At 48.9% G+C, this 70,605-nt stretch overlaps 2 protein-coding genes across 2 annotated transcripts; one reads left to right on the top strand and one right to left on the bottom strand.

Annotated features, from left to right (window-relative positions):
- Positions 1–32,662: 32,662 nt before the first annotated feature.
- LOC137300117 (fucolectin-like) lies at positions 32,663–49,184 on the top strand. The gene is made up of 5 exons (XM_067969209.1): positions 32,663–32,898; positions 35,170–35,237; positions 36,221–36,500; positions 44,473–44,655; positions 48,622–49,184. The coding sequence occupies exons 1-4, from the start codon at positions 32,894–32,896 to the stop codon at positions 44,630–44,632; spliced, it is 513 nt and encodes a 170-aa protein (XP_067825310.1). The 5' UTR covers positions 32,663–32,893; the 3' UTR covers positions 44,633–44,655; positions 48,622–49,184.
- A 5,604-nt stretch (positions 49,185–54,788) lies between these two features.
- On the bottom strand, positions 54,789–59,105 carry LOC137332666 (fucolectin-like). The gene is made up of 3 exons (XM_067996614.1): positions 59,039–59,105; positions 55,126–55,377; positions 54,789–55,021 (listed from the first exon to the last, which is right to left on the bottom strand). Exons 1-3 carry the CDS (start codon positions 59,103–59,105, stop codon positions 54,789–54,791), a joined length of 552 nt encoding a protein of 183 aa, XP_067852715.1.
- Between the last annotated feature and the right edge of the window lie 11,500 nt (positions 59,106–70,605).

Raw genomic sequence — 70,605 nt, 5'->3', positions numbered from 1 at the left:
ATGATACCCCCGACACCAGGTCACAGGACATGATACCCCGACACCAGGTCACAGGACATGATACCCCCGACACCAGGTCACAGGACATGATACCCCCGACACCAGGTCACAGGACATGATACCCCCGACACCAGGTCACAGGGCATGATACCCCCGACACCAGGTCACAGGGCATGATACCCCCGACACCAGGTCACAGGACATGATACCCCCGACACCAGGCCACAGGACATGATAACCCCGACACCAGGTCACAGGGCATGATACCCCGACACCAGGTCACAGGACATGATACCCCCGACACCAGGTCACAGGACATGATACCCCCGACACCAGGTCACAGGGCATGATACTCCCAACACCAGGTCACAGGGCATGATACCCCGACACCAGGTCACAGGACATGATACCCCCGACACCAGGTCACAGGACATGAGACCCCCGACACCAGGTCACAGGGCATGATACTCCCAACACCAGGTCACAGGGCATGATACCCCGACACCAGGTCACAGGACATGATACCCCCGACACCAGGTCACAGGGCATGATACCCCCGACACCAGGTCACAGGACATGATACTCCCAACACCAGGTCACAGGGCATGATACCCCGGACACCAGGTCACAGGACATGATACCCCCGACACCAGGTCACAGGGCATGATACCCCCGACACCAGGTCACAGGACATGATACTCCCAACACCAGGTCACAGGGCATGATACCCCCGACACCAGGTCACAGGACATGATACCCCCGACACCAGGTCACAGGACATGATACTCCCAACACCAGGTCACAGGGCATGATACCCCCGACACCAGGTCACAGGACATGATACTCCCAACACCAGGTCACAGGGCATGATACCCCCGACACCATGTCACAGGACATGATACCCCCAACACCAGGTCACAGGACATGATACCCCCGACACCAGGTCACAGGACATGATACCCCCGACACCAGGTCACAGGACATGATACCCCCGACACCAGGCCACAGGACATGATACTCCCAACACCAGGTCACAGGGCATGATACTCCCAACACCAGGCCACAGGACATGATACTCCCAACACCAGGTCACAGGACATGATACTCCCAACACCAGGTCACAGGACATGATACCCCCGACACCAGGTCACAGGACATGATATCCCCGACACCAGGTCACAGGACATGATACCCCGACACCAGGTCACAGGACATGATACCCCCGACACCAGGTCACAGGACATGATACCCCCGACACCAGGCCACAGGACATGATACCCCCGACACCAGGTCACAGGACATGATACCCCCGACACCAGGTCACAGGACATGATACCCCCGACACCAGGTCACAGGACATGATACCCCCGACACCAGGCCATCAGGGAAAGCAATGGCGATTGTTGCAGAGACAATAAAACTGTGAAACAGACACATTGGGCTCAATTTTCAAAATAAAAAAAACAGGTGTGTTGGAGGCAGGAGGGACATTGAAAATTGCCTCCATTTCAGTCCCACCCCCCAACCTGCCCATTTCCGGTTTTCACTGGGTCGGGGGACCAACCCACTTCCAGGAGGCGGGTTGTGCCTTCAAACCTTTCAAGGAGGCTTCAGGCCTCCATTTTACTCGAATTCCCGATTTCAACCCCAGGGTTATGGGATTCTCGGGCCTTCTGTTTTACGCCTCGTGAAAGGACTAACAGGTCGGTACCTAGAAAGGCACAGCTTGTGGGCCCGGAGGGGCAGGAGAGCTCCCCCCAGGCCCAACAAGCCTACCTGTGCCGACCTTCCCACCCAACGATCGCGGACCCCCCCACCACACAATCCTCCACCCCCGACCCCGATCCCGACAACCTCTCCCCGGCGACTGACCCCCCCGATCCTCCCTCTCAACGATTGCAGACCCCTGATCCTGACACCCCCACCCCCCAGCCGGGTGACTGACCCCCGATCCCACCCCCCATGACTCACGACCCCTGTGCCAACCTATTCCCACCCATCCATACAAACAAAGACTTACCTGCAGACATCCTCTCCCTGGCTGGTCTCCTGTCCGACTGAGACCAGCCTGTCAACCAGCCAGATGGGAAAACGATAAAAAAAACGTCCTGACGTCAAAATGGTCAGAAACAGATCAGGTGAAGTCGCAGGGCATAATTCCAGACTCAGGGACTGGACACAGACTAATCCTCTTACATTAATTGCAGCAGCTTTGTTCTGATAATGAGGGAACCTTCGAGATTGGCTCATAGAGGATGAGACATCGAAAATGTCTGCATCCGACCAATCAAAATACACAGATACATGCATGTCGGTCCCCCATAAGATAGACAGGATGGGCACCAGTTAGTAACATAGAATGGATAAAGATATCTGGAACAATGGGCACCCTGGTGGTGGTGGGGACAGATGACATCATGGGACTAATGGCGTTAAGCTCTTAGAAGGAAATGTGCTTCAGAAAGATATAAACTGGGACACTGTCCCACGACAGTTAGAAACATAGGAACATAGGAACAGGAGGAGGCCATTCAGCCCCTCGTGCCTGCTCCGCCATTTGATAAGATCATGGCTGATCTGTGATCTAACTCCATATACCTGCCTTTGGCCCATATCCCTTAATACCTTTGGTTGCCAAAAAGCTTTCAATTTAGCAATTGAGCTCGTATCAATTGCCGTTTGAGGAAGAGAGTTCCAAACTTCTACCACCCTTTGTGAGTAGAAATGTTTTCTAATCTCACTCCTGAAAGGTCTGGCTCTAATTTTTAGACTGTGCCCCCTACTCCTAGAATCCCCAACCAGTGGAAATAGTTTCTCTCTATCCACCCTATCCGTTCCCCTTAATATCTTATAAACTTCGATCAGATCACCCCTTAACCTTCGAAACTCCAGAGAATACAACCCCAATTTGTGTAATCTCTCCTCGTAACTTAACCCTTGAAATCCGGGTATCATTCTAGTAAACCTACGCTGCACTCCCTCCAAGGCCAATATGTCCTTCTGAAGGTGCGGTGCCCAGAACTGCTCACAGTACTCCAGGTGCGGTCTAACCAGGGTTTTGTATAGCTGCAGCATAACTTCTGCCCCCTTGTACTCCAGTCCTCTAGATATAAAGACCAACATTCCGTTAGCCTTCTTGATTATTTTCTGCACCTGTTCATGACACTTCAATGATCGATGTACCTGAACCCCAAAGGCCCTTTGGACATCCACTGTTTTTAACTTTTTACCATTTAGAAAGTACCCTGTTCTATCCTTTTTTGATCCAAAGTGGATGACCTCACATTTGTCTACATTGAATTCCATTTGCCACAGTTTTGCCCATTCACCTAATCTATCAATATCGCTTTGTAATTTTATGTTTTCATCTACACTGCTTACAACGCCACCAATCTTTGTGTCATCGGCAAACTTAGATATGAGACTTTCTATGCCTTCATCTAAGTCGTTAATAAATATTGTGAATAATTGAGGCCCCAAGACAGATCCCTGCGGGACTCCACTAGTCACATCCTGCCAATGTGAGTACCTTCCCATTATCCCTACTCTCTGTCGCCTTTCGCTCAGCCAACTTCCTAACCAAGTCCATACTTTTCCCTCGATTCCATGGGCTTCTATCTTAGCTAACAGTCTCTTATGTGGGACCTTATCAAATGCCTTCTGGAAGTCCATATAAATAACATCCATTGACATTCCCCTGTCCACTACTTTAGTCACCTCTTCAAAAAATTCAATCAGGTTTGTCAGGCACGACCTACCTTTCACAAATCCATGCTGGCTCTCTCTGATTAACTGAAAATTCTCGAGGTGTTCAGTCACCCTATCCTTAATTATAGACTCCAGCATTTTCCCCACAACAGATGTTAGGCTAACTGGTCAATAATTCCCTGGTTTCCCTCTCTCTCCTTTCTTAAAAAGCAGAGTGACATGTGCAATTTTCCAATCCAGGAGGGACAGTTCCTGAATCTAGAGAACTTTGAAAGATTATAGTTAGGGCATCTGCAATGTGCTCACCTACTTCCTTTAAAACCCTGGGATGGAAACCATCTGGTCCTGGGGATTTGTCACTCTTTAGTGCTATTATTTTCTTCATTACTGTTGCTTTACTTATGTTAATTTTATCGAGCCCCTGTCCCCGATTCAATATTAGTTTTCTTGGGATTTCCGGCATGCTATCCTCTTTTTCTACTGTAAATACTGACGCAAAGTAATTGTTCAACATGTCCGCCATTTCCCCATTGTCAATGACAATATCCCCACTTTCAGTTTTTAAGGGGCCAACACTGCTCCTGACCACCCTCTTTTTCCTAATATAACTATAAAAGTTCTCCGTATTGGTTTTGATATCCCTTGCAAGTTTCTTTTCATACTCTCTTTTTGTAGCTCTTACTATCTGTTTTGTGACCCTTTTGTTGATCTTTGTATCTTTCCCATTCGCCAGGATCTGTGCCATTTTTTGCCTTTTTGTATGCCCTTTCCTTATGTCTTATACTGTCCCTTACCTCTTTAGTTGTCCATGGCTGTTTTTTTTGGCAAGTAGAGTTTTTGCCCCTCAGGGGTATAAACATTTCCCACTGATCATCAGTCGTTTTACCCATTAACAGATTTGCCCAGTTTACTGTGGACAGTCTCTGTCTCGTCCCATTGAAGTCGGCCTTACCCAAGTCTAGAATCTTAGCAGCTGATTCACTTTTTTCCCTTTCAAACGCTACATTGAACTCGATCATGTTATGATCACTATTGGATAGATGTTCACGCACAGTTAAGCCGTTAACTAAATCTGGTTCATTGCTCATTACTAAATCTAGTATGGCTTGCCCCCTTGTTGCCTCTCGGACATACTGCTGTAGAAAACTATCCCGGACACACTCAAGAAATTCCCTACCTTTCTGACAGTTGCTAGTCTGCTTTTCCCAATCTATGTGAAGGTTAAAGTCCCCCATTAAGACCACTATGCCTTTCTTACACGCTTGTCTAATCTCTACATTTATACAATCTAGCACTTCAGAGCTGCTGCCAGGGCTCCTATACACAACTCCCACTATAGTCTTAGATCCTTTCCTATTTCTCAATTCAACCCATAAGGTCTCTGTTGGCTGCTTACCTCTCGTTATATCTCCCTTTATCATTGAAGTGATTTCATCTCTAATCATTAAGGCTACTCCTCCCCCTCTTCCATTTTCCCTATCTCTCCTGTAGACCTTATAACCCGGTATATTTAGTTCCCAATCCTGACCATCCTGTAGCCATGTCTCAGTAATGGCTATCATGTCATACCCTCCAATTTGAATTTGAACCTGTAGTTCATTTAATTTATTCCTTATACTCCGTGCATTTGTATATAGAACTCTTAGTTGGGCCACACACCCTAGCCTGACCTTCAGCTTTGATGTTGGGTTAATCTCCTTACGCCTTCTAGTTTTCACTTTATCTGTCGTGTCTAAAGTACACTTTTTTTCCGCTGCTCTACGCTTTTCCCTTTCACTTGTTCTTGAACAACTGTTTGTACTATTTGTATTGTAAATTTCCCCTGGGTCTTCCCCTCTCTTGCTGCTCTCAACTTTACTCCCTTCTGACTCCCCACTCAGGTTCCCATCCCCCCGCCACTCTAGTTTAAACCTTCCCCAACAGCACTAGCAAACACCCCCGCGAGGACATCGGTCCCGGTCCTGCTCGGGTGTAACCCGTCCCGCTTGTACAGGACCCACCTTCCCCAGAACCGGTCCCAATGTCCCAGGAATCTAAATCCCTCCCTCCTACACCATCCCTGCAGCCACGCAGTCATCCTGTCTATTCTCCTGTTCCTATTCTCACTAGCACGTGGCACTGGTAGGCCACAGCTTGAGTACTGGGTACAGTTCTGGTCACCACATTACAGGAAAGATGTGATTGCACTCGAGAGGGTGCAGAGGAGATTTACGAGGATGCTGACAGGACTGGAGAATTTTAGCTATGAGGAAAGATTGGATAGGCTGGGGTTGTTTTCATTGGAACAGAGGAGGCTGAGGGGAGATTTAATTGAGGTGTATAAAATTATGAGGGGCCTGGATAGAGTGGATAGGAAGGACCTATTTCCCTTAGCGGAGGGGTCAGTGACCAGGGGGCATAGATTTAAAGTAATTGATAGAAGGATTAGAGGGGAGCTGAGGAGAAACGTTTTCACCCAGAGGCTAAAAGGGGGTCTGGAACTCTAGAGAGGGTCGTAGAGGCAGAAACCCTCAACTCATTTCAAAAGTAAAAAGGCTGCGGACCTAGTGCTGGAAAGTGGGATTCGGCTGATAGCTCTTCATCGGTTGGCACAGACATGATGGGCTGAATGGCCTCCTGTGCTGTGAATTTATGATTCTACTCCATTATTTAAACTAATTATTTAGCAACCGAAGAGCAAGACTGGGCAGTTCATAATTTCCTAACTTATCCCTTTGTTAAAATATGGATTCAAGAGTCACCCGACAATCATTGACTTGCTGTAGAAGAGTGGAAAGTCAGAACCAATTTGTTCTCCCAGGATCCTCTGGTGCAAATCAGGGCCTGGCCATTTGTTCAATTTCCCCAGTCCCATTGCTGTGAATATCTTTCATAATGTTTGTTCTACAAATCCAAAATCATCTCAAAACAGGTGAACATACCAAGCTGCACCACCCGTCACTCCACGACAGGACTTCCTTAGATCGAGTGACCTCACTCCTACCTTCAGTCGCAGATCATAGGAAGGTTACAGCACGGAAGGAGGCCATGTGACCCATCGAATCCATGCCAGCTCTATGCCAGAACAATGCAGCTAGTCCCACTCCCTGCAAATATTTTCCTTTTAAGTACTTATCCAGTTCCCTTTTGAAGGCCATGATTGAATCTGCCTCCACCACCCCCTCGGGCAGTGCATTCCAGATCCTAACCACTCGCTGTGTAAAAAAGTTTTTCTTCAAGTGACCTTTGGTTCTTTTGCCAATCACCTTAAATCGATGTCCTCTGGTTCTGGACCCTTCCACCAATGGGAACAGTTTCTCTCTATCTACTCTGTCTGGACCCTTCATGATTTTGAACACCTCGATCAAATCTCCTCGCAATCTTCCCTGTTACAAACAGAACAACCCCAGCTTCTCCAGTCTCTCCACGTAACTAAAGTCCCTCATCCCTGGAATCATTCTAGTAAATCTCATCTGCACCCTCTCTAAAGCCTTCACATCGTTCCTAAAGTGCGGTGCCCAGAACTGGACACAATACTCCAGTTGTGGCCGAACCAGTGTTTTATAAAGGTTCATCATGACTTCCTTGCTTTTGTACTCTATGCCTCTATTTATAAAGCCCAGGATCCCGTATACTTTCTTAAACCACTTTCTCAACCTGCCCTGCCACCTTCAATGATTTGTGTACATACACCCCCAGATCTCTCTGTTCCTGTACCCCTTTTAGAATTGTGCCCTCTAGTTTATTTTGCCTCTCCTCGTTCTTCCTACCAAAATGTATCACTTTGCATTTTTCCGCATTAAATTTCATCTGCCACGTGTCCGCCCATGCCACCAGCCTGTCTATATCCTCTTGAAGTCTATCACTATCCTCCTCACTGTTCACTACACTTCCAAGTTTTGTGTCATCTGCAAATTTTGAAATTGTGCCCTGTACACCCAAGTCCAAGTCATTAATATATATCAAGAAAAGCAGTGGTCCCAGCACCGACCCCTGGGGAACACCACTGTACACCTCCCTCCAGTCCGAAAAACAACCGTTCACCACTACTCTCTGTTTCCTGTCACTTAGCCAATTCTGTATCCATGCTGTTACTGCCCCCTTTATTCCATGGGCTTCAATCTTGAGAAGCCTATTATGTGGCACTTTATCAAACACCTTTTTTAAAAGTCCATTTACACCACATCCACAGCATTGCCCTCACTAACCCTCTCTTACCTCAAAAAACTATCAAGTTAGTTGAACACAATTTGCCTTTTACAAATCCGTGCTGGCTTTCCCTAATCAATCCATACTCGTCCAAGTGACTGTTAATTCTGTCCCAGATTATTGCTTTTAAAAGTTTCCCCACCACCGAGGTTAAACTGACCGGCCTGTAGTTGCTGGGTTTAACCTTACACCCTTTTTTGAACAAGGGTGTAACATTTGCAATTCTCCAGTCCTCTGGCACCACCCCTGTATCTACGAATGTTTGGAAGATTATGGCCAGTACCTCCGCAATTTCCACCCTTACTTCCCTCAGCAACCTAGGATGTATCCCATCCGGACCGGGTCACTTATCCACTTTAAGGACAGCTAGCTTTTCCAGAACCTCCTCTATCAATTTTTAGCCCATCCACTACATCTTTTACTGTGACTTTGGCAGCATCTTCTTCCTCGGTAAAGTCAGATGCGAAGTATGCATTCTCTACAAAGTCATAAAACCGGACGGACCACCCGGCATCGGACACGACAAAGGCAAACCAAGCCCAGTCGACCCTGCAAAGTCCTCCTCACTAACATCTGGGGACTTGTGCCAAAATTGGGAGAGCTGTCCCACAGACTAGTCAAGCAGCAGCCTGACATAGCCATACTCACAGAATCATATCTTTCAGCCAATGTCCCAGACTCTTCCATCACCATCCCTGGGTATGACCAATCCCATTGGCAGGACAGACCCACCAGAGGTGACGGTACAGTGATCTACAGTCAGGAGGGAGTGGCCCTGGGAGTCCTCAACATTGACTCCGGACCCCATGAAATCTCATGGCATCAGGTCAAACATGGGCAAGGAAACCTCCTGCTGATTACCACCTACCGCCCTCCCTCAGCTGATGAATCAGTCCTCCTCCATGTTGAACACCACTTGGAGGAAGCACTGAGGGTAGCAAGGGCACAGAATGTACTCTGGGTGGGAGACTTCAATGTCCATCACCAAGACTGGCTCGGTAGCACCACTACTGACTGAGCCCTAAAATACACAGCTGCCAGACTGGGCCTGCGGCAGGTGGTGAGCGAACCAACACGAGGGAAAAACCTACTTGACCTCGTCCTCACCAATCTACCTGTCGCAGGTGCATCTGTCCATGACAGTATTGGTAGGAGTGACCACCGCACAGTCCTCGTGGAGATGAAGTCCCGTCTTCACACTGAGGACACCATCCAACGTGTTGTGTGGCACTACCACCGTGCTAAATGGCATAGATTCAGAACAGATCTAGCAGCTCAAAACTGGGCATCCATGAGGCGCTGTGGGCCATCAGCAGCAGCAGAATTGTATTCCAGCACAATCTGTAACCTCATGGCCCAGCATATTCCTCACTCTACCATTACCAACCCTGGTTCAATGAGGAGTGTAGAGGAGCATGCCAGGAGCAGCACCAGGCCTACCTAAAAATGAGGTGCCAACCTGGTGAAGCTACAACTCAGGACTACATGCATGCTAAACAGTGGAAGCAACATGCTATAGACAGAGCTAAGCGACTCCACAACAAACTGATCAGATCAAAGCTCTGCAGTCCTGCTACATCCAGTCGTGAATGGTGGTGGACAATTAAACAACTAACAGGAGGAGGAGGCTCTGTAAACATCCCCATCCTCAATGATGGTGGAGTCCAGCACATGAGTGCAAAAGACAAGACTGAAGCGTTTGCAACCATCTTCAGCCAGAAGTGCCGAGTGGATGATCTATCTCGGCCTCCTCCCGATATCCCCATCATCAGAGAAGCCAGTCTTCAGCCAATTCGATTCATTCCACGTGATATCAAGAAACGGTTGAGTGTACTGGATACAGCAAAGGCTATGGGCCCCGACAACATCCCGGCTGTAGTGCTGAAAACCTGTGCTCCAGAACTAGCCGCGCCTCTAGCCAAGCTGTTCCAGTACAGCTATAACACTGGCATCTACCCGACAATGTGGAAAATTGCCCAGGTATGTCCTGTCCACAAAAAGCAGGACAAATCCAATCCGGCCAATTACCGCCCCATCAGTCCACTCTCAATCATCAGCAAAGTGAAGGAAGGTGTCGTCGACAGTGCTATCAAGCGGCACTTACTCACCAATAACCTGCTCACCGATGCTCAGTTTGGGTTCCGTCAGGACCACTCGGCTCCAGACCTCATTACAGCCTTGGTCCAAACATGACATAAGAGCCGAATTCCAGAGGTGAGAGTGACTGCCCTTGACATCAAGGCAGCATTTGACCGAGTGTGGCACCAAGGAGCCCTCGTAAAATTGAAGTCAATGAGAATCAGGAGAAATTCTCTCCAGTGGCTGGAGTCATATATAGCACAAAGGAACATGGTAGTGGTTGTTGGAGGCCAATCATCTCAGCCCCAGGACATTGCTGCAGGTGTTCCTCAGGGCAGTGTCCTCGGCCCAACCATCTTCAGCTGCTTCATCAATGACCTTCCCTCCATCATAAGGTCAGAAATGGGGATGTTCGCTGATGATTGCACAGTGTTCAGTTCCACTCGCAACCCCTCAAATAATGAAGCAGTCCGAGCCTGCATGCAGCAAGACCTGGACAACATCCAGGCTTGGGCTGACAAGTGGCAGGCAATGACCATCTCCAACAAGAGAGAGTCTAACCACCTCCCCTTGACATTCAACGGCATTACCATCACCAAATCCCCCACAATCAACATCCTGGGGGTCACCATTGACCAGAAACGTAACTGGACCAGCCACATAAATACTGTGGCTACATGAGCAGGTCAGAGGCTGGGTATTCTGCGGCGAGTGACTCACCTCCTGACTCCCCAAAGCCTTTTCACCATCTACAAGGCACAAGTCAGGGGTGTGATGGAATACTCTCCACTTGCCTGGATGAGTGCAACTCAAGAAGCTCAAAACCATCCAGGACAAAGCAGCCCACTTGACTGGCACCCCATCCACCACCCTAAACATTCACTCCCTTCACCACCGGCGCACTGTGGCTGCAGTGTGTACCATCCACAGGATGCACTGCAGCAACTCGCCAAGGCTTCTTCGACAGCACCTCCCAAACCCGCGACCTCTACCACCTAGAAGGACAAGGGCAGCAGGCACATGGGAACAACACCACCTGCACGTTCCCCTCCAAGTCACACACCATCCCGACTTGGAAATATATCGCCGTTCCTTCATCGTCGCTGGGTCAAAATCCTGGAACTCCCTTCCTAACAGCACTGTGGGAGAACCTTCACCACACGGACTGCAGCGGTTCAAGAAGGCGGCTCACCACCACCTTCTCAAGGGCAATTAGGGATGGTCAATAAATGCCGGCCTCACCAGCGACGCCCACATCCCATGAATCAATAAAAAATAAATTTAGAACCTTGGCCATGCCCTCTGCCTCCATGAGTAGATCTCCTTTATGGTCCCTAATTTGCCCCATCCCTACTCTTACTACCCGTTTACTGTTTACATGTCTGCAGAAGATTTTGGATTCCCTTTTATGTTGACTGCCAGTCTATTCTCATACTCTCTCTCTTTGTCCCTCTTATTTCCTTTTTCACTTCCCCTCTGAACTTTCTATATTCTGTCTGGTTCTCACTTGTGTTATCAACCTGACATCTGTCATATGCCGCTTTTTTCAGCTTCATCTTTCTCTCGTCATCCAGGGAGCTCTGGCTTTAGTTGCCCCTTTCTCCCTCGTGGGAATGTACCTGGACTGTACCTGAATCATCTCTTTAAAGGCCGCCCACTGTTCAATTACAGTTTTGCCTGCCAATCTTTGATTCCAATTTACCTGGGCCAGATCCGTTCTCAACCCACTGAAATTGGCCCTCCTCCAATTGAGTATTTTTACTCTAGATTGCTCTGTGTCCTTTTCCATAAGGATTCTAAACCTGATGATTGCTGTTCCCTAAATGTTCCCCCACTGACACTTGCTCCACCTCATTCCCCAGAACCATGGGCCTTGAAAACCTGTTACCTCTACAGTAATGCATTTACCCTCTTGCTCCGGAGATGGTGGGGGCGGCGGCGGGGCGGGGGGCGGTATTTTTGCCTTGTTTCTCACTGTTCAAACACTTTTTCCCTGTTTACATGCCCAAGTCATGATGAACCTTTATAAAACACTGATTCGGCCACATCTGGAATATTGTGTCCAGTTCTGGGCAGCGCACTTTAGGAAAGATGTGAAGGCCTTAGAGAGGGTGCAGAAGAGATTTACTAGAATGATTCCAGGGATGAGGGATTTCAGTTACGTGGATAGACTGGAGAAGCTGGAATTGTTCTCCTTGGAACAGAGAAGGTTGCGAGGAGATTTGATCGAGGTGTTCAAAATCATGAAGGGTCTGGACAGAGTAGATAGAGAGAAACTGTTCCCATTGGCGGAAGGGTCAAGAACCAGAGGACACAGATTTAAGGTGATTGGCAAAAGGTGACATGAGGAAAAAGTTTTTTACGCAGCGAGTGTTTATGATCTGGAAAGCTCTGCCCGAGGGGGTGGTGGAGGCAGATTCAATCATGGCCTTCAAAAGGGAACTGGATAAGTACTTGAAAGGAAAAATAATCCACAGGGCCATGGGGAAAGGGACCAACCGGATTGCTCTTGGAGAGCCAGCAGGGCTAGATGGGCCAAACTGCCTCCTCCTGTAACCATTCTATGATTCTAGGTCAAAATAGCTGTAGAGACCAGCAGCCATGGCAGGAGAGCCCAACACTTGCCAGGCTTGGCAAACTGGTTAATCCATGCCCTCGGGGAAGAAGCAATTTGAGAGACATGGGCCCAGGACCAACCCACAGGATCAGAGTTAAAGGCAAATGAACCAATCATTCCTGCCCGACACCATTTAACTACAAACCCACCACAACTTTGCCCTGGATCTCAATCCGAATTGCGGGGGGGGGGGTGGGGGAACTGTTGGCTGCAGCCGTCGGATGCTGCAAAAATAATTCTCAAACCAGACACCAAATTAACTCACTGCAAAGAGTACAATGCAGCGAGCATTTGGAAGGTAACACAAGACCAGCAATCGTCTGTAACAGGAGTTTCTTATCCAACAGACACATCGACAGTTCCATGGAGCTGCACTCGGAGCCCACCCTGCGGCCCTGCTCCATTTTCCACATAGCAACAGTCCCGACCAACAGGGCCACGGAGAGCAGCGCTACCCCGACCGCTAATCCAGGAACACAGGAGGGGGGATCAACAGCAGCATCTGTGGGGAGAAGCCAGGGTGAGATGAGCACCAGTTCCTCCATCACTAGACACAGGTGGAGCTCCCTGCTTTACCTTTCTCATCCTGGTGGATCCGAGCAGCCAATCTCTCCTCACCTTCCAGGAAAAGGATGGGTCCATCAGCGGTCACCAAGACCCCAGACACCGGTCATCGGTGCTTCCTCACCTCCCTGGGGGACAAGGAGAGAAACAGAGACAAGAGTTCATGGTGAATGATTAAATCTTCAGCTGTCTGCAAATCCTGAATCAGATGGCCTCGTGCAAAACACATCAGGGCCCTGGGTACCGGACAGAGTTTGGAGTTCCGGCAATAATTCCATCCAGTTCTCACCAAACCGATTCTCAGAAGGAAGCGCCAACTGAGCAGAGTTTGCAATTGCTGCCGCCACAATGGCCAGTCAGGTCGCCTGGTGAAGGAGACACTTTGATGAACTACTTTGACCCGCAGTTTCATGAGACCTTCACAATTTGGCCGGGTGTCCGGCCCTGGTATATCCGTTCGGTTCCACCCGGAATTCCCGGTTTCAGAAAGATGACAATTAGATGCTGGTTAAATGTTCTCCAAGGCCAAGGGTGGACTATTCCGAACCGGATGTGGAACACACCCGTGCCAACAATTGGAGGATTCTGCTCCTCAGGGGTGGGCAAGTAGGGCAGCTCAGCATCCGGCCAAGGAGCAAGGAACCAAAAATCCTTCATTCATCCCAGCTCAAGGATCAGAGCATCCTTCACAATTACTGACCTGGGGCAAGATGTGCTCAGACCCGCAGCCCTAGATTGCTATTCTAATGGGAACCTGCACCCAATGGAACTGGGCAAGTTCCCAGAACCACCAGATTCGGGACACTCCTCCTGTGCCCCTTGCTGAGGAGCCCCGTGTCCAGATGTCCCACACCCACCCCTCCCCATCAGGGTTTAGTTTCTAGTCAGATCACAGGTACTTACTGGGGCTGTGGCATTTTATTTATTCGTTCACAGGATGTGGGCATCGCTGGCAAGGCCGGCATTTATTGCCCATCCCTAATTGCCCTTGAGAAGGTGGTGGTGAGCCGCCTTCTTGAACCGCTGCAGTCCATGTGGTGAAGGTTCTCCCACAGTGCTTTTAGGAAGGGAGTTCCAGGATTTTGACCCAGCGACGACGAAGGAACGGCGATATATTTCCAAGTCGGGATGGTGTGTGACTTGGAGGGGAACGTGCAGGTGGTGTTGTTCCCATGTACCTGCTGCCCTTGTCCTTCTAGGTGGTAGAGGTCGCGGGTTTGGGAGGTGCTGTCGAAGAAGCCTTGGCGAGTTGCTGCAGTGCATCCTGTGGATGGTACACACTGCAGCCACAGTGCGCCGGTGGTGAAGGGAGTGAATGTTTAGGGTGGTGGATGGGGTGCCAATCAAGCGGGCTGCTTTGTCCTGGATGGTGTCGAGCTTCTTGAGTGTTGTTGGAGCTGCACTCATCCAGGCAAGTGGAGAGTATTCCATCACACTCCTGACTTGTGCCTTGTAGATGGTGGAAAGGCTTTGGGGAGTCAGGAGGTGAGTCACTCGCTGCAGAATACGCAGCCTCTGACCTGCTCTCGTATCCACAGTATTTATATGGCTGGTCCAGTTAAGTTTCTGGTCAATGGTGACCCCCAGGATGTTGATGGTGGGGGATTCGGTGATGGTAATGCCGTTGAATGTCAAGGGGAGGTGGTTAGATTCTCTCTTGTTGGAGATGGTCATTGCCTGGCACTTATCTGGCGCGAATGTTACTTGCCACTTATCAGCCCAAGCCTGGATGTTGTCCAGGTCTTACTGCATGCGGGCTCGGACTGCTTCATTATCTGAGGGGTTGCGAATGGAACTGAACACTGTGCAGTCATCAGCGAACATCCCCATTTCTGACCTTATGATGGAGGGAAGGGCATTGATGAAGCAGCTGAAGATGGTTGGGCCTAGGACACTGACCTCAGGAACTCCTGCAGCAATGTCCTGGGGCTGAGACGATTGGCCTCCAACAACCACTACCATCTTCCTTTGTGCTCGGTATGACTCCAGCCACTGGAGAGTTTTCCCCCTGATTCCCATTGGCTTCAATTTTACTCGGGCTCCTTGGTGCTCCACTCGGTCAAATGCTGCCTTGGTGTCAAGGACAGTCAATCTCACCTCACCTCTGGAATTCAGCTCTTTTGTCCATAGAATTATAGAATCATAGAATCATAGAAGTTACAACATGGAAACAGGCCCTTCGGCCCAACATGTCCATGTCGCCCAGTTTATACCACTAAGCTAGTCCCAATTTCCTGCACTTGGCCCATATCCCTCTGTACCCATCTTACCCATGTAACTGTCCAAATGCTTTTCAAAAGACAAAATTGTACCCGCCTCTACTACTGCCTCTGGCAGCTCGTTCCAGACACTCACCACCCTTTGAGTGAAAAAATTGCCCCTCTGGACCCTTTTGTATCTCTCCCCTCTCACCTTAAATCTATGTCCCCTCGTTATAGACTCCCCTACCTTTGGGAAAAGATTTTGACTATCTACCTTATCTATGCCCCTCATTATTTTATAGACTTCTATAAGATCACCCCTTAACCTCCTACTCTCCAGGGAAAAAAGTCCCAGTCTATCTAACCTCTCCCTATAAGTCAAACCATCAAGTCCCGGTGGCATCCTAGTAAATCTTTTCTGCACTCTTTCTAGTTTAATAATATCCTTTCTATAATAGGGTGACCAGAACTGTACACAGTATTCCAAGTGTGGCCTTACTAATGTCCTGTACAACTTCAACAAGACATCCCAACTCCTGTATTCAATGTTCTGACCAATGAAACCAAGCATGCTGAATGCCTTCTTCACCACCCTATCCACCTGTGACCCCACTTTCAAGGAGCTATGAATCTGTACTCCTAGATCTCTTTGTTCTGTAACTCTCCCCAACGCCCTACCATTAACGGAGTAGGTCCTGGCCCGATTCGATCTCCCAAAATGCATCACCTCACATTTATCTAAATTAAACTCCATCTGCCATTCATCGGCCCACTGGCCCAATTTATCAAGATCCCGTTGCAATCCTAGATAACTTTCTTCACTGTCCATAATGCCACCAATCTTGGTGTCATCTGCAAACTTACTAACCATGCCTCCTAAATTCTCATCCAAATCATTAATATAAATAACAAATAACAGCGGACCCAGCACCGATCCCTGAGGCACACCGCTGGACACAGGCATTCAGTTTGAAAAACAACCCTCTACAACCACCCTCTGTCTTCTGTCGTCAAGCCAATTTTGTATCCAATTGGCTACCTCACCTTGGATCCCATGAGATTTAACCTTATGTAACAACCTACCATGCGGTACCTTGTCAAAGGCTTTGCTGAAGTCCATGTAGACCACGTCTACTGCACAGCCCTCATCTATCTTCTTGGTTACCCCTTCAAAAAACTCAATCAAATTCGTGAGACATGATTTTCCTCTCACAAAACCATGCTGACTGTTCCTAATTAGTCCCTGCCTCTCCAAATGCCTGTAGATCCTGTCCCTCAGAATACCCTCTAACAACTTACCCACTACAGATGTCAGGCTCACCGGTCTGTAGTTCCCAGGCTTTTCCCTGCCGCCCTTCTTAAACAAAGGCACAACATTTGCTACCCTCCAATCTTCAGGCACCTCACCTGTAGCTGTCGATGATTCAAATATCTCTGCTAGGGGACCCGCAATTTCCTCCCTAACCTCCCATAACGTCCTGGGATACATTTCATCAGGTCCCGGAGATTTATCTACCTTGATGCGCGTTAAGACTTCCAGCACCTCCCTCTCTGTAATATGTACACCCCTCAAGACATCACTATTTATTTCCCCAAGTTTGGACCAAGACTGTAATGAGGTCTGGAGCCGAGTGGTCCTGGCGAACCCAAACTGAGCATCGGTGATCAGGTTATTGGTGAGTAAGTGCCGCTTGATAGCACTGTCGACGACACCTTCCATCACTTTGCTGATGATTGAGAGTAGGCTGATGGGGCGGTAATTGGTGGATTGGATTTGTCCTGCTTTTTGTGGACAGGACATACCTGGGCAATTTTCCACATTGTCGGGTAGATGCCAGTGTTGTCGCTGCACTGGAACAGCTTGGCTAGAGGCGCAGCTTGTTCTGGAGCACAAGTCTTCAGCACTACAGCCGGGATGTGGTCGGGGCCATACCCTTTGCTGTATCCGCCATCAACGTTCAAGTCAGCATCCCTTGGACTCAAGAGAGTGGAGTTGAGGGCTGTACCTGGAGGAATGACCAGGATGAGAGAGAGTAATGGGAACTTGGGGACAAGGGCATCAAAGGTGGAGGTGAGGGTGTGATTGAGCAGATTAGTAGCTGCAGAAATGTCGTGGTGAATGGAGGGCCAGAGGCTCGACAGTGGGGTATTTGAAAATGCTGTTGTAAGTGACTTGGGGGAAAGTTTTTTCCAGAGGCAGACACAAAGGGAAGTGGGATTGGGAGGGGGATGTGGATGGAGAGGGATACAAGGAAATGATCAGAGATGGCCTTATCTGTGATTGACATGATGGAGAAGAGATGCCACGTGAGATGGCAAGGTCGAGGGGGTGGCCATGAATATGGGTTAGGGAGTTTATATGGAGGGAGAGATTAAGGGAGGATTAGAGGGCAGTGAACTCAGAGGAGAGAGAGCATAATGAGTTGAGATGGAGGTTGAAATCACTGAGGATAAGAAGTCTCTCGGAGTTGAGGCTGAGGGAGGAAAAAAGTGAGATATCTCGGTGAGAAACTTGGCGTACTTCTTGGGTGGGCGGTAGAGTACGAGGATTTTAAAGGAGAGGTGAGAGGGGTGGAAGAGGATGAGATGTTCAAAGGTATTAAGGGATATGGGCCAAAGGCAGGTATATGGAGTTAGATCACAGATCAGCCATGATCTTATCAAATGGCGGAGCAGGCACGAGGGGCTGAATGGCCTACTCCTGTTCCTATGTTCCTCGAAGGTGCCAGAGGAGTCGGAGGATAGACAAAAGTGCGGTGAGAACATAAGAAATAGGAGCAGGAGTAGGCCATACAGCCCCTTGAGCCTGCTCTGTCATTCAAGAAGATCATGGCTGATCTTCTAGCTAAGTTAGAAGCCCATGGAATTGAGGGAAAAGTACGGACTTGGTTAGGAAGTTGGCTGAGCGAAAGGCGACAGAGAGTAGGGATACAGCCCCTTGAGCCTGCTCTGTCATTCAAGAAGATCATGGGTGATCTTCTAGCTAAGTTAGAAGCCCATGGAATTGAGGGAAAAGTACGGACTTGGTTAGGAAGTTGGCTGAGCGAAAGGCGACAGAGAGTAGGGATAATGGGAAGGTACTCACATTGGCAGGATGTGATTAGTGGAGTCCCGCAGGGATCTGTCTTGGGGCCTCAATTATTCACAGTATTTATTAACAACTTAGATGAAGGCATAGAAAGTCTCATATCTAAGTTTGCCGATGACACAATGATTGTTGGCATTGTAAGCAGTGTAGATGAAAACATAAAATTACAAAGGGTTATTGATAGATTAGGTGAATGGGCAAAACTGTGGCAAATGGAATTCAATGTAGACAAATGTGAGGTCATCCACTTTGGATCAAAAAAGGATAGAACAGGGTACTTTCTAAATGGTAAAAAGTTAAAAACAGTGGATGTCCAAAGGGATTTAGGGGTTCAGGTACATAGATCATTGAAGTGTCATGAACAGGTGCAGAAAATAATCAATAAGGCTAATGGAATGCTGGCCTTGATATCTAGAGGACTGGAGTACAAGGGGGCAGAAGTTATGCTGCAGCTATACAAAACCCTGGTTAGACCGCACCTGGAGTACTGTGAGCAGTTCTGGGCACCGCACCTTCGGAAGGACATATTGGCCTTGGAGGGAGTGCAGCGTAGGTTTACTAGAATGATACCCGGACTTCAAGGGTTAAGTTACAAGGAGAGATTACACAAATTGGGGTTGTATTCTCTGGAGTTTCGAAGGTTAAGGGGTGATCTGATCAAAGTTTATAAGATATTAAGGGGAACAGATAGGGTGGATAGAGAGAAACTATTTCCGCTGGTTGGGGATTCTAGGAGTAGGGGGCACAGTCTAAAAATTAGAGCCAGACCTTTCAGGAGTGAGATTAGAAAACATTTCTACACACAAAGGGTGGTAGAAGTTTGGAACTCTCTTCCGCAAACAGCAATTGATACTAGCTCAATTGCTAAATTTAAATCTGAGATAGATAGCTTTTTGGCAACCAAAGGTATTAAGGGATATGGGCCAAAGGCAGGTATATGGAGTTAGATCACAGATCAGCCATGATCTTATCAAATGGTGGAGCAGGCTCGAGGGGCTGAATGGCCTACTCCTGTTCCTATGTTCCTAGGACTGCACTGAAGTGCCTGGATTGTAGATTCAGCTCTCTGGAGTGGGACTGAACCCATGACCTTCTGTCTGATGGGTGAACAGTTCACTGAACCACGATTGTCGCAAGCTTGTGAACATCTGTTTCAGGACCGAAGAAAACTTCTCTCCCACCAACTGACAATTGGGAAAGGACATCCTGGCTCAGCGAGATAACGGTTTGAAACACTGAGAGTTGTGCAATGTGCAACTGCTAAATTTCCCTCTCAATAAAACTCAGCGTCACACCAGGGTCAATCAAGGGTCATTCACTATAAAATTCTCAAACACAATTATCAATGAGCAGAATTATTTGGGTGTCGACCAGTCCTACAAAAATCAGAAACTGAACCCAGAAATATTGTTTCAAACTTTACTTGGGTCTGGATTCAGTTCACACAATGATAATTAAGTTCAATCTAACTCCACCCTGGTACAAACTGGATTGAATTCAGACAGAAAGAAAGACTTACATTTATATACCACCTTTCATGGCCTTGGGAGGTCCCAAAGTGCTTTAAAGCCAATGGAATACTTTTTGAAGTGTAGTCACTGTTGTAATGTAGGAAACACAGCAGCCAATTTGCAAACAGCAAGATCCCACAAACAGCAATGAGATACTGAGCAGATAATCTGTTTTAGTGATGTTGGTTGAGGGATAAATATTGTCCAGGAAACATAGAAACATAGAAAATAGGAGCAAGAGTAGGCCATTCGCGACCTCTACCACCTAGAAGGCCAAGAGCAGCAGGTACATGGGAACAACACCACCTGCATGTTCCCCTCCAAGTCACACAACATCCCGACTTGGAAATATATCGCCGTCCCTTCATCGTCGCTGGGTCAAAATCCTGGAACTCCCTTCCTAACAGCGCTGTGGGAGAACCTTCACCACACGGACTGCAGCGGTTCAAGAAGGCAGCTCACCACCACCTTCTCAAGGGCAATTAGGGATGGGCAATAAATGCCGGCCTCGCCAGCGACGCCCACATCCCATGAACGAATAAAAAAAAACTAGGCCCTTCAGGCCTGCTCCACCATTCAAAATAATCATGGCTGATCGTCTAACTCAGTACCCTGTTCCCGCTTTTTCCCCATATCATAGAATCATAGAATCATAGAAGTTTACAACATGGAAACAGGCCCTTCGGCCCAACATGTCCATGTCGCCCAGTTTATACCACTAAGCTAGTCCCAATTGCCTGCACTTGGCCCATATCCCTCTATACCCATCTTACCCATGTAACTGTCCAAATGCTTTTTAAAAGACAAAATTGTACCCGCCTCTACTACTGCCTCTGGCAGCTCGTTCCAGACACTCACCACCCTTTGAGTGAAAAAATTGCCCCTCTGGACCCTTTTGTATCTCTCCCCTCTCACCTTAAATCTATGCCCCCTCGTTATAGACTCCCCTACCTTTGGGAAAAGATTTTGACTATCGACCTTATCTATGCCCCTCATTATTTTATAGACTTCTATAAGATCACCCCTTAACCTCCTACTCTCCAGGGAAAAAAGTCCCAGTCTGTCTAACCTCTCCCTATAAGTCAAACCATCAAGTCCCGGTAGCATCCTCGTAAATCTTTTCTGCACTCTTTCTAGTTTAATAATATCCTTTCTATAATAGGGTGACCAGAACTGTACACAGTATTCCAAGTGTGGCCTCACCAATGCCCTGTACAACTTCAACAAGACATCCCAACTCCTGCATTCAATGTTCTGACCAATGAAACCAAGCATGCCGAATGCCTTCTTCACCACCCTATCCACCTGTGACTCCACTTTCAAGGAGCTATGAATCTGTACTCCCAGATCTCTTTGTTCTATAACTCTCCCCAACGCCCTACCATTAACGGAGTAGGTCCTGGCCCGATTCGATCTACCAAAATGCATCACCTCACATTTATCTAAATTAAACTCCATCTGCCATTCATCGGCCCACTGGCCCAATTGATCAAGATCCCGTTGCAATCCCAGATAACCTTCTTCACTGTCCACAATCCCACCAATCTTGGTGTCATCTGCAAACTTACTAACCATGCCTCCTAAATTCTCATCCAAATCATTAATATAAATAACAAATAACAGCGGACCCAGCACCGATCCCTGAGGCACACCGCTGGACACAGGCATCCAGTTTGAAAAACAACCCTCTACAACCACCCTCTGTCTTCTGTCGTCAAGCCAATTTTGTATCCAATTGGCTACCTCACCTTGGATCCCATGAGATTTAACCTTATGTAACAACCTACCATGCGGTACCTTGTCAAATGCTTTGCTGAAGTCCATGTAGACCACGTCTACTGCACAGCCCTCATCTATCTTCTTGGTTACCCCTTCAAAAAACTCAATCAAATTCGTGAGACATGATTTTCCTCTCACAAAACCATGCTGACTGTTCCTAATTAGTCCCTGCCTCTCCAAATGCCTGTAGATCCTGTCCCTCAGAATACCCTCTCACAACTTACCCACTACAGATGTCAGGCTCACTGGTCTGTAGTTCCCAGGCTTTTCCCTGCCGCCCTTCTTAAACAAAGGCACAACATTTGCTACCCTCCAATCTTCAGGCACCTCACCTGTAGCGGTGGATGATTCAAATATCTCTGCTAGGGGACCCGCAATTTCCTCCCTAACCTCCCATAACGTCCTGGGATACATTTCATCAGGTCCCGGAGATTTATCTACCTTGATGCGCGTTAAGACTTCCAGCACCTCCCTCTCTGTAATATGTACACTCTTCAAGACATCACTATTTATTTCCCCAAGTTCCCTAACATCCATGCCTTTCTCAACCGTAAATACCGATGTGAAATATTCATTCAGGATCTCACCCATCTCTTGTGGTTCCGCACATAGATGACCTTGTTGATCCTTAAGAGGCCCTACTCTCTCCCTAGTTACCCTTTTGCCCTTTATGTATTTGTAGAAGCTCTTTGGATTCACCTTTGCCTGATCTGCCAAAGCAATCTCATATCCCCTTTTTGCCCTCCTGATTTCTCTCTTAACTCTACTCCGGCAATCTCTATACTCTTCAAGGGATCCACTTGATCCCAGCTGCCTATGCATGTCATATGCCTCCTTCTTATTTTTGACTAGTGCCTCAATCTCCCGAGTCATCCAAGGTTCCCTACTTCTACCAGCCTTGCCCTTCACTTTATAAGGAATGTGATTACCCTGAACCCTGGTTAACACACTTTTGAAAGCCTCCCACTTACCAGACGTCCCTTTGCCTGCCAACAGACTCTCCCAATCAACTTCTGAAAGTTCCTGTCTAATACCATCAAAATTGGCCTTTCCCCAATTTAGAATTTTAACTTTTGGGCCAGACCTATCCTTCTCCATAGCTATCTTAAAACTAATGGAATTATGATCACTTGTCCCAAAGTGATCCCTCACCAACACTTCTGTCACCTGCCCTTCCTTATTTCCCAAGAGGAGGTCAAGTTTTGCCCCCTCTCTAGTCGGGCCATCCACATACTGAATGAGAAATTCCTCCTGAATACACTCAACAAATTTCTCTCCATCCAAGCCCCTAATGCTATGGCTGTCCCAGTCAATGTTGGGAAAGTTAAAGTCCCCTACTATTACCACCCTATTTTACTTGCAGCTGTCTGTAATCTCCTTACATATTTGCTCCTCAATTTCCCGTTGACTATTTGGGGGTCTGTAGTACAATCCTATCAAAGTGATCTCTCCCTTCTTATTTTTCAGTTCTACCCATATAGACTCAGTGGGCGAACCCTCGGATATATCCCCTCTCACTACTGCCGTGATGTTCTCCCTAATCAAGAATGCAACTCCCCCTCCTCTCTTACCTCCTACTCTATCTTTCCGAAAGCATCTGTACCCTGGAACATTGAGCTGCCAGTCCTGCCCCTCCCTTATCCATGTTTCAGTAATAGCTATAACATCCCAGTCCCATGTACCCATCCATGCCCTGAGTTCATCTGCCTTGCCCATCAGACTTCTTGCATTGAAATAAATGCAGTTTAATCTAGACTTCCCTTGGTCTTTGCTTTCTCAGACCATCTGTCCGGTCATGTTCTGTACACTCTCCCTTACTGCCTTTTGTTTCTGTCACCATTTTATTTCCCACTGACTTCCTGCATCGGTTCCCATCCCCTTGATCCCTTTAGCATTAAGAAATATATCTATCTCTTTCTTGAATACATCTAATGACTTGGCCTCCACTGCCTTCTGTGGCAGAGAATTCCACAGGTTCACCACCCTCTGAGTGAAGAAATTTCTCCGCATCTCGGTTCTAAACTCGGGGGAGAACTCCCCTGCTCTTCTGTGAAATAGCGTCATGGAATTTTTTACATCCACCTGAAAGGGCAGACAGGGCCTCGGTTTAACGTCTCATTTAAAGATGGCACCTCCGACAGTGCAGCGCTCCCTCAGTGCTGACCCTCCGACAGTGCAGCACTCCCTCAGTGCTGACCCTCCGACAGTGCAGCACTCCCTCAGTACTGACCCTCCGACAGTGCAGCGCTCCCTCAGTACTGACCCTCCGACAGTGCAGCGCTCCCTCAGTACTGACCCTCCGACAGTGCAGCCCTCCCTCAGTACTGACCCTCCGACAGTGCAGCGCTCCCACAGTACTGACCCTCCGACAGTGCAGCACTCCCTCAGTACTGACCCTCCGACAGTGCAGCGCTCCCTCAGTACTGACCCTCCGACAGTGCAGCGCTCCCTCAGTGCTGACCCTCTGACAGTGCAGCGCTCCCTCAGTACTGACCCTCCGACAGTGCAGCACTCCCTCAGTACTGACCCTCCGACAGTGCAGCACTCCCTCAGTACTGACCCTCCGACAGTGCAGCGCTCCCTCAGTACTGACCCTCCGACAGTGCAGCGCTCCCACAGTACTGACCCTCCGAAAGTGCAGCACTCCCACAGTACTGACCCTCCGACAGTGCAGCGCTCCCTCAGTACTGACCCTCCGACAGTGCAGCGCTCCCTCAGTGCTGACCCTCCGACAGTGCAGCGCTCCCTCAGTACTGACCCTCCGACAGTGCAGCGCTCCCTCAGTACTGACCCTCCGACAGTGCAGCGCTCCCTCAGTACTGACCCTCCGACAGTGCAGCGCTCCCTCAGTACTGACCCTCCGACAGTGCAGCGCTCCCTCAGTACTGACCCTCCGACAGTGCAGCGCTCCCTCAGTACTGACCCTCCGACAGTGCAGCGCTCCCTCAGCACTAACCCTCCGACAGTGCAGCACTCCCTCAGTACTGACCCTCCGACAGTGCAGCGCTCCCTCAGTACTGACCCTCCGACAGCGCAGCGCTCCCTCAGTACTGACCCTCCGACAGCGCAGCGCTCCCTCAGTACTGACCCTCCGACAGCGCAGCGCTCCCTCAGTACTGACCCTCCGACAGCGCAGCGCTCCCTCAGTACTGACCCTCCGACAGCGCAGCGCTCCCTCAGTACTGACCCTCCGACAGTGCAGCGCTCCCTCAGTACTGACCCTCCGACAGTGCAGCGCTCCCTCAGTACTGACCCTCCGACAGTGCAGCGCTCCCTCAGTACTGACCCTCCGACAGTGCGGCGCTCCCTCAGTACTGACCCTCCGACAGTGCGGCGCTCCCTCAGTACTGACCCTCCGACAGTGCAGCGCTCCCTCAGTACTGACCCTCCGACAGTGCAGCGCTCCCTCAGTACTACACTGGGAGTGTCGGCCTGGATTAAGGGCTCAAGTCTCTGGTGTTGGACTTAAACCCAGGACCCTCTGACTCAGAGACGAGAGTGCGACCCACTGAGCCGCGGCTGATACCGAAGCAGAGCGAGCACACGCGGAACTGCGTTGTCACAACAGCCTGTGTCTCGCACCATGGAGACCATGGGCCCGTGGTTCTCCGAGTCCGTACTGGCAGATTTGGAAAGGGCAGTGGCAGGATTCACACGTGCGCCAAGCAGACCTCTCCCATGCTGCCCGCTGGTCACTCAGCTGATGGCAGGAGAAGGGTCCAATGATGTGACTACCTCTCGAGGTGGGCACACACGATCAGTTATTGCCGAACCTCAGGCTGCCTGCTCCCTGTGCTCTTCGAATCTCCATTTACAGCGTGTGTCGAGCATTGTCCCTACTGGCTACACTGGTCTAACCAGCCTGTAGTCACCAGGTTTGGGTCTCACTGCTTTTTTGAACACTGGAATCCTCCACTTAACACCTTCCAATCCTCATTTTCAACTACAGCAACAAGCTCGGATTAACTGGTGCCTTTAACACTAAAAGTCCCTCGCCCACTTTCATGGAGGTGTGGGGAAAGTCGACAGTAAACCAGGAAGGGAGAGTTAAAAGCAGTGACCCAAAGAGGTGAGGTTTGAGAAGGGATTTAAGACGAGAGAGGCAGACCTGGTTGACTTTTAACTGCCCTCTGGAGTGGCCTAGCGAGCCACTCAGTTGTATCAAACCCTTTACAAAGAATTGCATCAGTTCATGAAGAAGGCCCAATGCCACCTTCTCAGGGCAATTAGGGATGGGCAATAAATGCCGGCCTTGCCAGCGACGCCCACAGATGGAGGAGTTTAGGGAGGGAAGTTACCGAGATTCTTTCAGATAAGTCAGAAACTAGGCCGGGACTAGACTCTGGCCTTGAGGTGAACATCCTGTGATGGCCCATTGGGGCGAAGCCTCTACCTGTCCCAAATGTGGTCATCGACTTGAAGGTGCGTGCAGCCAGAGGTGGGGACACCCCAGGTTTGGGGCTCCCCTATCTCAGGCCCTCAAAGAGGCCCAGTCAATGGTCGATAGAGCTGTTCCTGGTCTGACCAGGTGGCCCCTTCCAACAACTGGTGATTGTGGGGGCCTACCTCAAGATTCTTTTACAAGGGGGGGCCATGAGGGGCAGCTTTGACTACAATCTAAGGGGTTCCCAAAAGCCCCCCCAGCCCTGGCAGCTCTGCCAGACTTCCCTCCTTGTTGGATACGGCATCGCCCTTGATCCCCCACTAATGGCACGGGTAGCCACCATTGGCAGGCTAATTAGGGTCCATCTCCTGACCCCATGGACCTGCTGAGGGCAGAGGTCGAGGTTCCCAATAGGCACAATCCTGGCATCATTTCAGGTCTGGGTCAGAAGCTCAGTTCAGGATAAAAGAGGTTACCAGTGTTGTGAAAGGATTGGTTCAGCCTGAGATGATGGGTCAAGGAGAGGGATGGACCCCCCTCCCCCCCGAGCCCTAGGTCTCGCTCCACTTCTCCATTCAAACAGAACATTCCCTCTTTCCCCATCCTCTGTAACGGCCCTACACATATTACATGTTCCTCCTGTTCCTCTATTTTTGGAGTGCGTTTCCCAAACAATATTGCCTCAGATTGACAAATGGCATCAAACTTTTGGCCAATAGAAACCCAGCTCCAGCAGCATGTGACCAGTTGTACACTGACCCCTCTCTAAACCTTGATGATATAAACTCAGATCAAACCCGGACTCTCAGCTCCTGGGAAGATTCTGCAGAAGGTGAGGAACTTTTCCTGATCTCTGTTTTTGCCGTCTGAGAGTGTGGTCTGGAGATCGGGGAGTGGGTCCGTGCTGGGAATTTACCCCAACACTCCTGCTCCTCATAGTCGTCTCAACCATTGTAGAGGAGCTACCAACCTGCTTAATATCCATTGGTTATTGTCTAACTACTGAATCTTTTATATTTAAAGGGTTAAACTTTTATAATGAGAGTCATTAAAAGGCTGTTTGCAGAGGATGGAGAAAAGATTTACTAGAACGATTCCAGGGATGAGGGACTTCAGTTATGTGGAGAGACTGGAGAAGCTGGGATTGTTCTCCTTGGAGCAGAGAAGGTTAAGGGGAGATTTAATAGAGGTGTTCAAAATTTTGAGGTGCGTTGATAGAGTAAGAAAGGAGAAACGATTCGCACTTACAGGAGGGTCAGTTACCAGAGGACACAGATTTAAGGTAATTGGCAAAAGAACCAGAGGGGGAGATGAGGAGAATTTATTTTTACAGAGAGAGTTGTTCTGATCTGGAATTCACTGCCTGAAAGGGCGGTGGAAGCAGATTCAATAATAACTTTCAAAACAGTACCAGATAAATACTTGAAAAGGAAACTTTTACAGGCCTTTGGGGAAAGAGCAGGGGGAGTGGGACTAATTGGACAGGTCTTTCAAAGAGCCGGCACAGGCACAATGGGCCTAATGGCCTCCGTCCGTGCTGTATGATTTATGACTGTATGATTAAATGACTCCATAATGTACCATTCATATTTGGGAATAAGCCACGTGATGAATGGAGAGGGATCTGAGGGCAGTGATCGGGGTGAAGTGAAATGTCAGGTTTCTGCCAGTCAGGGAGTTGAAGGATCGGATAGAGGAGCCCGAGAGGAAGGTTGAAATGCCTGAGGGGGCCGAGTAATTGTGGAAAAACTCCTCCGTAGCAAAGGGCCATAATGTCACCCAGTCAGAGAGAACTGAGGTTGGGAAAGGCAGAAACTAGATGAAATGCTGAAAGGATAGTCCCAACATGTAAAGAGTAATTGGTGATAATCTGCAGACACGTGGCAGAGAAATTTAACACAGAGAAGTGCAAAGTGATACATTTTGGCCAGAAGAATGAGGAGAGGCAATATAAACTAAAGGGTACAATTGTAAAAGGGAGTGCAGGAACAGAGAGACCTGGGGGTATATGTACACAAATCATTGAAGGTGCAGGGCAGGTTGAGAAAGCGGTTAAAAAAGCATACGGGATCCTGGGCTTTATAAATAGAGGCATAGAGTACAAAAGTATGGAAGTCATGATGAACCTTTATAAAACACTGGTTCGCCCACAGCTGGAATATTGTGTCCAATTCTAGGCACCACACTTTAGGAAGGATGTGAAGGCCTTAGAGAGGGTGCAGAAGAGATTTACTAGAATGATTCCAGGGATGAGGGACTTTAGTTACGTGGATAGACTGGAGAAGCTGGGATTGTTCTCCTTGGAACAGAGACGGTTACGAGGAGATTTGATCGAGGGGTTCAAAATCATGAAGGGTTTAGACAGAGTAGATAGAGAGAAACTCTTCCCATGGGTGGAAGTGTCGAGAACCAGAGGACATAGATTTAAGGTGATTGGCAAAAGAACCAAAGACGAAGTGAGGAAAACTTTTTTACACAGAGAGTTGTTCTGATCTGGAATTCACTGCCTGAAAGGGCGGTGGAAGCAGATTCAATAATAACTTTCAAAAAGGAATTGGAGAAATACTTGAAGGGAAAAATTTGCAGGACAACGAGAAAGAGCGGGGAGTGGGACTAACTGGATTGCTCTTACAAAGAGCCGGCACAGGTTCGATGGGCCAAATGGTCTCCTTCTGTGCTGTAATCATTCTATGAATCAATTCTATGATCCTAGTGGAGTAGAGATAAGCACAAGGGGAGAAGGTCAAGGGTGTGGAAGAGAGAAAAGAGGTGAGGGGAAGTTGAGGAGAGAGGAGAGAGGGAGGGGATTGAGGGGAGAGAATGGTTAGGAGAGAAGGGTGGTGTAAGTGGGCTGGTGGGAAAATGGTGAGGGATGAAGTTTGAAGGGAGAGAGGAGTAGGCCCAGCGATGAAGATACGAGGAGAAGGGAGGGGTGAGGTGGACGACATGAGAAGTTGGAGGTGAGGGGGAGGGTGACTATCGGCCTGCAAAAGACTGTAGAGAAATAGGTCAAAAAGGAGATTAGGGGCGTTAAGAAAGATCTGGATTGGGACAGAGCAGCAGATGGAGAACCCAATCCCAAACGATTCTTTCTGCAGGTTACGAGCAATAGGAGGAGGTAAACCCCGAAGGGACCTGTGTGGGGTCAGGCAGGAGAATGGGCAGAAAACTGTAAAATGGTTAATGGCTGCTTCTTCGAGTTTTGTTCCAGATGAACACTAGAAATATCATCCGACATCAGATACCTGCCCTGGGAGTGTTTGATGGGACAGTGTAGGGGGAGCTTTACTCTGTATCTAACCCGTGCTGTACCTGCCCTGGGAGTGTTTGATGGGAGAGTGTAGAGGGAGCTTTACTCTGTATCTAACCCTGTACCTGCCCCTGGGAGTGTTTGATGGGACAGTGTAGAGGGAGCTTTACTCTGTATCTAACCCTGTACCTGCCCCTGGGAGTGTTTGATGGGACAGTGTAGAGGGAGCTTTACTCTGTATCTAACCCTGTACCTGCCCCTGGGAGTGTTTGATGGGACAGTGTAGAGGGAGCTTTACTCTGTATCTAACCCGTGCTGTACCTGCCCTGGGAGTGTTTGATGGGACAGTGTAGGGGGAGCTTTACTCTGTATCTAACCCTGTACCTGCCCTGGGAGTGTTTGATGGGACAGTGTAGAGGGAGCTTTACTCTGTATCTAACCCTGTACCTGCCCTGGGCGTGTTTGATGGGACAGTGTAGGGGGAGCTTTACTCTGTATCTAACCCGTGCTGTACCTGCCCTGGGAGTGTTTGATGGGACAGTGTAGAGGGAGCTTTACTCTGTATCTAACCCGTGCTGTACCTGCCCTGGGAGTGTTTGATGGGAGAGTGTAGAGGGAGCTTTACTCTGTATCTAACCCTGTACCTGCCCCTGGGAGTGTTTGATGGGAGAGTGTAGAGGGAGCTTTACTCTGTATCTAACCCTGTACCTGCCCCTGGGAGTGTTTGATGGGACAGTGTAGAGGGAGCTTTACTCTGTATCTAACCCGTGCTGTACCTGCCCTGGGAGTGTTTGATGGGACAGTGTAGAGGGAGCTTTACTCTGTATCTAACCCGTGCTGTACCTGCTCTGGGAGTGTTTGATGGGACAGTGTAGAGGGAGCTTTACTCTGTATCTAACCCGTGCTGTACCTGCCCTGGGAGTGTTTGATGGGAGAGTGTAGAGGGAGCTTTACTCTGTATCTAACCCGTGCTGTACCTGCCCTGGGAGTGTTTGATGGGAGAGTGTAGAGGGAGCTTTACTCTGTATCTAACCCTGTACCTGCTCTGGGAGTGTTTGATGGGACAGTGTAGAGGGAGCTTTACTCTGTATCTAACCCTGTACCTGCTCTGGGAGTGTTTGATGGGACAGTGTAGAGGGAGCTTTACTCTGTATCTAACCCGTGCTGTACCTGCTCTGGGAGTGTTTGATGGGACAGTGTAGAGGGAGCTTTACTCTGTATCTAACCCGTGCTGTACCTGCCCTGGGAGTGTTTGATGGGACAGCATAGAGGGAGCTTTACTCTGTATCTAACCCTGTACCTGCCCTGGGGGTGTTTGATGGGACAGTGTAGAGGGAGCTTTACTCTGTATCTAACCCTGTACCTGCCCTGGGAGTGTTTGATGGGACAGTGCAGAGAGAGCTTTACTCTGTATCTAACCCGTGCTGTACCTGCCCTGGGAGTGTTTGATGGGAGAGTGTAGAGGGAGCTTTACTCTGTATCTAACCCTGTACCTGCCCTGGGAGTGTTTGATGGGACAGTGTAGAGGGAGCTTTACTCTGTATCTAACCCTGTACCTGCTCTGGGAGTGTTTGATGGGACAGTGTAGAGGGAGCTTTACTCTGTATCTAACCCTGTACCTGCCCTGGGAGTGTTGGATGGGACAGTGTAGAGGGAGCTTTACTCTGTATCTAACCCTGTACCTGCCCTGGGAGTGTTGGATGGGACAGTGTAGAGGGAGCTTTACTCTGTATCTAACCCTGTACCTGCCCTGGGAGTGTTGGATGGGACAGTGTAGAGGGAGCTTTACTCTGTATCTAACCCTGTACCTGCCCTGGGAGTGTTTGATGGGACAGTGCAGAGGGAGCTTTACTCTGTATCTAACCCGTGCTGTACCTGCCCTGGGAGTGTTTGATGGGAGAGTGTGGAGGGAGCTTTACTCTGTATCTAACCCTGTACCTGCCCTGGGAGTGTTGGATGGGACAGTGTAGAGGGAGCTTTACTCTGTATCTAACCCTGTACCTGCTCTGGGAGTGTTTGATGGGACAGTGTAGAGCTAGAATGTAGAATTAGCTACTTCCTCTAGAGTGCAACAGGAACTTGGTTGATATTTGTCTAACTCACTTCAATTCGAACTCTTACAGGCACAGAGAGGGGATTTCAATGCTCTCAGCCTGTCCTTTATTAAAAGGCAGTTTCCGGGGGTGTAACGATGGTGCTGGCCATTGTGTCCAATGTGCCACCTCGTCATTTTAATCCTCTTCCATTTAGACCCTGTCTCCTCCACCTGACTGCACTGCCAGGGACTGAGAGATAACATGAGAGGTTGGAAATCACAGCTGAATATTGACCATTAAACTCATCACCAGCAAATGGTGTGGGACTGAAAGGTAGAAAACAAGAAGGGTACAGGGTCAGCCCATGTTCTGTGCTGAGTTAGCTGATTTCTCTTCAGGTAGCAGTGGGACAGATCTTTGGTCATGTTGCTCCCTGGATGGGTAAGTCAGCCTGGGTTCCCACTGCAGATCAATGATCCAGTGATTGCTGTTTGCGAGCTTCCCAGGCCTCCCTTCCACAGTGGGAGAGCGCCTCATCCCTCCCAAAATATGCTACACCTGTCCAGGTCAAGCCACACCCGAATTTGGTGAACCAGGCCACCAATGTGGCCCAGTCGTACTCCCAACCATGTCTGCTCCCTGACAGGGCCTTAAGATTAAAATGGAGAGCAGAGAAAATGAGCACAGCGACAGACCTGACTTTTCATTATGTGGTCTTGGTGCTGCTGTCTGAGCTGACAGACGATGAATGGCCTGTTGGGTGAGGTACTGTGTAACCGTCCCACAGGAAGAACCAACTTTCCCCCAGAAAGAACCAACTTTCCCCCAGAAAGAACCAACTCTCCCCCAGAAAGAACCAACTCTCCCCCAGAAAGAACCAACTCTCCCCCAGAAAGAACCAACTTTCCCCCAGAAAGAACCAACTCTCCCCCAGAAAGAACCAACTTTCCCCCAGAAAGAACCAACTTTCCCCCAGACAGAACCAACTCTTCCCCAGAAAGAACCAACTTTCCCCCAGAAAGAACCAACTCTCCCCCAGAAAGAGTCAACCGTCCCCAGAAAGAGCAAGGCATGTGGGGATGTTTTTTTGGAGCCTCAGCCTAATTTTCCTCCCCAGTGCCAGTAGGATGTCTATATTGGTGAGTTTCTTGATGAAGCGGCCTTAGACCCTGGGCCCAGGCCCCTCTCGGACCGGAGGATTAGGCATTAAAGACACCAAGCCCTTTTATTTTACTTCCAGGAACAAGGTTCAGCGCTGGACTCTTCTGGCTGGTGGTTTTGGACAGCAGTTAGAACCCTCAGACACTAAAGTCCGAAGCTACTTCTGCAGGCCTCTCGTGCTCAGCTTGGGGCTTCCCTTCATCCAGGCTTTAAGCACTGCCAGGGGGTGGGCCTGGTCTTGGTGAACATTTGGATCATGGAATTGAACAGAGCCTGAATAGTAACATAAGAGCAGAAGGAGGCCCCGCACGCCTGTCCCACCATTCAATGAGGTGATGAGTGATCTGTATATTAACTCCATCTGCCACCCCCCCACTACCTCCCTTGGCTCCATATCCCTGGGCTAGCAAAAATCTCTCGATCTCAGATTTAGAATTATTAATTGAGCCAGCATCTACTGCTCTCTGTGGGAGAGAGTCCCACACTTCAACCACCCTTTGTGTGAAGACATGTTTCCTAACGTCTCTCCTGAACGACCTGACTCTGATTTTAAGATGACGTCCTCTAGCCCTGGGCTCCCCCACCAGCGGAAAAAGTTTCTCAATTCCTTTCAAAATCCTAAAAACCTCAGTCAAATCACCCTGAACCGTCTATATTCCGGGCAGTACAGGCCTAGTTTATGTAATCTCTCCTCACAGTCTAACCGTTGGAGTCCTGGTCACATTCTGGTGAATCTGCACTGCACTCCTTCCAAGGCCAATGTCTCCTCCCTCAGGTGCGGTGCCCAGAACTGTACACAGCGCTCCAGATGTGGTCTAACCAGGGCTTTGTACAGATGTAGCAAAACTTCCTCCTCCAGGCAGCTTTAGGACCCTGCAGGTGGAGGGAACAACAACAACAACAACAACAACAACAACAAGCTTTTGTTTTGCGCCTTCAAGGTCGTAAAATGTCCCAAGGTGCTTCACACCGAGCCACATAAAGAGATATTAGGGCAGGAGACCAAAAGCTCAATCAAAGAAGTAGGTTTTAAGAAGTGCCTTTAAGGAGGGCAGAGAGGTAGAGAGGAGGAGAGGTAGAGAGGAGGAGAGGTGGAGAGGAGGAGAGGAGGAGAGGTAGAGAGGAGGAGAGGTGGAGAGGAGGAGAGGCGGAGAGGTAGAGAGGAGGAGAGGTGGAGAGGAGGAGAGGTGGAGAGGAGGAGAGGTGGAGAGGAGGAGAGGTAGAGAGGAGGAGAGGTAGAGAGGAGGAGAGGCGGAGAGGAGGAGAGGTGGAGAGGAGGAGAGGTGGAGAGGAGGAGAGGTAGAGAGGAGGAGAGGCGGAGAGGAGGAGAGGTAGAGAGGTAGAGAGGAGGAGAGGTGGAGAGGAGGAGAGGTGGAGAGGAGGAGAGGTAGAGAGGAGGAGAGGTAGAGAGGAGGAGAGGCGGAGAGGAGGAGAGGTAGAGAGGAGGAGAGGTGGAGAGGAGGAGAGGAGGAGAGGTAGAGGGGAGGAGAGGTGGAGAGGAGGAGAGGCGGAGAGGAGGAGAGGTAGAGAGGAGGAGAGGTAGAGAGGTAGAGAGGAGGAGAGGTGGAGAGGTAGAGAGGAGGCGAGGTAGAGAGGTAGAGAGGAGGAGAGGTGGAGAGGTAGAGAGGTAGAGAGGAGGAGAGGTGGAGAGGAGGAGAGGTAGAGAGGAGGAGAGGTGGAGAGGAGGAGAGGTAGAGAGGTAGAGAGGTAGAGAGGTGGAGAGGAGGAGAGGAGAGGAGGAGAGGTAGAGAGGTAGAGAGGTGGAGAGGAGGAGAGGAGAGGAGGAGAGGTAGAGAGGTAGAGAGGAGGAGAGGTGGAGAGGAGGAGAGGTAGAGAGGTAGAGAGGAGGAGAGGTGGAGAGGAGGAGAGGTAGAGAGGAGGAGAGGTGGAGAGGAGGAGAGGTAGAGAGGTAGAGAGGAGGAGAGGTGGAGAGGAGGAGAGGTGGAGAGGAGGAGAGGTAGAGAGGAGGAGAGGTAGAGAGGTAGAGAGGAGGAGAGGTGGAGAGGAGGAGAGGTGGAGAGGAGGAGAGGTAGAGAGGAGGCGAGGTAGAGAGGCGGAGGTGGAGAGGAGGAGAGGTGGAGAGGAGGAGAGGTAGAGAGGAGGCGAGGTAGAGAGGCGGAGGTGGAGAGGTTTAGGAGAGACAGGGAGGGACGAGGTCCTGGAGGGATTTGAACATGAGGATGAGACTTTCAAAATCGAGGCGTCCCCGGACCGGGAGACAATGTAGGTCAGTGAGCACAGGGGGTGATGGGTGAACGGGACTTGGTGCGAGTTAGGATACGGGGCAGCAGAGTTTTGGATGAGCTCAAGTTTATGGAGGGTGGAAGATGGGAGGCCGGCCTGGAGAGCATTGGAATAACTTCAGGTGTGCTGTCCCAGCCTGATGTCCAGACCAATAGGGAACATGGAAATTGGCCCCAATATCTCCTAGTCAGGAGGCAGGAATTGTGGAAAAAATCCAGTTACCGACTGAGGGAAGATCGAAGGGCCCAAAACTTACTCTAAATATAAATCAGTCGGGGCACCAATGTCCCCCCCTCAACTACAGGAACCCCCTTTTTCAGTGTGAATAACATTTCCTCGTCTCTGTGTGATTCCTACAGGATGAAATCCCATTACCTCTTGGTGTTTGCCTCTCTCTGTGGAATATTTCACAATGGAAACTCACAAGGTAAGAAATTAACGTGTATCAGTTACTCATCGTTACAAACATGGCCGGGAAAAGTATGAAGGAGCTGACTCAGATTCAGTCAGTGTTTGATTCCCATTCACACGGGTTATTAGTGCAGACTGGTACAGGTCAGACTGGGTTAATGGTCAGGGGCTGAGACCAGGTACAGCCTGTGTTGGATTACACTGTCCCTGGACCTGCACTGACAGACTGACCAATACCTGAGCACAAACAGTCACAGATCTGAGGAGACCTGCAGAAATAGACCCAAACCTGGGTCAGTGTGTCTGCGTGTTGTGTATGTCTGTGTGTATGTGTGTGTCTGTGTGTGTGTATGTCTGTGTGTGTGTGTCTGTGTGTTTGTATGTACGTTTGTGTTTGAGTAAGAGTTGAAAGAAGGTGATGGTGAGATGATAGGAACTTTTTTTACTCTTGAGATTATAGGATTCAGAGCACGAAACGACACACAGACTGAGGGACTGGACACTGAATGACACAGACTGAGGGACTGGACACTGACACAGACTGAGGGACTGGACACTGACACAGACTGAGGGACTGGACACTGAATGACACAGACTGAGGGACTGGACACTGACACAGACTGAGGGACTGGACACTGAATGACACAGACTGAGGGACTGGACACTGACACAGACTGAGGGACTGGACACTGAATGACACAGACTGAGGGACTGGACACTGACACAGACTGAGGGACTGGACACTGACACAGACTGAGGGACTGGACACTGAATGACACAGACTGAGGGACTGGACACTGACACAGACTGAGGGACTGGACACTGAATGACACAGACTGAGGGACTGGACACTGACACAGACTGAGGGACTGGACACTGACACAGACTGAGGTGTGGGAGACCAATACACAGCTTGCTGTTCCTGGTCAGTACAGACGGGATCTTTTCAGACTTGAGTCAAAGACGGTTTGAATGGACTCTTGATTTTTCTACTTTCAGAGAATGTAGCTTTTGGGGTTCGTGCCACCCAATCCACCACCTGGAATTTCCGTACCGGCGCAATGAATGCAATTGATGGAAATTTTGACAGTAACATCAGACACTCGTCCTGCAGCAGCACTCGCCGGCAAGCGAACCCGTGGTGGAGAGTGGATTTAGAGAAACATTACCGCATCTTTGTTGTGCTGATCACCAACAGAAACCGGAGAGCGTGTCGACTGAACGGAGCTGAAATCCGCATCGGAGACTCGCTGGAAAATAACGGCAACAGCAACACCCTGTAATATACAACCCACCGTAATATACATCCGTAATATACAACCCACCGTAATATACATCCGTAATATACAACCCACCGTAATATACATCCGTAATATACAACCCACCGTAATATACATCCGTAATATACAACCCACCGTAATATACATCCGTAATATACAACCCACCGTAATATACATCCGTAATATACAACCCACCGTAATATACATCCGTAATATACAACCCACCGTAATATACATCCGTAATATACAACCCACCGTAATATACAACCCACCGTAATATACATCCGTAATATACAACCCACCGTAATATACATCCGTAATATACAACCCACCGTAATATACAACCCACCGTAATATACATCCGTAATATACAACCCACCGTAATATACATCGCACTGTAATATACAACCCACCGTAATATACATCGCACTGTAATATACAACCCACCGTAATATACATCGCACTGTAATATACAACCCACCGTAATATACAACCCACCGTAATATACAACCCACCGTAATATACAACACCCTGTAATTTACATCCCACCGTAATATACATCCCACCGTAATATACAACCCACCGTAATATACATCCCACCGTAATATACATCGCACTGTAATATACAACCCACCGTAATATACAACCCACCGTAATATACAACCCACCGTAATATACAACACCCTGTAATTTACATCCCACCGTAATATACATCCCACCGTAATATACAACACCCTGTAATTTACATCCCACCGTAATATACAACCCACCATAATATACAACCCACCGTAATATACAACCCACCGTAATATACATCGCACTGTAATATACAACCCACCGTAATATACATCGCACTGTAATATACAACCCACCGTAATATACATCGCACTGTAATATACATCCCACCGTAACATACAACACCCTGTAATTTACATCCCACCATAATATACAACCCACCGTAATATACATCCCACCGTAATATGCATCCCACCGTAATATACAACCCACCGTAATATACAACCCACCGTAATATACAACCCACCGTAATATACATCGCACTGTAATATACAACCCGCCGTAATATACATCGCACTGTAATATACAACCCACCGTAATATACATCGCACTGTAATATACATCCCACCGTAACATACAACACCCTGTAATTTACATCCCACCATAATATACAACCCACCGTAATATACATCCCACCGTAATATGCATCCCACCGTAATATACAACCCACCGTAATATACATCCCACCGTAATATACATCCCACCGTAATATGCATCCCACCGTAATATACAACCCACCGTAATATACAACCCACCGTAATATACATCCCACCGTAATATACATCCGTAATATACAACCCACCGTAATATACAACCCACCGTAATTTACATCCCACCATAACATACAACCCACCGTAATATACAACCCACCGTAATATACATCCCACCGTAATATACATCCGTAATATACATCCCACCGTAATATACAACCCACCGTAATATACATCCCACCGTAATATACAACCCACCGTAATATACATCGCACCGTAATATACAACCCACCGTAATATACAACCCACCGTAATATACATCACACCGTAATTTACATCCCACCATAATATACAACCCACCGTAATATACATCCCACCGTAATATACATCCCACCGTAATATACATCGCACTGTAATATACAACCCACTGTAATATACATCCCACCCTAATATACAACCCACCGTAATATACATCGCACTGTAATATACAACCCACCGTAATATACATCGCACTGTAATTTACAACCCACCGTAATATACAACCCACCGTAATATACATCGCACTGTAATATACAACCCACCGTAATATACATCCCACCGTAATATACAACCCACCATAATATACATCGCACCGTAATATACAACCCACCGTAATATACAACCCACCGTAATATACATCGCACTGTAATATACAACCCGCCGTAATATACAACCCACCATAATATACATCCCACCGTAATATACAACCCACCGTAATATACAACACACCGTAATATACATCGCACCGTAATATACATCGCACTGTAATATACAACCCGCCGTAATATACATCGCACTGTAATATACAACCCACCGTAATATACATCGCACTGTAATATACATCCCACCGTAACATACAACACCCTGTAATTTACATCCCACCATAATATACAACCCACCGTAATATACATCCCACCGTAATATGCATCCCACCGTAATATACAACCCACCGTAATATACATCCCACCGTAATATACATCCCACCGTAATATGCATCCCACCGTAATATACAACCCACCGTAATATACAACCCACCGTAATATACATCCCACCGTAATATACATCCGTAATATACAACCCACCGTAATATACAACCCACCGTAATTTACATCCCACCATAACATACAACCCACCGTAATATACAACCCACCGTAATATACATCCCACCGTAATATACATCCGTAATATACATCCCACCGTAATATACAACCCACCGTAATATACATCCCACCGTAATATACAACCCACCGTAATATACATCGCACCGTAATATACAACCCACCGTAATATACAACCCACCGTAATATACATCACACCGTAATTTACATCCCACCATAATATACAACCCACCGTAATATACATCCCACCGTAATATACATCCCACCGTAATATACATCGCACTGTAATATACAACCCACTGTAATATACATCCCACCCTAATATACAACCCACCGTAATATACATCGCACTGTAATATACAACCCACCGTAATATACATCGCACTGTAATTTACAACCCACCGTAATATACAACCCACCGTAATATACATCGCACTGTAATATACAACCCACCGTAATATACATCCCACCGTAATATACAACCCACCATAATATACATCGCACCGTAATATACAACCCACCGTAATATACAACCCACCGTAATATACATCGCACTGTAATATACAACCCGCCGTAATATACAACCCACCATAATATACATCCCACCGTAATATACAACCCACCGTAATATACAACACACCGTAATATACATCGCACCGTAATATACAACCCACCGTAATATACAACACACCGTAATATACAACCCACCGTAATTCACAACCCACTGTAATATACATCCCACCATAATATACATCCCACCGTAACATACATCCCACCGTAATATACATCCCATGTACATCCCACCGTAATATACAACCCACTGTAATATATAACCCACCGTAATATACATCCCACCGTAATATACAACACACCGTAATATACAACCCACCGTAATATACAACACACCGTAATATACAACCCACCGTAATTCACAACCCACTGTAATATACAACACACCGTAATATACAACCCACCGTAATATACAACCCACCATAATATACATCGCACCGTAATATACAACCCACCGTAATATACAACCCACCATAATATACATCCCACCATAATATACATCCCACCGTAATGTACAACCCACCGTAATATACAACACACCGTAATATACAACCCACCGTAATATACATCGCACTGTAATATACAACCCACCGTAATATACAACCCACCATAATATACATCCCACCGTAATATACAACCCACCGTAATATACAACACACCGTAATATACATCGCACCGTAATATACAACCCACCGTAATATACAACACACCGTAATATACAACCCACCGTAATTCACAACCCACTGTAATATACATCCCACCATAATATACATCCCACCGTAACATACATCCCACCGTAATATACATCCCATGTACATCCCACCGTAATATACAACCCACTGTAATATATAACCCACCGTAATATACATCCCACCGTAATATACAACACACCGTAATGTACCACCCACCGTAATATACAACACACCGTAATATACAACACACCGTAATATACAACCCACCGTAATTCACAACCCACCGTAATATACATCGCACTGTAATATACATCCCACCGTAATATACAACACACCGTAATATACAACCCACCGTAATTCACAACCCACTGTAATATACATCGCACTGTAATATACATCCCACCGTAATGTACAACCCACCGTAATATACAACCCACCGTAATATTCATCGCACCGTAATATACAACCCACCGTAATATACAACCCACCGTAATATACAACCCACCGTAATATACATCGCACTGTAATATACAACCCACCGTAATATACATCGCACTGTAATATACAACCCACCGTAATATACATCGCACCGTAATATACAACCCACCGTAATATACAACCCACCATAATATACAACCCACCATAATTTACATCCCACCGTAACATACATCCCTCCGTAATATACATCCCACCGTAATATACATCCCACCGTAATTTACATCCCACCATAACATACAACCCACCGTAATATACAACCCACCGTAATATACATCCCACCGTAATATACATCCCACCGTAATATACATCCGTAATATACATCCCACCGTAATATACAACCCACCGTAATATACATCCCACCGTAATATACAACCCACCGTAATATACATCCCACCGTAATATATATCCCACCGTAATTTACATCCCACCATAATATACAACCCACCGTAATATACATCCCACCGTAATATACAACCCACCGTAATATACATCGCACCGTAATATACAACCCACCGTAATATACAACCCACCGTAATATACATCGCACTGTAATATACAACCCACCGTAATATACAACCCACCGTAATATACATCGCACTGTAATATACAACCCACCGTAATATACAACCCACCGTAATATACATCCCACCGTAATATACATCCCACCGTAATATACATCGCACTGTAATATACAACCCACCGTAATATACATCCCACCGTAATATACATCCCACCGTAATATACAACCCACCGTAATATACAACCCACCGTAATATACAACCCACCGTAATATACATCGCACTGTAATATACAACCCACCGTAATATACATCCCACCGTAATATAACACCACCTGCACGTTTCCCCTCCAAGTCACACACCATCCCGACTTGGAAATATATCGCCGTTCCTTCATTGTCGCTGGGTCAAAATCCTGGAACTCCCTTCCTAACAGCACTGTGGGAGAACCTTCACCACACGGACTGCAGCGGTTCAAGAAGTCGGCTCACCACCACCTTCTCAAGGGCAATTAGGGATGGGCAATAAATGCCGGCCTCGCCAACAATGCCCACATCCCATGAACTAATAAAAAAAAATATACATCCCACCGTAATATACATCCCACCGTAATATGCAACCCACCGTAATATACAACACACCGTAATATACAACACACCATAATATACAACACACCGTAATATACAACACACCGTAATATACATCCCATGTACATCCCACCGTAACATACATCCCACTGTAATATACATCCCACCGTAATATACAACCCATGTACATCCCACCGTAACATACATCCCACCGTAATATACAACACACCGTAATATATAACCCACCGTAATGTACATCCCACCGTAATGTACAACCCACCGTAATGTACATCCCACCGTAATGTACAACCCACCGTAATGTACATCCCACCGTAATGTACAACACACCGTAATATACAACACACCGTAATATACATCCCATGTACATCCCACCGTAACATACATCCCACTGTAATATACATCCCACCGTAATATACAACCCATGTACATCCCACTGTAATGTACATCCCACCGTAATGTACAACCCACTGTAATATATACCCCACTGAGTACATACCTCTATATCACCTGGAATATACCACCTGCTGCAATCTACAATCCATTGGCTGTGACTGTGGATTCTGCCAGCCAATCAGCTCTCACCGCCCCTCTCCACATCTCCCTCCAGAATGTCCATTCACCTATGAACAAGGCCCTTGCCAACCCTGAGCTTATTGTCGATGATTGTATCGACGTCTCGGCCTTGCTGGAGACTTAGCTGACAGGTGATGACACCGTCCCCTTAATGAAGTCTCCCCGCCCAGACCGCCGCAGTGGGCGTGTGACCCTCATCACCAAATCACACCTTGGTCTGTTCCCGCACTCCTCTGGCACCTTCTCCTCCTTTGAGTGTCTCACCTTGTTCCACCCCCTACCCTCCCTTTTAAATCCTCATTCTCCACCACAGTGTTCTCTCCCCTCTCCCCTCATACCCTCTCCGAGCTCATCTTGACCATGAGACCCAACTCCTGCTCCCTCGACCCTATTCCCACAAAACTGCTGACCCCCCAACTTCCCTTCCTGGCCCCCATGTTAGCTGATATTGTTACGGGTTCCCTCTCCTCGGGTACTGTCCCCCCTCCCCTTCAAATCTGCTGTCACCACCCTGCTCAAAAACCCACCCTTGACCCCTCTGCCCCATCTCCAACCTCCCTTTCCTCTCCAGAGTCCTTGAACGTGTTGTCGCCTCCCAAATCCGTGCCCATCTTTCTCACAACTCCATGTTTGAATCCCTCCAACCAGGTTTCTGCCACTTTACTGAAACGGCCCTTATCAAAGTCACAAATGACATCCTGTGACTGTGATCGTGATAAACTATCCCTCCTCATCCCTCTCGACCTGTCTGCAGCCTTTGACACAGTTGACCACACCATCTTCCTCCAAAGCCTCTCCTCCATCATCCAGCTGGGTGGGACTGCACTCGCCCGGTTCCATTCCTGTCATAGCCAGAGAATCACCTGCAATGACTTCTCTTCCTGGTCTCGCACCGTTAACTCTGGAGTCCCCCCGAGGATCTATCCTTGGTCCCTCCTATTTCTCATCTACAGGCTGCCCCTCGGTGACATCATCCAAAAACACAATGTCAGGTCCCACGTGTACACTGACGATACCCAGCTCAACCTCACCACCACCTCCCTCGACCCCTCCACTGTCTCTCATTTCTCACACTGCTTGTCCGATATCCAGTACTGTATAATTTTCTCCAATTAAATATTAGGAAGACCGAACCCGTTGTCTTCATTCTCTGCCACAAACTCCGTTCCCTCGCCACCGACTCCATCCATCTCCCCGGTCACTGTCTGAGGCTGAACCAGACCGTTCGCAACCTTGGCGTCCTATTTGACCCTGAGATGAGCTTCTGACCCCATATCTGCTCTATCACCAAGATTGCCTCCTTCCACCTCTGTAACATCGCCCGTCTCCGCCCCTGTCTCAGCTCATCTGCTGCTGAAACCCTCATCCGTGCCTTTGTTACCCCCAGACTGGACTATTCCAATGCTCTCCTGGCCGGCCTCCCATCTTCCATCCTCCATAAACTTGAGCTTATCCAAAACTCTGCTGCCCCGTATCCTAACTCGCACCAAGTCCCGTTCTCCCATCACCCCCTGTGCTCGCTGACCTACATTGGCTCCCGGTCCGGGAACACCTCGATTTTAAAATTCTCATCCTTGTGTTCAAATCCGTCCATGGCCCTCGCCCCTCCCCTATCTCTGTAACCTCCTCCAGCCCCTACAACCCTCCGAGATCTCTGCGCTCCTCCAATTCTGGCCTCTTGCGCATCCCCGATTTTAATTGCTCCACCATTGGCGGCCGTGCCTTCAGCTGCCTGGGCCCTAAGCTCTGGAATTCCCTCCCTAAACCTCTCCCCCTCTCTCTCCTCCTTTAAGACGCTCCTTAAAACCTACCTCTTTGACCAAGCTTTTGGTCACCTGTCCTAATATCTCTTTATGTGGCTCGGTGTCAGATTTTGTTTGATAATCGCTCCTGTGAAGCGCCCTGGGACGTTTTACTACGTTAAAGGCGCTATATAAATGCAGGTTGTTGTTATTGTAATATACGACCTACTATCATATAAAAAATCCGTGTACCCCTGTAATGTACAAGCTGCAGAGTGGGCTCGACGTGGACAGATTCCCTCCTTATTCTCACTCTGTCTCTTACAGCTGTGCAAAAATCACATCCATTCGCGCGGGACAGACTGCGTCGTTTTTCTGTAAACCACTCGGAGTCCACGGTCGTTACGTGAACATCGTCCTCCCAACACGTCGGGGAATCCTGACCCTGTGTGAGGTGGAAGTGTTTGGAGCCCACGACCCTCACTGATCCCGCAGCTGCCATCTCCTCCTGTGAGTATGAATCATCTGTTCCTGGGTTTGCTCATTCTCCAAATTTTACCTCTCCAGGTCTCTGTCCCTCAGCTTCTGAACTCCCTCCCTCCTGATTTGGGATTGGGGGCTGAGGGGGGCTGAGGGGGTCTCAAGAGTCTCAAAACTCTTCATGGTGCAATGGGGAGACAGGCCACCTCCCAACCTATACTGGAGCATAGGGGGATGTTCGAGGTGGTGGGAGTAATGAGTGAGGACACTGGCCAGCCCAGATTGGAGGCACGAACCTCAGCTCCAGCCCCATTCCTGGAGTCACATTTTCTGCACCTTCCTTGTTTGTTATCGGTCGCTGTGTGTGATGGAGGAGAAAACAAACCATTACAACAGGTGCAAATATATCGGCCGTTCCTTCATCATCGCTGGGTCAAAATCCTGGAACTCCCTTCCTAACAGCACTGTGGGAGAACCTTCACCACACGGACTGCAGCGGTTCAAGAAGGCGGCTCACCACCACCTTCTCAAGGGCAATTAGGGATGGGCAATAAATGCCGGCCTCGCCAGCGACGCCCACATCCCGTGAACGAATAAATAAAAAGAGCGAGACATGTCATAAATCAGTGCTGGTGATCAGTAGAAGCTCATTTACCAATGGGGACAGAGCGTTCCCCAAACCCTCCTCTTAACTGGTCATGTTTACTATTTATTTTCACCGATTGAAGAATATTCCACTCCTTTGATTTTCAGTTTCAGATTTCAAATATCTCGAGGCCTCCCGGGGCTTTGAAAGGCGGAGAGACAGGAAGTGACCAAAGACAGAAAGTCTTCAAATGAAGAGTAAAATCCTCTGGGGGACAAGGCACCAGGAACCTTGGATAATGAGGCCCAGCCCTTCACTCAAACCCCTGCCGCGCCTCCATCCGCACCCCCCACCCCTCCACTCACACCCCCTCCACTCACACCCCTCCACTCACACCCCTCCACTCACACCCCTCCACTCACACCCCTCCACTCACAGCCCCTCCACTCACACCCCCTCCACTCACACCCCTCCACTCACACCCCCCACCCCTCCACTCGCACCCCTCCACTCACACCCCTCCACTCACACCCCTCCACTCACACCCCCCACCCCTCCACTCGCACCCCTCCACTCACACCCCTCCACTCACACCCCTCCACTCACACCCCCCACCCCTCCACTCGCACCCCTCCACTCACACCCCTCCACTCACACCCCTCCACTCACACCCCCTCCACTCACACCCCTCCACTCACACCCCCTCCACTCACACCCCCTCCACTCACACCCCCTCCACTCGCACCCCCTACACTCGCACCCCCTCCACTCACACCCCCTCCACTCACACCCCCTCCACTCGCACCCCCTCCACTCACACCCCCTCCACTCACACCCCTCCACTCGCACCCCCTCCACTCGCACCCCCTCCACTCACACCCCCCACCCCTCCACTCACACCCCTCCACTCACACCCCCTCCACTCACACCCCTCCACTCACACCCCTCCACTCGCACCCCCTACACTCGCACCCCCTCCACTCACACCCCCTCCACTCACACCCCCTCCACTCGCACCCCCTCCACTCGCACCCCTCCACTCACACCCCTCCACTCACACCCCTCCATTCACACCCCCTCCACTCACACCCCTCCACTCACACCCCCTCCACTCACACCCCCTCCACTCGCACCCCCTCCACTCGCACCCCCTCCACTCACACCCCCCACCCCTCCACTCGCACCCCCTCCACTCACACCCCCTCCACTCGCACCCCCTCCACTCACACCCCCTCCACTCACACCCCTCCACTCGCACCCCCTCCACTCACACCCCCTCCACTCGCACCCCCTCCACTCGCACCCCCTCCACTCACACCCCCCACCCCTCCACTCACACCCCCTCCACTCACACCCCCTCCACTCACACCCCCTCCACTCACACCCCTCCACTCGCACCCCCTCCACTCACACCCCCTCCACTCACACCCCTCCACTCACACCCCTCCACTCACACCCCCTCCACTCACACCCCTCCACTCACACCCCCTCCACTCACACCCCCTCCACTCGCACCCCCTCCACTCACACCCCCTCCACTCACACCCCTCCACTCACACCCCTCCACTCACACCCCTCCACTCACACCCCCTCCACTCACACCCCCTCCACTCGCACCCCCTCCACTCACACCCCCTCCACTCACACCCCCTCCACTCGCACCCCCTCCACTCACACCCCCTCCACTCACACCCCTCCACTCACACCCCTCCACTCACACCCCCTCCACTCACACCCCTCCACTCGCACCCCCTCCACTCACACCCCCTCCACTCACACCCCCTCCACTCGCACCCCCTCCACTCACACCCCCTCTACTCGCACCCCCTCCACTCACACCCCCCACCCCTCCACTCACACCCCCCACCCCTCCACTCGCACCCCCTCCACTCACACCCCCCACCCCTCCACTCGCACCCCCTCCACTCACACCCCCCACCCCTCCACTCACACCCCCCACCCCTCCACTCACACCCCTCCACTCACACCCCCCACCCCTCCACTCACACCCCTCCACTCACACCCCCTACACTTAATCCCGCCACCCCTAAACTCACAACCTCTACCACTTCACCCACAAACCCTTCACCACTCCACTCTCAACCCCTCCACCCTCACACCCTCCACCCCTCCACTGACTCCCTCCATCCTTCTATTCACCCCCTCCAGCCCTCCACTCTCACAGCCACCACCCTCACACACTCCACCCCTCAACCCTCACACCCCTCCACTCTCATATTTGTTTTTATTCATTCATGGGATGTGGGCGTCGCTGGCGAGGCCGGCATTTATTGCCCATCCCTAATTGCCCTTGAGAAGGTGGTGGTGAGCCGCCTTCTTGAACCGCTGCAGTCCGTGTGGTGACGGTTCTCCCACAGTGCTGTTAGGAAGGGAGTTCCAGTATGACTCCAGCCACTGGAGAGTTTTCCCCCTGATTCCCATTGACTTCAATTTTACTCGGGCTCCTTGGTGCCACACTCGGTCAAATGTGCCTTGATGTCAAGGGCAGTCACTCTCACCTCACCTCTGGAAGTCAGCTCTTTTGTCCATGTTTGGACCAAGGCTGTAATGAGGTCTGGAGCCGAGTGGTCCTGGCGGAACCCAAACTGAGCATCGGTGAGCAGGTTATTGGTGAGTAAGTGCCGCTTGATAGCACTGTCGACGACACCTTCCATCACTTTGCTGATGATTGAGAGTAGACTGATGGGGCGGTAATTGGCCGGATTGGATTTGTCCTGCTTTTTGTGGACAGGACATAACTGGGCAATTTTCCACATTGTCGGGTAGATGCCAGTGTTGTAGCTGTACTGGAACAGCTTGGCTAGAGGGGCAGCTAGTTCTGGAGCACAAGTCTTCAGCACTACAGCTGGGATGTTGTCGGGGCCCATAGCCTTTGCTGTATCCAGTGCATTCAGCCGTTTCTTGATATCATTCGGTGAATAAATGTTGCAGTCCATGCAGTCAGTGCAATCCCATTAAGCATTGAGTTTCAATGTTTCCAGTGGCAGAAGGGTCGGTAACCAGAGGACGCGGATTTAAGGTGATCGGCAAATGAGCCAGAGGCAAAATGAGGAAAAAATGTTTACGCAGCGAGTTGTTCTGATCTGGAATTCACTGCCTGAGAGGGCGGTGGAAGCAGATTCAATAATAACTTTCAAAAGGGAATTGGAGAAATTCTCAAAGGGAAAAAATTTACAGGGCTGTGGGGAAAGAGCAGGGGAATGGGACTAATTGTATTGCTCTTGCACAAAGATCCGGCACAGACACGATGGGCTGATTGGCCTCCTCCTGTGCTTTACCGACTATGATAACATGATACTAAATGATCCCAATGAATTGATTCCAATATTGGAAGTGGGAATTCAGTTTCTGATACTAACTGAATGTTTGTCCTGTGATTTGTTTCTCAGAATGATCCAAACTGAAATCAGCGCTGGTTTGGAAATGTCCAGTTTGTGCTTCTAGCTTACGCAACAAATCCAGATCACCATCGGCTTCTTATCCTGGGCCCAGCTCGGTCCAGTCCAGCTTTAAACAATGAATTTACGCATCACGTCTCCCTTTAAGGGTTTCTGCAGCACATCCGAGAACAGAGAGTGAAAGACAAATCACAGCCACCAGGACGGTGATCAGTGAAAGGGGCCCAGCCCCCAGGGAAAGAATCTGTAAAACACCAGGGCCCAGGACACAGGGACACAGAGTGATGGGATCAGTCCCATCCCTGGCCCACTGACAGTGTCTGTCCCACACATTGAAACTGTAATTCCTGTCTAATGTAACATCTGCTGCTGTGTGAACAGAGCCAGGATTAATCCCGGACTCTGTGCAGTTTATTGCTGTCAGCGAGTGTCGAAGGGGCTCTGTACTGACTCACCATTCACTGTCGGCATTGGACAGTTACTGGTCTGTGAGAATGTGTCTGGAACCTTTCTGCCTTTTCTGTCTGAATAAATCAATGAACTGGCTGACTGCAGATCACTTGTTGCTGTGTCTGTTCTGTTCACGAACCCGACACCCACTGCACTCAGAATCTCATTCAACACAATCTCCCTCCATTACTTTCTGCTCCAATCTCACTCCCCTTTAAGGAATAATGCTCACATTCTCACTTTCCCTTTTACACAGAGACCCCCCCCCACAACTGGGCCCCGACCTCCCCACTCCCTCCCCCCACTCCCAACGTGCAGGTGGTGTTGTTCCCATGTGCCTGCTGCCCTTGTCCTTCTAGGTGGGAGAGGTCGCGGGTTTGGGAGGTGCTGTCGAAGAAGCCTTGGCGAGTTGCTGCAGTGCATCCTGTGGATGGTACACACTGCAGCCACAGTGCACCGGTGGTGAAGGGAGTGAATGTTTAGGGTGGTGGATGGGGTGCCAATCAAGCGGGCTGCTTTGTCCTGGATGGTGTCGAGCTTCTTGAGTGTTGTTGGAGCTGCACTCATCCAGGCAAGTGGAGAGTATTCCATCACACTCCTGACTTGTGCCTTGTAGATGGTGGAAAGGCTTTGGGGAGTCAGGAGGTGAGTCACTTGTCGCCGAATACCCAGCCTCTGACCTGCTCTTGTAGCCACAGTATTTATATGGCTGGTCCAGTTAAGTTTCTGGTCAATGGTGACCCCCAGGATGTTGATGGTGGGGGATTCGGTGATGGTAATGTCAAGGGGAGATGGTCATTGCCTGGCACTTGTCTGGTGTGAATGTTACTTGCCACTTATCAGCCCAAGCCTGGATGTTGTTCAGGTCTTGCTGCATGTGGGCTCGGACTGCTTCATTATGAGGGGCTACAAATGGAACTGAACACTGTGCAATCATCAGCGAACATCCCCATTTCTGACCTTATGATGGAGGGAAGGTCATTGATGAAGCAGCTGAAGATGGTTGGGCCTAGGACACTGCCCTGAGGAACTCCTGCAGCAATGTCCTGGGGCTGAGACGATTGGCCTCCAACAACCACTACCATCTTCCTTTGTGCCAGGTATGACTCCAGCCACTGGAGAGTTTTCCCCCTGATTCCCATTGACTTCAATTTTACTCGGGCTCCTTGGTGTCACACTCGGTCAAATGCTGCCTTGATGTCAAGGGCAGTTACTTTGAAAAGTTGAGCTTTGAAAGAGCTATCCAATTAGTCCCACTCCCCTGCTCTTTCCCCATAACCCTGCAAATCTTTTCCCTTCAAGTATTTCTCCAATTCCCTTTTGAAGGTTACTATTGAATCTGCTTCCACCGCCCTTTCAGGCAGTGAATTCCAGATCAGAACTTGCTGCATTTATATAATAAAAAATTGTCACCTCTGGTTCTTTTGCCAATTGCCTTAAATCTGTGTCCTCTGGTTACTGACCCTTCTGCCACTGGAAACGGTTTCTCCTTATTTAGTCTGTTATAATGTTTTATGATTTTTAACACCTCTATCAAATCTCCCCTTAATCTTCTCTGCAGAGAACAATCCTAATTTCTCCAGTCTGTCCACATAACTGAACACCTTGCTCCCTGGAACCATTCTAGTAAATCTCTTCCGGACCCCCTAACGCCTGGACATCCTTCCTAAAGGGCGGTGCCCAGAACTGGCCACAATACTCCAGCTGGGGTCTAACCTTTTTAAAGGTTTAGTATAATTTCCTTGCTTTTTATTGTCTGCCTCTATAAAGTCAAGAATCCAGTGAGCCTTTTTAACAGCCTTTTCAATTTGTCCTGCCACCTTCAAAGATTTGTGTCCAAGTCTGTTCCTATACCCCCTTTAAAATGATACAACATAAACTCAGTCTTCCTATCAAAATGCATCACTTCACACTTCTCTGTGTTAAATTCCATCTGCCATGTGTCTGCCCATTTCACCAGTCTGTCTCTGTCCTCCTGAAGTCTGTTACTATCCTCCACATTGTTTACTACATTTAAGTTTTGTCATCTGCCATCTTTGAAATTATACCCAAGTCCAGGTCATTAATATCTCAAAGTTCAGTGGTCCGAATACTGACCCCTGGGGAACACCACTGTAAACTTCCCACCAGTCTAAAAACAACCGTTCACCACTACTCTCTGCTTTCTGTCCTTTAGCCATTTCATAATCCCTAATCCCGTTGATTTTGCTAACAAGTCTATTAAATGATAATTTATCAAATACCTTTTGGAAGTCCATACACTTATCAATGCACTGTCCTCGTCAACCCCCTCTGTACTTCCTCAAAGAACTCAATCAAATTTGCGCTGTCACTTTTTTAGCCCATGCTTTTCCCAGTGCCAATTTAATTTGTCCTGGACTATTGTCTAAGTTTCCCCACATTAGGCTGACTGGCCTGTAATTGTTGGGTTTATCACCCTCCCCTTTTTGAACAGGGCTGTAACAGTTCCAACCCTGCAATCCTCTGGCATCACTTTGATATCTCTCGAGGACTGGAAGATTGTGGCCAGAGCCTCTGCTCTCTCCACCCTCCCCTCAGTGACCGAGGATGGATCCCATCTGGACCGGGTCACTTTTCTACTTTGAGCACTGCCAATCCTTTCAAGTAGCTCCTTTTTTATTTTTATCCAATCAACATCGCCACCTCCTCCATTTTACTGCGACAATGGCAGAATCCTCTTTAGTGAAGACAGATGCAAAGTACTCATTCAGTACCTCAGCCATACTCTCTGCCTCCACATGGTCTCCTTCTGGGCCCTAATCAGCCCCACCCTTCCTTTGGTTACTCTTTTACAATTTACATGTTTAAGACTTTTCGGTTCCCTTTCATGTTAGCTGGCAATCTGTTCTCGTCCACTCTTTGCCCCTCTTATTCCCTTTTTCTGTTCAGCTTGATTCCCGACTGAATTCTGAACCTGACATTTGTTGTAAGCCTCCTTTTCTGTTTCATTTTAATCTCACCTTTATTCATCCAGGGAGCTCCGGCTTTGAATGCCCTTCCTTCCCCCCTTGTGGGAATCTCTCTTGTCTGTTATGAACGATCTCCTTTTTTGAAGGCCTCCCATTGCTCTTTCCTTTTACTTCCTCCCCCGCCCTGCTGTTCATCCCGCCCCCAAAAATATTACCGACCCCACTCTCTCCTAATGTGTGACCCACTGCACTTCACCCTGACTTGTCTCCCAGCAGCATTTGGAAAATTCCTTCCCTCCATTGAGATTACTTGGATGGAAACTCTCCCACTTCATCACCTCCCCTCCAAATCACCCCTCCTGCTTTCCAATTCATCCTCTTCCCCCCCAATCCTTTTTCTCCACAGCTGTTTCTGTCATCTTCTCCATTTCCGTCCTCCTAATCTCCTCCTCATTCCAGCCAACATCTGCAGTAACTGAACTCTCACCCTGTGAGAAAAGGGAAGGAGTCAATGAGACCCCACAGTTAAAGTCCGAGCGCCTGTGGTGGGATAAAGTTGATTTGTAGATGGGGTGGAGTCAGCTTGGAGCATTGGCCACCTGATATCCAGGTGCGAAGGGTGAGTGAGTTTAAGGGGCAGCTCATCAGTTGACTCGAGGTTTCTCCTGCCGCTGGTTCACTCTCCACTCTCTTTGAGCTGTAATATTCAGGGAGCCTTTTGACTCAGTGCTTGGGGGGAAACACAGGCCATCCTTCTGTTCATTACTTGAGATACTGAAATTATCCCTGGCCAGCACAGAATCTCTCTCCCATCCTCTGTGCAATAGAGAATCACAAAATCAGACCTTGTTTTAGATTTTGAACAATTAATTTATTGAACAGCAAGTGTGCAAGTGAGAATGCAATGTTTTTTACTCCAAGAATCAGAAAATTACAGCACGGAAGCAGGCCATTCGGCCCATCGAGCCAATGCACGAGCAATCTACCTAGTCCCGCTCCCCTGCCCGAGCTGAAACCCTCCCTCCTGCACCATCTCACCAGCCGCGCATTCATCTTCTGGGGTTAGGGTCATAACCCACACCTGGATTCCAAGGTAAGACTCACTTCTGCCATTGAAGAGGCCGGTTAGCCATTCTGACCTCCGAAAATGGGTTAAGCCCCTCTAGAGGCCGAGGTTGCAGCAATTGACCACCCCCGGGGGTTGTGAGGGGCAGGTCGAGGCTGTGACCCCATCAGAAGGCCCTGTGGGGAATATAAAATTAACCGAGTGCTACATACAGAGGAGTCAAAAACCAAGAGGCGATTTTAACTCGACCCACCTGGCAGAGCGTGGGCTGCTAACATGCCCCTGGTGATTTACCTGCTGAAGTCCCGCCTACCTCGCACGGGTCCTGATTTTAACCGGCTCCTCTGCGCAGGCGGAAAAGGAGGCAGCTAAAGCCAGCAGGGTCCTTCCTTGAATATGCAGCTCGGGGTCTGACGTCATCGGGCCTTGACCGCCATCTGAACCCGAGCCTGAGGGGTGAGGGCAATGGGAGGACGATCGGATCATGAGGCCCCGAGAGGCCAGGCCAGGAGGAGCAGGAGCCCTTGGGAGGCTCTTCCCCAGGAGATGGTCCCCATGACCCACCCTCATCCCGGCCGGCCTCCTGCCCCCCCCTCAATGTTCGCTCCCGCCCACTGGCCAGCTGCCACTCTCCGCATGGCGGAATGCGGAGGACGACTCTGGGAGTTCAGACTCCCCCCAGGCCCCCCCGCAGCCGATCCCCGGCGGGTCTGACGCTGGGCTCGACACCCCCTTCCCATCCTTCTCCCGCCCCCCCACTCCCCCCCCCCCGCCCCCCCCCCAGTTAAAATTCCCTTTTGCGCGTCATCGTCTGGTGGAGTGGGAGTTCGAGGTTGGACTGAATCACACGGATGGAATTCGGTCCCCATTTTAGAATCGTCCAATCTGCCCTCGAGTGTCCGCCGTGGCTCAGAGGGGCCACGGTCTCGCCTCCAAGTCAGAATGTTCAAGCCCCACTCCAGAGATTAGAGCACATAATCAATGGCCCAGGGAGCGCCGCACCGTCGGAGGGGCCGTCTTTCGGATGAGACATTAAACTTAGGCCCCGTCTGCCCTCAGGTGGATGTAAAAGATCCCATGGCACTAATTTGAAGAAGAGCAGGGGGAGTTCTTCCCGGTGTCCTGGGGCCAATATTTATCCCTCAACCAACATCACTAAAAAACAGATGATCTGGTCATTTATCACATTGCTGTTTGTGGGATCTTGCTGTGCACTAATTGGCTGCCTCGTTTCCTACATCACAACAGTGACTACACTTCAAAAGTACTTCATTGACTGGAAAGTGTTTTGGGATGTCCTGAGGTCGTGAAAAGTGTGAGATAAATGTGAGTTCAATATCTTTATATTTCCCATGTCTCCATTGATACTGGAAACAGCGCCCGCTGAGGGAGGGTGTAATTATTGATTTGGGTGCAGGTATGTTCGTCTCGGGAGTTTCCATTCTCAATGTATATCAACTTTCAAAAGGCAATTGGATAAATACTTGAAAAGGAGAAATTTGTAGGGCTATGGGGAAAGAGCAGGAGAGCGGGAATAATTGGATAGCTCTTTCAAAGAGCCAGCACAGGCACGATGGGCCGAATGCGTCCTCGTGTGCCGGCCTCCATGTGGACCGAAGAATTTACAACGGAGAAAGTTGACAGCAAGAAGATTTTTAATATATAGATTATTTGTGATTTATCGTCAGGAACTAACGCTGTGTCAGTTCCCTTCAACAGACCTCGATTATAAAGAGGGGATGACCAAACACCTCCACCTCGCACAGAGTCAGACGCCTCGCACTCCCGCGCCGCATGACGTTCACGAATCGGCCCTGCATTCCGCCCCAGTCAAAGGTTTCGGCAGCTCCGAGTTCAATCGATTTGACCGTCGCACACCTGGAATAAAACGGCGCTGAGTGAGCGAGGGAGCGAGGGAGCGAGGGAGGACTGACCGGATCAATGTCTGTACAGAAAGAGCTCAGGGGCAGGGGTTTTAATGGAATTAAGATCAGAGACTGGGGGGGGGGGCATGAAAAATAGCCCCCCGCCCCCCAAAACCATACTCACTTTGGGTTGTTGTTCCTGTGATTGTGCGGATATCTGCCCCGTCAATTCCCTCTTTGGAATTCTTTTCTGTGTTGGTAATTTTGATGGACGATATCTGATGCGTTTGAAGCAAGTCTGCTCTCCACCAGGGATTATTCTCGGAGTCTGTATAAGAGCAGCGATTCAGCCTTTCTGGCTTCCCATCGATTGCCGCCTTCGCGCTCTTGTGATTGCTGGGCTGGGAAGCGACACCATTCAAGGCAACATTGGGGTCTGCGAATAAAGTTCAGGAATCCGTAATGTTTACCACAACAACAGCAACAACTTGTGCCTTTAACGTAGAAAAATATCCTCAGGTGCGTCACAGACGGGTAATCAGACAAAAAACATAGACACCAAGTCAAAGAGCGAGATATTTGGAGGGGTTACCAAAAGCTTGGTCAAAGAGGTAGGGTTTCAAATTGAACTTAAAGAAGAAGCGGAGAGGCTTAAGAACATAAAATATAGGAGCAGGAGGAGGCCATTCGGCCCCTCGAGCCTGCTCCACCGTTCAATCAGATCATGGCTGATCTTCGACCTCAAATCCACTTTCCCGCCTGATCCACATATCCCCTGATTCCCCCAGAGTCCAAAAATCTATCGATCTCAGCTTTGAATATATTCAATGACTGAGCATCCACAGCCCTCTGGGGGTAGAGAATTCCAAAGATTCACAAACTTCTGAGTGAAGAAATTCCTCCTCATCTCAGTCCTAAATGGCCGACCTCTTATCCTGAGACTATGCCCCCTAGTTCTAGACTCTCCAGCCAGGGGAAACAACCTCTCAGCATCTACCCTGTCAAGCTCCCTCAGAATCTTACATGTCTCAATGAGATCACCTCTCATTCTTCTAAACTCCAGAGAGTATCGGCCCATTCTACTCAATCTCTCCTCAGAGGACAACCCTCTCATCCCAGGAATTAATCTAGTGAACCTTCGTTGCACTGCCTCTAAGGCAAGTATATCCTTCCTTAGATAAGGAGACCAAAACTGTACACAGTACTCCAGGTGAGGTCTCACCAATGCTCTGTACAATTGTAGTAAGACTTCCTTACTCTTGTACTCCAATCCCCTTGCAATAAAGGCCAACATTCCATTTGCTTTCCTAATTGCTTGCTGTACCTGTATGTTAACTTTTTGTGTTTCTTGTACGAGGACACCCAAATCTCTCTGAACGTCAACATTTAATAGTTTCTCACCATTTAAAAAACATTCTGTTTTTCTATTCTTCCTACCAAAGTGAATAACCTCACATTTCCCCACATTATACTCCATCTGCCACCTTCCTGCCCACTCACTTAACCTGTCTATATCCCTTTGCAGACTCTTTGTGTCCTCCTCACAGCTTACTTTCCCACCTAGCTTTGTATCGTCAGCAAACTTGGATACATTACACTCGGTCCCTTCATCTAAGTCATTAATATAGATTGTAAATAGCTGAGGCCCAAGCACTGATCCTTGAGGCACCCCACTAGTTACAGCCTGACAACCTGAGAATGACCCGTTTATCCCTACTCTCTGTTTTCTGCCCGTTAACCAATCCTCTATCCATGCTAATATATTACCCCAACCCCATGAGCCCTTATCTTGTGTAACAACCTTTTATGTGGCACCTTATCAAATGCCTTTTGAAAATCCAAATATACGACATCCACTGGTTCCCCTTTATCTACCCTGCTAGTTACATCCTCAAAAAACTCGAATAAATTTGTCAAATACGATTTCCCTTTCATAAAACCATGTTGACTCTGCCTAATCATATTATGATTTTCTAAGTGCCCTGTTACCACTTCCTTAATAATGGATTCCAGCCTTTTTCTGACGACTGATGTCAGGCTAACTGGCCTGTAGTTCCCTGTTTTCTCTCTCCCTCTTTTCTTGAATAGTGGGGTTACATTTGCTACCTTCCAATCCACTGGGACCGTTCTAGAATCTAGGGAATTTTGGAAGATTATAGTTAGGGCATCTGCAATGTGCTCACCTACTTCCTTTAAAACCTTGGGATGGAAACCATCTGGTCCTGGGGATTTGTCACTGTTTGGTGCCATTATTTTCTTCATTACTGTTAATTTGCTTATGTTAATTATGATGAGTCCCCGTCCATGATTCAAAATTAGTTTCCTTGGGGTGTCTGATTTGCTATCCTCTCCTCGACTGTAAATTCTGACACAAAGTAATTATTTAACATGTCCGCCATTTCCTTATTTTCATTTACAATATTACCATTATCAGTTTTTAAGGGGCCCTCATTGCTCCTGACCACCCTCCTTTATCTAATATAATTGTAAGAAATGTTTTGTGTTGGTTTTGATATCCCTCACGAGTTTCTTTTCATACTCTCTTTCTGTAACTCTCACTATCTGTTTTGTGACATAAGAACATAAGAAATAGGAGCAGGAGTAGGCCAATCGGCCCCTCGAGCCTGCTCCGCCATTCAATAAGATCATGGCTGATCTGATCCTAACCTCAAATCTAAATTCATGTCCAATTTCCTGCCCGCTCCCCATAACCCCTAATTCCCTTTACTTCTAGGAAACTGTCTCTTTCTGTTTTAAATTGATTTAATGATGTAGCTTCCACAGCTTCCTGGGGCAGCAAATTCCACAGACCTACCACCTTCTGAGTGAAGAAGTTTGTCCTCATCTCTGTTTTGAAAGAGCAGCCCCTTATTCTAAGATAATGCCCCCTAGTTCTAGTTTCACCCATCCTTGGGAACATCCTTACCGCATCCACCTGATCAAGCCCCTTCACAATCTTATATGTTTCAATAAGATCGCCTCTCATTCTTCTGAACTCCAATGAGTAGAGTCCCAATCTACTCAACCTCTCCTCATATGTCCACCCCCTCATCCCCGGGATTAGCCGAGTGAACCTTCTTTGTACTGCCTCGAGAGCAAGTATGTCTTTTCTTAAGTATGGACACCAAAACTGTATGCAGTATTCCAGGTGTGGTCTCACCAATACCTTATATAACTGCAGCAATACCTCCCTGTTTTTCTATTCTATCCCCCAAGCAATAAAAGCCAACATTCCATTGGCCTTCTTGATCACCTGCTGCACCTGCATACTAACCTTTTGATTTTCTTGCACTAGGACCCCCAGATCCCTTTGTACTGCAGTACTTTCCAGTTTCTCGCCATTAAGATAATAACTTGCTCTCTGATTTTTCCTGCCAAAGTGCATAACCTCACATTTTCCAATATTGTATTGCATCTGCCAAATCTCCGCCCACTCACCCAGCCTGTCTAAATCCCCTTGTAGGTTTTTTATGTCCTCCTCACTCTCTACTTTCCTTCCCATCTTTGTATCATCTGCAAACTTTGATATGTTACACTCGGTCCCCTCCTCCAAATCGTTAATATAGATTGTAAAGAGTTGGGGACCCAGCACCGACCCCTGCGGAACACCACTGGCTACAGGTTGCCAGTCCGAGAATGAACCATTTATCCCAACTCTCTGCTTCCTGTTAGATAACCAATCCTCCACCCATGCCAGAATATTACCCCCAATCCAGTGATTCTTTATCTTGAGCAATAATCTCTTATGTGGCACCTTGTCGAATGCCTTCTGGAAGTCCAAATACACTACGTCCACTGGTTCCCCTTAATCCACCCTGTATGTTATGTCCCTTTGCTGTTCTCTGTATCTCTCCCAGCCGCCAGAATCTGTGCTATTTTTTGCTTTTTCTTTTAGTACGATGTTGTTCCTTTACCTCTTTAGTCGTCCATGGCTGGTTTTTTTTGGCAAGTAGTGTTCTTGCCCCTTAGGGGTATAAACTGGTTCTGGATCACGTTAAATTCTTTTTTGATCTGATCTTCTGTCGTTTTACCCATTAACAGATTTGCCCAGTTTACTGTGGACAGTCTCTGTCTCACCCCATTGAAGTCGGCCTTACCCAAGTCTAGAATCTTCGTAGCTGATCCGGGTTTCTCCCTTTCAAACACAACGTTGAACTCGATCATATTATGATCACTATTAGACAAATGTTCACACACCATTAGGCTGTTAACTAAATCTAGCTCATTACTCATTATTGAATCTTATATAGCCTGCCCCCTTGTTGGTTCCAGGACATATTGTTGCCGAAAGCTGTCCTGAACACACTCAAGAAATTCACTACCTTTCTGACATGAGCTCGTCTACTTATCCCAATCTATATGAAAGTTAAAATCCCCCATTAAACCCACGCTGCCTTTGCTACATGCTTGTCTAATCTCTGCATTTATACATTCTGTCACTTCACAGCTGCTACCAGGGGGCCTGTGCACAACTCCCACTACAGTCTTAATTCCTTTTCTATTTCTTAATTTTACCCATAAAGTCTCCACTGCCTGTTTACCTCTCGTTATATCCTCTCATCATTGGAGTAATTTCATCCTGAATCACAAAGGCTCCTCCTCCCCCTCTACCAGTTTCCCCATCCGTCCTGTAGACCTTATAACCTGGTATATTCAGTTCCCAGTCCTGACCGTCTTGCAGCCATGTCTCAGTAATGGCGACCATGTCGTACCCTCGAAGTTGAATTTGTGCCTGTAATTCATTCGATTTGTTCCTTATACTCCGTGTTTGTATAAAGAACGTTTATCTGGGCCACACACCCTAATCTGTCTTTCTGCTCTAATGTTGTTTTTCTCACACATTTCCTATTTCTCTCTCCTGATTTAATTACTTTAGATCTTTTAGTTTTCCCCTGTGGTGCTTACAGCATCATTTCTGACTCTCACTCTACCCTCTTCCTTTCCGTTTGTTTTAATATTGTTATTTATTCCACCTTTTCCATCTGAGTCCTCCCCACAACACTGTCTGGTTCAGCCTCAGACAGGGGCCCAGGAAGGGGAATGGAATTTGTGGTGAGGACACACACACACATGGAGACACACGGAGACACACACACACACGGAGACACACGGAGACACACAGACACACGGAGACACACGGAGACACACACACACACGGAGACACACGGAGACACACACACACACGGAGACACACGGAGACACACACACGCACGGAGACACACGGAGACACACACACACACGGAGACACACGGAGACACACACACACACGGAGACACACGGAGACACACACACACACGGAGACACACAGACACATGGAGACACACGGAGAGACACACACACATACACACACAGAGACACACACACACACGGAGACACACAGACACATGGAGACACACGGAGAGACACACACAGATACACACACACACGGAGACACACACACACACGGAGACACACACACACACACACAGACACACACGGAGACACACACACACACGGAGACACACGGAGACACACACACACACGGAGACACACGGAGACACATTCACCCACAGAGACACACACAAAGACACATTCACACACAGACACACACGGAGACACACACACACACACGGAGACACACGGAGACACATTCACACACACACAGACACACACGGAGACACACACACACACACGGAGACACACGGAGACACATTCACACACACACAGACACACACGGAGACACATTCACACACAGACACACACAGAGACACATTCACACACATGGAGACGCATTCACACACATGGAGACACACACGGAGACACATTCACACACACTGACACACACGGAGACACATTCACACACAGACACACACACACAGACACACATGGAGACACATTCACACACATGGAGACACACACGGAGACACATTCACACACATGGAGACACACACGGAGACACATTCACACACAGAGACACACACGGAGACACACACACACACACGGAGACACATTCACACACACAGACACACACGGAGACACATTCACACACACACACACGGAGACACATTCACACACACAGACACACACGGAGACACATTCACACACACACACACGGAGACACATTCACACACATACAGACACACACGGAGACACATTCACACACATACAGACACACACGGAGACACATTCACACACACACACACGGAGACACATTCACACACACACACACACACGGAGACACATTCACACACACACACACGGAGACACATTCACACACACACACACACACGGAGACACATTCACACACACAGACACACACGGAGACACATTCACACACACACACACGGAGACACATTCACACACACAGACACACACGGAGACACATTCACACACATACAGACACACACGGAGACACATTCACACACACACACACGGAGACACATTCACACACACACACACACACGGAGACACGTTCACACACACACACACACACGGAGACACATTCACACACACACGGAGACACACACGGAGACACATTCACACACACACGGAGACACATTCACACACACAGACACACACGGAGACACATTCACACACACGGAGACACACACGGAGACACATTCACACACACACACACACACACGGAGACACATTCACACACACACACACACACGGAGACACATTCACACACACACACACGGAGACACATTCACACACACGGAGACACACAGAGACACATTCACACATACTGACACACACGGAGACACATTCACACACACGGAGACACATTCACACACACAGACACACGGAGACACATTCACACACACACAGACACACACGGAGACACATTCACACACAGAGACACACACGGAGACACATTCACACACACAGACACACACGGAGACACATTCAAACACACACAGACACACACGGAGACACATTCACACACAGAGACACACACGGAGACACATTCACACACACAGACACACACGGAGACACATTTACACACACAGAGACACACACGGAGACACATTCACACACAGACACACACGGAGACACATTCACACACACAGACACACACGGAGACACATTCACACACACGGAGACACACACGGAGACACATTCACACATACTGACACACACGGAGACACATTCACACACACACAGAGACACACACGGAGACACATTCACACACACGGAGACACACACGGAGACACACGGAGACACATTCACACACACAGACACACACGGAGACACATTCACACACACACAGACACACACGGAGACACAGACACACACGGAGACACATTCACACACACACACTGACACACACGGAGACACATTCACACACACAGACACACACGGAGACACAGACACAAACGGAGACACACACACACACGGAGACACATTCACACACATGGAGACACACAGAGACACATTCACATACACACACACACGGAGACACATTCACACACACAGACACACACGGAGACACATTCACACACACAGACACACACGGAGACACATTCACACACATGGAGACACACACGGAGACACATTCACACACACATAGACACACACGGAGACACACACGGAGACACATTCACACACACAGACACACACGGAGACACATTCACACACACACAGACACACACGGAGACACATTCACACACACACACACACACGGAGACACATTCACACACACACAGACACACACGGAGACACACAGACACATGGAGACACACGGAGAGACACACACACATACACACACAGAGACACACACACACACGGAGACACACAGACACATGGAGACACACGGAGAGACACACACAGATACACACACACACGGAGACACACACACACACGGAGACACACACACACACACACAGACACACACGGAGACACACACACACACGGAGACACACGGAGACACACACACACACGGAGACACACGGAGACACATTCACCCACAGAGACACACACAAAGACACATTCACACACAGACACACACGGAGACACACACACACACACGGAGACACACGGAGACACACACACACACGGAGACACACGGAGACACACACACACACGGAGACACACGGAGACACACACACACACGGAGACACACAGACACATGGAGACACACGGAGAGACACACACACATACACACACAGAGACACACACACACACGGAGACACACAGACACATGGAGACACACGGAGAGACACACACAGATACACACACACACGGAGACACACACACACACGGAGACACACACACACACACACAGACACACACGGAGACACACACACACACGGAGACACACGGAGACACACACACACACGGAGACACACGGAGACACATTCACCCACAGAGACACACACAAAGACACATTCACACACAGACACACACGGAGACACACACACACACACGGAGACACACGGAGACACATTCACACACACACAGACACACACGGAGACACACACACACACACGGAGACACACGGAGACACATTCACACACACACAGACACACACGGAGACACATTCACACACAGACACACACAGAGACACATTCACACACATGGAGACGCATTCACACACATGGAGACACACACGGAGACACATTCACACACACTGACACACACGGAGACACATTCACACACAGACACACACACACAGACACACATGGAGACACATTCACACACATGGAGACACACACGGAGACACATTCACACACATGGAGACACACACGGAGACACATTCACACACAGAGACACACACGGAGACACACACACACACACGGAGACACATTCACACACACAGACACACACGGAGACACATTCACACACACACACACGGAGACACATTCACACACACAGACACACATGGAGACACATTCACACACACACACACGGAGACACATTCACACACATACAGACACACACGGAGACACATTCACACACATACAGACACACACGGAGACACATTCACACACACACACACACACGGAGACACATTCACACACACACACACACGGAGACACATTCACACACACACACACACACGGAGACACATTCACACACACACACACGGAGACACATTCACACACACACACACACACGGAGACACATTCACACACACAGACACACACGGAGACACATTCACACACACACACACGGAGACACATTCACACACACAGACACACACGGAGACACATTCACACACATACAGACACACACGGAGACACATTCACACACACACACACGGAGACACATTCACACACACACACACACACGGAGACACATTCACACACACACACACACACGGAGACACGTTCACACACACACACACACACGGAGACACATTCACACACACACGGAGACACACACGGAGACACATTCACACACACACGGAGACACATTCACACACATACAGACACACACGGAGACACATTCACACACACACACACGGAGACACATTCACACACACGGAGACACACACGGAGACACATTCACACACACACACACACACGGAGACACATTCACACACACACACACACACGGAGACACATTCACACACACACACACACACGGAGACACATTCACACACACACACACGGAGACACATTCACACACACGGAGACACACAGAGACACATTCACACATACTGACACACACGGAGACACATTCACACACACGGAGACACATTCACACATACTGACACACACGGAGACACATTCACACACACGGAGACACATTCACACATACTGACACACACGGAGACACATTCACACACACGGAGACACATTCACACATACTGACACACACGGAGACACATTCACACACACGGAGACACATTCACACACACAGACACACGGAGACACATTCACACACACACAGACACACACGGAGACACATTCACACACAGAGACACACACGGAGACACATTCACACACACAGACACACACGGAGACACATTCAAACACACACAGACACACACGGAGACACATTCACACACAGAGACACACACGGAGACACATTCACACACACAGACACACACGGAGACACATTTACACACACAGAGACACACACGGAGACACATTCACACACAGACACACACGGAGACACATTCACACACACAGACACACACGGAGACACATTCACACACACAGACACACACGGAGACACATTCACACACACGGAGACACACACGGAGACACATTCACACATACTGACACACACGGAGACACATTCACACACACACAGAGACACACACGGAGACACATTCACACACACGGAGACACACACGGAGACACACGGAGACACATTCACACACACAGACACACACGGAGACACATTCACACACACACACTGACACACACGGAGACACATTCACACACACAGACACACACGGAGACACAGACACAAACGGAGACACACACACACACGGAGACACATTCACACACATGGAGACACACAGAGACACATTCACATACACACACACACGGAGACACATTCACACACACAGACACACACGGAGACACATTCACACACACACACACGGAGACACATTCACACACACGGAGACACACAGAGACACATTCACACATACTGACACACACGGAGACACATTCACACACACGGAGACACACACGGAGACACATTCACACACACGGAGACACACACGGAGACACATTCACACATACTGACACACACGGAGACACATTCACACACACGGAGACACATTCACACATACTGACACACACGGAGACACATTCACACACACGGAGACACATTCACACATACTGACACACACGGAGACACATTCACACACACGGAGACACATTCACACACACAGACACACGGAGACACATTCACACACACACAGACACACACGGAGACACATTCACACACAGAGACACACACGGAGACACATTCACACACACAGACACACACGGAGACACATTCAAACACACACAGACACACACGGAGACACATTCACACACAGAGACACACACGGAGACACATTCACACACACAGACACACACGGAGACACATTCACACACACAGACACACACGGAGACACATTCAAACACACACAGACACACACGGAGACACATTCACACACAGAGACACACACGGAGACACATTCAAACACACACAGACACACACGGAGACACATTCAAACACACACAGACACACACGGAGACACATTCACACACAGAGACACACACGGAGACACATTCAAACACACACAGACACACACGGAGACACATTCACACACACACAGACACACACGGAGACACATTCACACACAGAGACACACACGGAGACACATTCACACACACAGACACACACGGAGACACATTCAAACACACACAGACACACACGGAGACACATTCACACACAGAGACACACACGGAGACACATTCACACACACAGACACACACGGAGACACATTCACACACACAGACACACACGGAGACACATTCACACACACACACACACACGGAGACACATTCAAACACACACAGACACACACGGAGACACATTCACACACAGACACACACGGAGACACATTCACACACACAGACACACACGGAGACACATTCACACACACGGAGACACACACGGAGACACATTCACACATACTGACACACACGGAGACACATTCACACACACACAGAGACACACACGGAGACACATTCACACACACGGAGACACACACGGAGACACACGGAGACACATTCACACACACAGACACACACGGAGACACATTCACACACACACACTGACACACACGGAGACACATTCACACACACAGACACACACGGAGACACAGACACAAACGGAGACACACACACACACGGAGACACATTCACACACATGGAGACACACAGAGACACATTCACATACACACACACACGGAGACACATTCACACACACAGACACACACGGAGACACATTCACACACACATAGACACACACGGAGACACACACGGAGACACATTCACACACACACAGACACACACGGAGACACATTCACACACACGGAGACACACACGGAGACACATTCACACATACTGACACACACGGAGACACATTCACACACACAGACACACACGGAGACACACACGGAGACACATTCACACACACGGAGACACACGGAGACACATTCACACACACGGAGACACACGGAGACACATTCACACACACAGACACACACGGAGACACATTCACACACACGGAGACACACACGGAGACACAGACACACACGGAGACACATTCACACACACACACTGACACACACGGAGACACATTCACACACACAGACACACACGGAGACACAGACACACACGGAGACACACACACACACGGAGACACATTCACACACATGGAGACACACAGAGACACATTCACATACACACACACACGGAGACACATTCACACACATGGAGACACACACGGAGACACATTCACACACACAGACACACACGGAGACACATTCACACACACGGAGACACACACGGAGACACAGACACACACGGAGACACATTCACACACACACACACACACAGAGACACATTCACACACACAGACACACACGGAGACACACACGGAGACACATTCACACACACAGACACACACGGAGACACATTCACACACACGGAGACACACACGGAGACACATTCACACACACACACACACACACGGAGACACATTCACACACAGAGACACACACGGAGACACATTCACACACACAGACACACACGGAGACACATTTACACACATGGAGACACACACGGAGACACATTCACACACACAGACACACACGGAGACACATTCACACACACACAGACACACACGGAGACACATTCACACACAGAGACACACACGGAGACACATTCACACACACACAGACACACACGGAGACACATTCACACACAGAGACACACACGGAGACACATTCACACACACAGACACACACGGAGACACATTTACACACACAGAGACACACACGGAGACACATTCACACACAGACACACACGGAGACACATTCACACACACAGACACACACGGAGACACATTCACACACACGGAGACACACGGAGACACATTCACACACACAGACACACACGGAGACACATTCACACACACACAGACACACACGGAGACACAGACACACACGGAGACACATTCACACACACACACTGACACACACGGAGACACATTCACACACACAGACACACACGGAGACACAGACACACACGGAGACACACACACACACGGAGACACATTCACACACATGGAGACACACAGAGACACATTCACATACACACACACACGGAGACACATTCACACACACAGACACACACGGAGACACATTCACACACATGGAGACACACACGGAGACACATTCACACACATGGAGACACACACGGAGACACATTCACACACACAGACACACACGGAGACACATTCACACACACGGAGACACACACGGAGACACAGACACACACGGAGACACATTCACACACACACACACACACAGAGACACATTCACACACACAGACACACACGGAGACACATTCACACACACACACACACACACGGAGACACATTCACACACATGGAGACACACACGGAGACACATTCACACACACAGACACACACGGAGACACATTCACACACACGGAGACACACACGGAGACACATTCACACACAGACACACACAGAGACACATTCACACACATGGAGACGCATTCACACACATGGAGACACACACGGAGACACATTCACACACAGACACACACACACAGACACACATGGAGACACATTCACACACAGACACACACACACAGACACACATGGAGACACATTCACACACATGGAGACACACACGGAGACACATTCACACACATGGAGACACACACGGAGACACATTCACACACAGAGACACACACGGAGACACACACACACACACGGAGACACATTCACACACACAGACACACACGGAGACACATTCACACACACACACACGGAGACACATTCACACACACAGACACACACGGAGACACATTCACACACATACAGACACACACGGAGACACATTCACACACACACACAGGGAGACACATTCACACACATACAGACACACACGGAGACACATTCACACACACACGGAGACACATTCACACACACACACACACACGGAGACACATTCACACACACACACACACACGGAGACACATTCACACACACACACACGGAGACACATTCACACACACACACACACACGGAGACACATTCACACACACAGACACACACGGAGACACATTCACACACACACACACGGAGACACATTCACACACACAGACACACACGGAGACACATTCACACACATACAGACACACACGGAGACACATTCACACACACACACACGGAGACACATTCACACACACACACACACACGGAGACACGTTCACACACACACGGAGACACATTCACACACACACACACACACGGAGACACATTCACACACACACGGAGACACACACGGAGACACATTCACACACACACGGAGACACATTCACACACACAGACACACACGGAGACACATTCACACACACGGAGACACACACGGAGACACATTCACACACACACGGAGACACATTCACACACACACACACACACGGAGACACATTCACACACACACACACACACGGAGACACATTCACACACACACACACGGAGACACATTCACACACACTGACACACACGGAGACACATTCACACACACGGAGACACACAGAGACACATTCACACACACAGACACACACGGAGACACATTCACACACACAGACACACACGGAGACACATTCACACACACGGAGACACACACGGAGACACATTCACACACACAGACACACACGGAGACACATTCACACACACACACACGGAGACACATTCACACACACTGACACACACGGAGACACATTCACACACACAGACACACGGAGACACATTCACACACACGGAGACACACACGGAGACACATTCACACACAGACACACACGGAGACACATTCAAACACACAGACACACACGGAGACACATTCACACACAGACACACACGGAGACACATTCACACACACAGACACACACGGAGACACATTCACACACACGGAGACACACACGGAGACACATTCACACACACTGACACACACGGAGACACATTCACACACACACAGACACACACGGAGACACACACGGAGACACATTCACACACACAGACACACACGGAGACACATTCACACACACAGACACACGGAGACACATTCACACACACACAGACACACACGGAGACACATTCACACACAGAGACACACACGGAGACACATTCACACACACAGACACACACGGAGACACATTCAAACACACACAGACACACACGGAGACACATTCACACACAGAGACACACACGGAGACACATTCACACACACAGACACACACGGAGACACATTTACACACACAGAGACACACACGGAGACACATTCACACACAGACACACACGGAGACACATTCACACACACAGACACACACGGAGACACATTCACACACACGGAGACACACACGGAGACACATTCACACATACTGACACACACGGAGACACATTCACACACACACAG

This window comes from Heptranchias perlo, chromosome 2, assembly GCF_035084215.1.
Source record: "Heptranchias perlo isolate sHepPer1 chromosome 2, sHepPer1.hap1, whole genome shotgun sequence".
NCBI lineage: Eukaryota > Metazoa > Chordata > Chondrichthyes > Hexanchiformes > Hexanchidae > Heptranchias > Heptranchias perlo.
The sequence above is the reverse complement of the archived record's forward strand: the minus strand, read 5'-3'. Positions and strand labels throughout refer to the sequence as shown.

Coding starts and splice junctions, on each gene's coding strand:
- LOC137300117 (XM_067969209.1), top strand. Junction 35,238..36,220: donor TCACAATGGAAACTCACAAG/GTAAGAAATTAA, acceptor TTCTACTTTCAG/AGAATGTAGCTTTTGGGGTT. Junction 36,501..44,472: donor AACGGCAACAGCAACACCCT/GTAATATACAAC, acceptor TGTCTCTTACAG/CTGTGCAAAAATCACATCCA.
- LOC137332666 (XM_067996614.1), bottom strand. CDS start 59,105: ATGATCGAGTTCAACGTTGTGTTTGAAAGGGAGAAACCCGGATCAGCT. Junction 55,378..59,038: donor TACGAAGATTCTAGACTTGG/GTAAGGCCGACT, acceptor CTTTATTCGCAG/ACCCCAATGTTGCCTTGAAT. Junction 55,022..55,125: donor CACAGGAACAACAACCCAAA/GTGAGTATGGTT, acceptor CTTTCTGTACAG/ACATTGATCCGGTCAGTCCT.